The 68865-nt window shown below is 33.4% G+C and overlaps 3 long non-coding RNA genes across 3 annotated transcripts; all 3 read right to left on the reverse strand.

The window, feature by feature from the left end:
• Positions 1-10436: 10436 nt before the first annotated feature.
• On the reverse strand, positions 10437-16215 carry LOC129226416 (uncharacterized). The gene is made up of 3 exons (XR_008580784.1): positions 16079-16215; positions 14958-15120; positions 10437-10577 (listed from the first exon to the last, which is right to left on the reverse strand). It is a non-coding gene; the product is annotated as an uncharacterized LOC129226416 (long non-coding RNA).
• Positions 16216-21854: 5639 nt separating this feature from the next.
• LOC129226515 (uncharacterized) lies at positions 21855-29010 on the reverse strand. Its single transcript, XR_008580792.1, has 3 exons — positions 28852-29010; positions 25294-25459; positions 21855-21954 (listed from the first exon to the last, which is right to left on the reverse strand). It is a non-coding gene; the product is annotated as an uncharacterized LOC129226515 (long non-coding RNA).
• Positions 29011-49718: 20708 nt separating this feature from the next.
• LOC129226109 (uncharacterized) lies at positions 49719-55242 on the reverse strand. The gene is made up of 3 exons (XR_008580770.1): positions 55085-55242; positions 52624-52800; positions 49719-49871 (listed from the first exon to the last, which is right to left on the reverse strand). It is a non-coding gene; the product is annotated as an uncharacterized LOC129226109 (long non-coding RNA).
• Between the last annotated feature and the right edge of the window lie 13623 nt (positions 55243-68865).

Genomic DNA, 68865 nt, shown 5'->3' on the forward strand with positions numbered 1-68865 from the left:
TTAAAAAACACGCTTTCGTAGCAAAATGAACTAAAAAGTGAAAAATAATCTTTGGATGACAGTAGTTGACCAATCACTTAATTTTAATGTAATACAAAAAACACGTGGGGGGCTTCTTATCAGTTGTCTTGAATTTCGTCCATTTGTTGTCCAAGCAAAAATGTAAATAGACAGCACCCCACGCTTTTTTGTATTACATTAAAATTAAGTAATTGGTCAACTACTATCATCCAAAGATTATTTTTCACTTTTTAGTTCATTTTGCTACGAAAGCGTGTTTTTTAAGTTTTTTAAACTATTATTTTATTTTTAGTCACTGAAATTGATAGAATAAGCAAAAAAAAAAAAAAAATTTGAATTCTGAAAATTTGAATTCAAATTATGTTTTTCGCAGTCACGAACTGAGACAGGACCCTACTCATTGGCGTTATTGTTTCTAGAAACGGCTCCTGTCCCCCCCCCAACCCCCCCAAGCCTGCCTCTCCTCCTGGGCGGTTACGTGTGCATAGTTGTGTGTGTGCGTAGACCTGTGTGTATGCACGTTGGCGTATATGAGGGTATGTGTGTGAAGTCGTGTGTGTGTATGTGTGTGAACGTGCGTGTGTGTAGGACATGGACGCCCTCCGACCAGGAGAAGCGGGTAGCTCAAAACCGGAGCAGCCGCGCCGCGCCGCCAGCAGAGAACGGTGGGCGGTGGTGCTTCATAGGCACGATCCAAGATGAAAAAGGCACGGACACCAAAAACGGTCAAATGAGAACAATAAGCAATCGTGATTGCTCAAAAAACATGAACCCAGAAAAAATTTTCATTTCCCCAACAGTTATTTTTTAATTAATTTTTTAAAATGTCCGATTTTGCAAACAAGTCGTGGTCTTGATGACATCACAAATGATGCTCTTTGGCGCATTTTGTATCGCGTTTCCACGGTATAATCAAGAAGCGAATTAAAATTGCGCTCTACGCTTGTTATCAACCATATTGTTGCCAATACACGTGAGTAAAGATGCGAATTAAATATTTTGCTCTGTGAATTGCAACACAGAATGGCATTTCATCATCTTTGATGTCATCGACAAGAAATGTAAACAATAAAAGCGCAACAATTTAAGTAATTTTTTAAAAATATTAAACAAATTATTTAAAAAATGGTTAAATCCTATGTTTTTAAGCATATTCTTTCAAAAAAAAATTCTTTTAAAATTTTGGAAACGACCCCATTCGATCCAAAATGGCTAAACTATAGAAAGAGGCTCTTTCTAGGCACTATAGCTAAACTTAAGTTGATTCGACGGCCTATTTATATCGCGACTCTAGTATAATCTGTTCAATACTTGACATCCCATGTTCGATACAAGTCCAGTTCTTTTTTGAAGTTTGAATGTAGGTAACAATTTCTACCCCAAAGGTTGGGGATTCGATACATGTCCCTCCATTAACGGAATGCACGGCAAAAAAAAAAAAAAAAATCTTCAATTTTAAAACGGCAAATATTAGCTGAACATCAAAACTTGAACGCTAAAAACTTGAAAGCATTAAGCAATCCTTCATTCCTTTAAAAAAATTAAATCATACTATTATAGATATGGGTTGAGCACTGAAGATAAGGGGTGTCTCCATTACTCTCCCAAAGTCAAGGTTTTTTCTTTGTTCTTGACATTGAAGCACTAAAGGTCAAGTATAAATAGTGCAAACGCCTTATTCGAAAAGGAGGCTAGCTCGGAGGTCACGCTTTCGAAAAAGAACGATCATTCCCCAATCTGGCTCATTAAATCACTTTCATACGATTAGCAAACGATCTCTTGACAAAATGGAATACGAATTACAATCGTGCGAAAAATTTGGGTGGAGCTATCCTTGATGTTTTGACACTAGCCTCAAGCAAGCCATCTTCACCTCATTAAATACTGCTTTTTCATTATTATTTCGTTCATCAAGATGCCACATTTGAAAGAAACATTCTTAAGGAAAAACTTAGACTTACCGTTTAAGATATTTATGTCCGGTTGATAGAAAATGTTAGAGGTACTATCCACCTGAATATTATAAATAATTAATTTATCGAAGAGCAAAAGAAAAGGAGTCAATTAGTAACATTAAGTACAGGTTTGCGGACCTTTTTTAATACCGCTAGCTCTAAGGGCTAATTTACTTATTAAAAATAAACACTCATTCAGGGCTAAATTGCGAAAAGTAATACGTGTAACGTTCGATTAATAAAAGTTTTTCTTTTCTGGTGATTGAAGCATTTGTAATAGGTTGTTGTCAAGCAATTTCATCGCTTGCAGAGAATAATGAATGAATTGATTTGCAATTGAAAACCTCGGTGCATGAAGAGGAGAAAACTTCACTTTCTGAAAACTCTCAGAAGAAAAAAAATCTAAAACTTCATTTTTGTAGATTTTGTCTGTGTCATGACTGTATGTGTGTGTGTGTGTGTGTTCCTAAGGCCCGACAAGAGGCCATGTCAGTCTAGATGGAAAATAGGGGCCCGGGCCTGGAGGGGGAGTGGCGACACTGACGCAAAAAAAAAAAAAAAGAAAGAAAGAAAAATGAAGAAAGAAAAAAAAAGGAAGGAAGAAAGAAAAAGGTGGAAAAAAATTCTGAATAAGTAGAAATGCAAAGATAAAGTAAAATTTCCTCTTTTGGTATTTACTGTAGTGGCACTTATAATAGAGTTAATTATTTTCAAGTAAGCAGTTTTTTTTTCTTTTTTTCCTTCTCTCCCCCCCCCTTTTCTCTTCTTTTCTACTTTTTTCTCTTCTTTTCTTCTTTTTTCTCTTCTTTTCTTCTTTTTTCTCTTCTTTCCTTCTTCTTTTTTCTTTTTTTTTGGGGGGGGGGGGGCGGCAACAAAACTGACAAGTCCGCCTTGGCTCTCTGCGGCCCTGGTGTTCCTCATAGAAATTCATAGTTTACGTCGAATGTTTTGCCAAGTTGAGTGTAGAGATCCTCTGATGCTCGAGAATTCACATAAGAATGAGGGGGAGGGTGGTGGAATTTTAATAAAATCCAAAGAGTTCTAAATTTAAACTTTGGATCATAAAATTGCTCTTTTCTACACGCGGACAAGAAATTTTACTCTATTTTTCGCCCTTTATTTTAGCTTGATTACTGAACATACATTACTTTTGACACAGCTTTTATTTTCGAGGTAGAGCGTGCAACGCATCTAGTATTCAATATTAAGTAAGAGTTTGCCTCTACGAAACCAATTTCAATGGTATTTAATTAGAATATAACGTTTCATATGTATTATTAATTGTTATGTAGTGGAGATGTCTCGTTCATGCTCCTAATACGTACGCTTGCCAGATTTCTGAAATGTTCAACCGGGACACCGAAATTTCTCCTAAAACGTAGCCTGTCACAGCTTCTTTTTAAAAAAAATATCTTATGGAATATTTAGAAATATACGAGGGGGGACCCAAAAATAACCGGATTTTTGTTCTAAAAGATTTATATATTAGTTTGTTCACAAAATTTCTTTAGCCTCCTTCAAAATGTTTACCCTTAAATGCAACACACTTGTTAATTCTTTTTTTCCACTGTTAAAAGCTCCTCTGGGAACTCTTTAACTTTGACAATGTCCAGTGCCCGTTGCGAAGCAGTTTTTACAGCCTCTGCATTATCAAAACGCTTCACTTTCAGAATTTTTTTCATCCTCGGGAACAGAAAAAGATCATAGGGGGCTAGATCTGGCGAATACTGGGATCGAGGAACGACTGACCACCCTTGAGAGGCCAAGCGGCGATTATTAGTGAAGCTGTGTATACGGGAGCGTTATCAAGGTGAAGGAACCATTCTTCTGATCGCCCTAGCGAGCTCCAACTCACTCTTATTTCTTCTTAATTTTCGTCAATCGTAAAACGACGACTCTCGTTGATTTTTTGGCGTATTTTTTCAACGTTTTCATCATTTCGAGACGTTGAAGGGCGCTCAGAGCGAGCATGATCTTCAACATTCATCTACCACGTTTAAAACGCTCAAACCACTCGAAAACTATTGTACCGCTCATGGCATCGTTCTTGAAAGCTTCCTATTCCTATTCCTATTCAGAGTCACAACTGACTACAACTGTATTTATGTCGAGGACTGCATACTAAGTGCCCTGCCTCCATTATTTTATGTACCGATAGATGGCAGCACCATCATCGGATCGAACAGTTAATGAGAATTTAGAACTAGCCCAGGAGCTAATAGTTACCTGGTGCTAGCACCCCCAGAGGTATCGTTTCACTTGGAGGACATTGAGACCACGAGCATATTTAACGTCGCCCAGTCTCCTTTAATGACGACGGTGGGTCTTCGACCATCGAGGTTCGAACTCAGGACCCTCCGGCCCCGAATCCGACACTCTACAGATCGGGCTACCACGGCCCCTCTCGAAAACTTGTTGAAGCATTTGGTAAGCTATTCTGTTGCCAACTTTTCAAGCAGGAAGCAAAATATCAAGCTTACAGTTTGTTCTTTTAAATCTGCCATAATGAGTTCGCAGGCGGAAAGCAACAACACCGGAGAAAACCAACACTACGATCAGACGTTATTAACTAAACTGATGCCACTCGCACAAATGGTTTGTGAAGGTCTCTACTTGAGCCATCTAGCTGGAGAAAACTCTACTACATCTAGTATTGGCATTGCACCATTAGTTCGGTTTCTTTTGGGTTCCCCCTTGTATTAGTGTCTCGTTCTTGTCATAATGAAATGCAGTTAAATCCCGTTACGACGAACGTCAAGGAACCGCAAATTTTCTTTGTTGTATATGGAATCTCGTTGTAATTTTATAAAACATCTACGCATGCTTAAAAATTACAGATTGAAGTCAAATTTATTTGTAATGTTCAAGCACGTGTAGCTGTTTTATAAAAAAAATCAGCAGTAAATCAGTTTCTACGCCTCGTAGGAGCAGTGGATTTTTGAAATTTATTCATTTTTACCATTTTTATGCTTTGCAGGTATGGGTGGAGACGTTGTGATTCAACAAGTTAATTTGATGAGAAATTGTCTCTGTACCTATAATTTATAAATTTTTAAAATGCTGTCATCACTTCTTATTTTATATTACAATTAAACATAAGTACTAAGTTCAATATTTATTACATCATCTTTTGTTTTTGATGCATCAAAATGCTTGTATTTTATTTACTCGCTGAATCGCGACGCATTCCGAAACGTGCGAGGCTCCTTCTAGGCTATGTTCCTCCTGCCCACTGGCGAAGAAGCAGACTATTTGCTAATGTTATGCTTATTTGAGTTTTTGTATTGTTCACATACCACTGTCTTATATTTTTCATCATGTTCAAATCTCAAATTTTTAAATATAATTTTAAGAGCTGCTGTTGTGCCTAATTTGTATTAATTTTTCAATTGTTTCAACTATCAACTATCAAAGGGACCTCTGTTCCTCAAACTATGAAGGACTGCGTGCCAGGCTCCTTGCCTTCAGAAGACAACACAATAGATGATGGTGCCATCTATGGACAGTTCGAGAATTTAGAACCAGGCCAGGAGCCGAATAACTTACTGGTCTGGCACCCCCAGAGATATCGTTTCACTTGGAGGACATTGTGATCATGAGCATATTTAACGTCGCCCAGTCACCATTAATGACGACGGTGGATCTTCGACCAGCGAGGATCAAACCCGAAACCCGAACTTCCCGAACTTTGGAACATGGAACTTTGTGCTATATATATATATATATATATATATATATATATATATATATATATATATATATATATATATATATATATATATATATATATATATATATATATATATATATATATATATATATATATATATATATATATAATATATATATATATATATATATATATATATATGCAGTTTGTATAATTATAAAGCTGCAAAACTTTTATTTCTTTTATGCAATTTTTTTTCTAAAGAGCTTTCTGTTTTGATCTCAATATTCACTCGTGCTCCAAGAAGACTACCCACGTGCTCCGAATGCCCTTCAAAGATATTCGTTCCATTGTTCATTTTTGGCCTAGATTCACCAACCGCGCCCTAACACCTGAGCATCCTTACGTCAAGAGCTCGAAGGACAAAGATGATTACAGGAACCGGAATTTCCCCCGAACTTTTTTTACGTAACTTTTAAGTAACTTACTTGTGCTATTGCTAATCATAAATGTATTCGTTTATTTCATGTTGGAAAAAAAAAATACTTACGCTGGATATATAAATGTATTTATAACTAGTGGTACCCGCACGGCTTTGCCCGTAGTTGAAAATTAAAAGGACATTCGGTTCGTCTGTATATTTACAAATAATGGATAACGAATTTCTCGCCAATTGTCTATGTTCATTCGCTTTTCCATTCCAGGTCATGATAATCTCGTAATTGACTTGTCCATCTTATGAAAATTTTGCTCCGGAAAGTGTTCCTAAAGTTGAAATAGAAAAAGAACAAAATCGAATTTTCGAAAATCGCTTCGAGGTGCACACTCCCATGCTACAAACTAACTTTGTGCCAAATCTCGTGAAAATCGACCGAACGGTCTAGGCGCTATGCGCGTCACAGACATTCTACAGACATCCAGACAGAGAGACTGAGCTTTATTATTAGTAATGATAATTTGTAGAAACGTTTTCATCCACTCTGTTGGAAACTTTTGTTTCTCTTGATTCCCTGCTTTTTCACTTAATAATAATAATAATAATAATAATATAATAATTAATCAAAATTCGTATGTCCGCAAATTTTTTCTTTCAGAATATTAGGTCCATTCCAAGAAAAAGTCAACCCTTTGTCCCGCACGTGACGGTTCATATATTTCATTAAAATGTAATAATTTTAAAGAGTGATGACGGAATTTCTTTCTTAAGAAATTATTCATAAGTTTGTAGAAAAAATTTGTTAATATTTTAAAGTAGGGTAGGGCCAGGCTAGTTGAGCATAGGTGCCCGTTAAGCAATTGATATATCGCGAAAACTATTCGCCATACCTGTAGGCATCAAATGGCGGAAAGAACGGGTTATGGGAGGGAACTCATCGTGCGATCTTCAATTGCAGTTCGACAAATGAGTGAAGTATACGTGCACATTATTTATTTTGTGACTAAAAAGTAAAAAACTCATTTGCTGCAAGTTTTTGTCTGTATATTTGTCCAATGTTATCTGTTTTCTGTCAGACAAGTTTTATTCTTTCATAAATTTACTGTGCTTTTGATATATATATAGAGATTCTGGGTATAATTAGTACCGTTTTTTCGTAATCTCACTTTTATTTTAAGACTTTGGTTTGGAGTTAGTTGCGCAAGTATTGCTCAACTGCGGAAAAAGTATGAATGCCGCCGCAAAATAATTCGGCATCAAATGGGTGACTTTGACAAGATTTTTGAAGAAATTAAAAGGTAGTGATTCACAAATGGGTTATACAAAATCGAGGGAAGCTTTTTTTTCCCAACAAGAAGACTCTATAAAAAACATTTGCTGCAAATGGCATTAATCTATTATGGATATTCCCCAAAAGACGTTAGTCGCCTTGCCTACGAGTGTGCGGTTGAATTTAGCATTAAAATTCCATCCGCCTGGACTCCAAAATAAAGTGACCTGAAAAGATTGACTTACGAAGTTTTTAAAACGAAATCCGGAACTATCCTTCCAAAACTAGAACCATTTCAGTTAGTTCGGAAAAAAAACTTTAGGTTTTGTTAATTTGGCACTAAACGACTATAAATAAAGAGTTGATTGTCAAAGAGAAATTTTATTTCATCTCTAGTTATCATTTATCCTATGGTTTGGTTAGACATTATCAGTGTTCCATATTCTTGCTCAACGTATCCCATATATGGGGCACGTTGAGCAAGTTTATCTTTTTGCATTCCAACAGCTGTAGCTCTTAAACGTGTGCTATTAACAACAAATTACTATAGACACCTTTGTTAAGAGATATATTACTAATCACCCCCATAACCACTGCCGCCTGCGGCTACAGTGGGCCAATGTGCACAGGAGCTGGTGTGCTGATTGGCAGCAGGTCGTCTTTTCTGACGAATCCCGCTTCAATTTGTGGCACCATGGTGGCCGAATTCTTTTCAGGTGCTATGCCGGTGAACGGCACATTCCGGAGTGCATTATCGAACGCTACAGTGGACGAACACCCGGAGTTATGGTCTGGGGTGCCATAGCATATCATGTACGATCACAATTGCTACGAATTGTGGGCAATTTGAGCAGTACCCAATACATAAACAAAGTTTTACAGCGCCAAGCTATTCCTTTCTTTCAAGGATTGCCAGGGGCTGTATTCCAGCAGGATAATGCCCGTGCACATGTCGCCAGGACTGTCAAATCCTACCTTGATTCGCAGTAGATACAGCTTCTTCTTTGACCTGCATATTCCCCAGATATGTCACCGATTGAACATGTGTGGGATTTCGTTGGAGGCGTCAAGCTCGTAACCCTTGTCCTCTTGCTTCGACAGACGAACTTAGGTTGCGCATACAACAAATATGGAATACTCTTCCGCAGGCAGATATTCAAACTTTGTTTCACTCCATGATGAGTCGTTTAGCAGCTCCTACTGCGGCGCGTGGTAGCCACACAAAATACTGATTTCTATCTCTTTTTATTATTATTATTTTTTTGTTTGAAAATGTAATCATTTATTTGTACAATTACCATTCAACTGTGTATTAAATTTCATTCAACTATGATGCTTCCTTCATGGTATTGTAATTTTCACAAACAGGAGTGTGTCTAATTAATTAATTAATTAAGTGTAGTGAAACCTGTGTAATTTGATCACCTGCGGAGCATGATTTTAGTAGCCAACTTAGACAACTGGTCAATTTAGGTTTTTCACATTTTATTCCATGGTCCCCCGTACCTATATGTGGTTTAATTAGTTGGACGGGACCCTGAAGACAGCTCTGATTTTTTTATCCAAACCAGAAACTGAGTAATCCCTGGTCCAACACCCTGGAGGTATCGCCTCACTCGGAGGACATTGTGACCATAAGCATATTTAACGTTCCCCAGTCGCCATTAATGAAGACGGTGGATCTTCTACCGGCTAGGATCGAGCCCGGGGACCCTCCGGTCACAAGTCCGATGCCTTACAAATCAGGTCACCACGGCCGTGGTCGACTTAGAGATCCCCCCCCCCCTATGGCCCACTTTAATGACTAACAAGATGGGAGTCTCTCGGGAAAATATAGTAGAGCCTCAAATCGATAGCCGGGCCTAATCTAAAAAACTTAGTCCCACTCTGGCAGGATAAAATTTCTTCGTCTTTTCAGATTTTTGAAGTTTTGACTTTTTATTATGCGAGGGCTTTGAAATTATGATCCGGAATGTTTTTGTGTGACAAAAATGATGTAGTTTTTTTTTTTTTAAGTGTTGCCAAAAACAATGAAAAATAATAGTTAGTACAAACTTAGTTTTTTTGATAAATTCAACAAATTAATCTCAAGGCTGAACTAAAGCAAGCATATATTATTTATTCATTATTTTGATTTATTCCAAATAATGCAGGTTTTCGAATATTTCTTTGATAGTCATTTGATAGTCTAGTCATTAGTCATTAATCTAGTCCTTTGCTAACTTTTATTGATAAAATTAACTTTATAATTACTTTTAATTGTTTATGGCAACAACTAAAAAGCGGATTACGAGTATGGGTTAGTTTTCTCGTCTTTATAATATCTTTTCGTCATTAAAATATATAAGTTTGTTGTGAATATGACTAAATCAGTCGCAGAAAAAACAAGATTGGGGCGTGAACAAAAATGTTAATGTTCCAATTTTCTAGGTTACTTGAGTAACTAGTTGAATAGATAATGGTGAAAAATCCAGATACAAGTTAAAAAAAAAAAAAAAACATTGCCCTTTGAAAGTCTCCATCGGGTGTCCTTGCTCCCTTGGTGGAGTCTACCGTCACCGCACAAGAGTCTAGTGCGGTGATTCTAGTACGGTGACACTAGACTCTAGTACGGTGATGAGTCTACACGTATGGATCTGTATATAACAGGACATCTGATGAAGATAAGCCTCGAAACCAAGTAATTATCATCCTTTCCACCTCGAGGCAACGAAAATTTACATTTGACTTGTGGCAAGAATGTAAAAATAGAATAAGATTGTTTATTAAGATTAAGATGACATGTTAAGAATTTGGCCATTTTTATTGAAAGAAGTGTAATTAAATAGATGTAAATAATGTAAATAGTCTCAAATAAATGTGTTTTTCAATATAAGCTTTTTCTTTCAAGAACGTCATGAACTTTAATATTACTGCGTAGACAATTTGGCTCACAAAGTTAAAAATGTGTTACGAGACGGTAACAACATCTGCGTGTGGCAGCTTCATTTGCTGTTGGAAGAAGATTTTTTTAATGCTTGATCAGAACTTTTTTCTTTCGAATAACCTTTTTTTTTTTTTTAGAAAAAAATACAGAACTTTAAATGCAGTTTTATGATTTTTATTGTTCAAGGAAAGACTTGTGTTAGTTAGAGAAGACTTGCATAACTTTATAAGAGAAGATAATTTTCAATCCAAATCCGGTGTCCAAGTATCAGTTTCAAATTCTCTGTTTGTATTCAGTTCCTGCAAAACAAAAAAAAAGGTAAAAAATAAATACTATATTACTGCTTTACTTCTTTTAATATATATTAGGGATGCACCGATTAATCGGCAGTAATCGGTAGTCGGCCAAATTTTGCAGATTAATCAGTGGTGAAAATATTTTTGAAACATCATTTCTTTGAGCATTCATCGAACAAGATAAATAAATTTATTTAGAATAAATGAATAATTTTCCACAACATAAGTATGTAACATGTAGTATCAAAGGGTACTGCCTAATATGAAAACAAACAATAGAAAAACTTAGTAAAACTGAATGAAATATTGAAATTACTCCTCAGAGTTACTACAGTGAGGAGTAATTCCTTACAGCGCGTACGTGATATAACACTGTTATAGATATTAAATTATTCAATGGGGATAACAAAGCTTTTTGCTGAAAGGAATATACACAAACGTGTATCCTTTTCAATTTAAAACATTTTACACGGACATTTTAATAAATTTAAGAATGAAAAATTGTATGATGGTAAAAATGTCTTTCCGCGCGTGCGCGCGCTCGCTTAATTTTACAGCTTGGCGCTTGACTGTTTTCTGGAATAATAAACGCTTCAACTTATTAAATTAAAGATTAAGTTATTGCCGATGGCCAAAGCCATTAGTTTATGAAAAGGACATAAAAACTTGACGCCGTGTTCATATTTGAGGAATACCGTTTTCACCTTATAGGTCATTCAAAAGTCAGAACACAAAAATTTGGTCCAGAAAAAATCCACTTTTATCGTGAAAAAAATCCTAATCCTGGCAACTTGAAGATATTATAAATTAAAAGCTACTGAAAGTGTCAGTGCTCATGGAAAATAAAAATAAAAATGGCGTAATGGGGTCGTTTCCAAATTTTAAAAGTATTTTCTTCTGAAAGAGCATGCTTAAAAACACAGAATCTGACAATTTTTTAAAAATTTCTTTAAGTTTAATATTTTTAAAAAAATACTTAAATCGGTGCTCTTTTATCGCTTAACGCTTCTGCCGATGATATCACAAATGATGAAATGCCATTCAGTGTTGCCATTCACGGTCCAAAATATTTAATTCGCATCTTTACTCACGTGTATTAGCAACGATAGGGTTGATAGCAAGCGTAGAACGCAATTGTAATTCGCTTCTTGATTATCATAACGTGGAAATGCGGTAAAAAGATGCGCCATGGTGCATCATTTGTGACGTCATAAAGACTACGCCTTGTTTGAAGAATCGGACGTTTTAAAAAATCAATTAAAAAATAACTGTTGGGAAAATGAAAGTATTTTCTGAGTAAATGTTTTTTTTTTTTTTTTGCTTATTCTATCAATTTCAGTGACAAAAAGTACTGCTTTTGAGTAAAGGAAACAACCCCATTAAGAAAGAAGTAAAATTACCAACTAGCCGGGAAAAAAAGCCAAATAATAATAATATAATAATAATAATAATAATAATAATAATAATAATAATAATAATAATTGTATTTAAAACTAGCTTTTGCCCGCGGCTTCGCTCACGTTGATGTAGTTTTTTTTTTTTTTTTTTTTTCAATTATCCATGGAAAGGAGGGTTGCCAGAGCCTCGAAAGGTTGGACTTCTACCTGTTGGTCCGCGGAAGGTAGAAGTCCTATTTTTTTTCAATTGATTCAAATTAATGGTCATTACAGGCAGAGGTCAAACAGTTACCAAAACATTGTTTGTCTCTAGTTTCGCCGACATTTCAAATTGCCTGCCCCCTTAAACGTATAAAAAGGTATGATTAAAACTGAAAATTAGGGGGAAAGGGAGGAAATGAAATGTTGGCAAAACGGAGAAGAAACCCAAAAATCACAAAAAATAAATCACGAAAACGTTCAGGAGTTGTAAAGAAGTCAGTTTGGGTAATTCCCAAAAAATCCAATTCGAGTGAGGTCAACTATTCTTAAATAAAGTGAAACAGTTCCCTAATAATCCCGATCTCCATCAAATACATAATATCCAGCGCTACACCGGCAATCTAAATTATTGTATAATGTGTAACTTCTTACCGTAGAAATCGTCCCAAAATAGGGTCAACAATGATGCTACCCGAAATATTTCCAATAAACAGTAAAAATTTGGCAATTGTTTGAAATTGTGTGCAAAGACAAAGTAATGGAAGTTTTTGCGCTGTTTATGAATTTGCGAATTAGTTGGCGAATTATTTTGCGTGTTAACAAATTTAAAGAAAGAAATGTAAAAGAAATGGCGATATTTGGTTACATGGTGAAAACCGAGAAACAGTATTGCGTAGTCTTAAGCTTCAAAAACAGCGACAGTTGAAAAAAAAATGCCAAATGCCTTAGCTATTGAAATGATTCCACAAAAAAAGTTTGGCTAGATTCCAGCTGATCGACCCAGTCAATACAAATAAATGAAAAAAAAAAAAAAACATTAATTGCCTCAAAGTTGCATTAAAATTGAAAAAAATCAGCCAAATACATGTATTATTTGCCAATCTTGTGCAAAAATCTTACTTCAAGATTTGACTTGAGAAAAGCCTTGAACAGTCACGAAAAGCAAAGATAGTCAACAATACAACAATAGTCGTTATCGACAGGGAGTTGAGATGATACGCTAAATATTGTATTGAGTTAAGGAAAGCCTTCGAACATGGAACTAAAAAGCTCATAACTCGTTTTTTATTCTACTTAGAAATTTCGAACAGGTGCCATCTTCAGCAGAAAAATCAGAGCTTTCGATGGACATATAATGTTAATATGTGCAAGTATTTTTTCACCTCCATATTAGAGAATTTATACGAAAATTGTGTTTTATTGCCCCTCTAAGGGGGTTTTGCCCCCCATAATGGGACGAAAACTACCCTATGTGTTATTCTGACGCATAAGCTATATTATTGTAAAGTTTCATCAAAATCCATTCAGTAGTTTTTGCGTGAAAGAGTAACAAACATCCATACATCCATCCATACATCCATACATCCATACAGACAAACTTTCGCATATATAATAGTAGTAAGATAAATAGTACTTTAAGAATAAATAATTTTCTAATGGGTTGCGTGACTTTTGGATCGCTCTATTTTTTTAACCACTGTATTTAACGGTGCTTAAAAGTGAGAACAGAACAATACGTATTGTCTTTGGTACGTCAAATCCCAATTATTTCGAATATTTATCTCTTAATGACTTCAAGATATGCTGACATTTTTTTCTTTCAAACACACCTGATTCTACTTGAAACAGTTTTTTGTCCTGGCAAAAATTCGCATTGTTGAATATGGAAACATATCCGTTTCAATTTCTTTCTTATCACCGATCAATTGGTGATACATAAATTTGTTCTGAGCTTCTGATTGAAGTAGGTTACATCTCGTCTCCAATTGATCGGAGATTGGTCATATTGAGTTACTGATTGAAGCAGTTTTAATACCTTGTCATCCAATCGGAGATATATAGGTTGTTCTGCGCTGCGGATTGATGCAGTTTGTAAAGCCTTGCCATCAATCGATTTGAAATACATAGATCGTAATACGTAACGGATTAAGAGGAGAAACCAGTTTAGACAGGTAAAAAAACCACTTCTTTTTATGTCATAAAATGCTAGTAAAACTTTTCAAGAATATGTTGCCAAAATTTCAATGAAAAATTCCGATTAGTTTCGATGCTATGAGCACATAAAGTGACTGTGGGGAGATTCTCGAAAACGTTCACAGCATTTCTGTTTTCAAACGTGTTTTTCTCGAAACAACTCTTTTCAACTGGTGAGCATTCTAGCTCGTTCTGAAAATTTGTGTGAATATTCTTTAGTCAATTATACTCTATATGAACCTAACTCTTTGATGATGTTATAAATAAAAATATTTTTTTGATTGCAAGAAATGTGAAAAAAAATGGAAGAAAAACATAACATTGCAATCAAACGCCTCAAAAACGTTTAATTTTCAACTTTTTTGAACACAATTAGGTTTTTAGGAAATATGTTGTTTACGAGGAAGAAAAATTGTAATGATTACAGACAAAAAATGTGGCTACGGTAATGAACACCAGCAACAAGCTCTGATGACGATCGCTCATGGACAGCAGCTTCTAACTCCACTAATTCAGGTGGAAATGAGTTCAAAAAATTACAAGGTGTACCTCAAAAGATGAATAAAATATATCCTCTAAGTTTAAAAAAGTTCTGATTATTTTTTTCCCGTTAAAAAAATTCACAAACAGCACTAAAATTTTTGCCTCCTAAACTGGTTTCTCCCTTGAAGCAGTTTTAATGCATTGTCATAGATTGATCGGAGATAGATAATTTATTCTTCGTTACTGATTGATGCAGTTTGCAATGCTTTGACAACAAGCGATTGGATATAAGGTTATTGATTGAAACAGCTAGTAACGTGCAGCTTACCTGTTCATTTCCAGTAGTAAGAAGGGTTATTCCAGTTGTCCGAATAACTATTCCAGTTATAGGCATAAGGATAGGCAGACCTACGCATGTTCCAGTTATAGTTGCTGTAGGACCACTGAGCCATGCTGCACGTAACGATGGCCACCACAATCAGAAGAGAAAACTGCATAATGGAAGAAAATATTTTCAGAATCTTTCGAAAGTTCACGTTAACTGACAGAAGAAAAATAGGCATCATAGTTTCTTCAAAACACCTCTAAATCTATAATGTTCTTTACTTTTTGCGAAAACGTTTTTAAGTTTTTAAAAACAATTAATTTTCTGGCACATCGCTCAAAATGTCTTTGGTTTTTCTCAAAAAAAGCCAGATTCTTTTTAGCGTTAAGTGAAACACATTATGTTAGTGTTAACAGTTATGAGTAATGAATAAATCGCTGACAACTGATAAACAACATTTTCTATAAAATTTGGAAAAGAAAATACGTTCAGAACATTTTAATGTTTACTTTAACTAACTGATGAAAAAAAGACATACAAGGTCTTCAAGGCAACTATACTGTTCTTAATTTTTACGAATATTAATTTTCTCGCACATTACTGAAAATGTCTTTGGTTTTGCTCGAAAAGCTTTTTAATATAAAGTGAAACGCAGAAACACATGATGAGAATTTCAACAGTTTTTAGTAATGAACAAATCTCTGACTAATAATTAATGAATAACATTTTTTTATAAATTTTGAAAAACGTAGATAAATAAAAAGAAAAGTGTCATTTTTCTAAAACGTAAGATCTATTAGGAGTACGTAATCTTGGAGAGTTAGTCCTTATACATTAATGAATATTTAGATTTTTGCCAGACCAAAAATTTAACGCATGTGTTTGGAGTTACAGGTTTAAGGAAGTTTCCGGAGTTTAAGTTAGGTACATTGCACAATATGCTTCAAAACTCCTTCATATGATGATTCATTTATCTCTCTTAAAGTAAGTATACCTATTTTAAAAAAAAAATTTAAGCTAGGATTCCAAAAATTTTACGAAGAACGGGAAAAGCTGACAAATGGTTAGATATTCTTGACTTATGCTTAAAATCTTCAGTAACGTCAGAAAAAAGTCATACTCACCCAGAAATTCATTTTCCTCAAAAGTACTTAACTACTCGCTGCAGGAGAATGTGTTTGAAATGTCACAACACACCATCCCCTATATATATACCAACAAAATCAGTAAAGAAGATGCTGTAAGCGAATGTTGCCAGTGAAATATAAAACTACCAATATCTTCAAGGTGACAGATTTCAAGGTGGCCAGAAAATTCTTATAAAATTCACAAAGGGCGTTGGCAAATGTGTCATAATTCTTATTATGTGTTCACCTTCCAGATAAAAACATTTTCTTATTCCTATTTCTATTTTAAATGGTTTAGTGACATATCAGATTCCTTTGTTGTTTTTCGCTTCCATTTTTGTTCAGATAAAAGATATTTGTGTTACCTTTCGAAATGCATATCCATGGACGTTGGCAGTGATACAACAAATAATAACTCCACCCTGTCACATGTACGACAAATATAATATGTATGTACAGAAAAATCACCAGTTTTGCCATTAATTAAGGTATTTAATATCCTTTCTAGCTGAAGTGCTCATTACTATTCAATTGAACCAAAATTAATTTTTTTCGTCATTCTTACTCAAAATTATTGTTTAAGATTCGCAAATCCAATAAACTATAGGGATCGCTGCAGCGACTATCTAATGGCGGATGAAAAAGGTAAAACAAACAAATGAAGTAGCTTTTAATTTGCTTTGATGCTTAGTGAATGGCAGTAATTTTTTATCGTGTTTATGGGAAGCTTTCTTTTCTATTCTTCTGAAATTACATTACACCATAAATTGTCTGATGTCTGTATTTTACCCCAAAGAAAACACGTGGAATGAAATGTTTTACCTTTTTCTTTAGTACTGTTAGTTACCGCGGGGTAGCGCATTCGAGCTCTGGAGTTGTGAATTGGTGTAAAACACGAACTAAATTCGGCAAACGATAAATAAAATATGAAGCAGTAAAATAGTTTCACTTTATTTACTTACATTACGTGCACCACTTTAAGTTTTATTCATTTATTTATTTAATTTTGTATTCGATCATGTTTCAATTGAGACAGTGTGAAACAAAGGGATGTACGATAAATGATTGATAATACAAGACAAACCAGTAATGGGCAGGTCTGTCTTGTATTGTCAATATCAAGTTTATAATTGAAATTTCGGAAACACCTTCTCAATTCCTCCGAATTCTCAAAATAGCTTCTTTCAAGAACAACCCCACCAATGTTTTCGAAACATGACTATTTATCTGCAGTGTGATTTGCAATGTTCAGGATTCTCAGTCACCAATAGAGAATTTTCTTTGCATGTAAGTTTTTGAATGGTTTCTTTTTTTAAGAACCTGAGATTGCTATGTTTTTAAATAAGATCTCAGTTTTATTGCTACGAACCTATTCCTTACCTTTTTCTATCATGTCTGTGTACGTATATTTTTAGCATTAATTTATATATTTAAGATTCTGCAAGCTAATGGGCACATTACTGGTCAATTAAAAGTAAGAATTTTTGTTATGGGCCCAGTGGTGGATACAAGGGGAGGGGGTCATGACCCCCACCCCCCAAACCCGTGACAGTATTTGAATGTTTGCTCGGGAAAATAAAAAACTAGATCAAAAAAAATAAGAGAACGGAAATTTTTTTATTCAGTTTTTTTTGAGCATAACATGAAGGATGTTAGGGGAGGGGAGGTCATGAGGGTCACAATCCCGCCCCCTTCCTTAATTTTCGGCGATACTTTGAAATTTTTATAAGGTTCATCGAATTTGAATAGTGAAAATTATTGCTTGAAAAAAAAAAGAAAAGAAAGAAAGAAAACCTTAACGAAATCATAAGTAAAATAATTTCGAATTCTTTTTTTTTTTTTTTTTGTTTCATTACACGTGTCATTTTTCTATTTATATATATCTTTGCTTGAGACAGTTTTTCTACGGCGCTGTCATCAGATACCAGTTAAATAAAAAGGAACAAAGAAGTGACTGCCGCCCGATTTTTTTATTCAACAAATTTATTCGACGAGTGTTATTGACAAACTATTTAAAGAGCTGCAGACATCGTTTCACTTTATAAAACATTTGAGTGTGTAAATATTTTTTCTGTAAAGTCTCTAAATTATTATTTTTTTCTGATGTGATTTTTAAACATTTTCGTTTTTATTCGTGCTGAGCATCACCATACTAGAGTCAATGCCTGTTTACTGGCAACGATACATTTGATGACGTAAGCGCAGATCGGCCAGTTTACCTTTAAAATTTCTCTTTAGTCCAACGAAAATCTTAGTTTGGTCCATAAATGTGTTGTCTAACTTCGCAAAGGAAATTACTTTTTCGTTTCTAAAGGAGAGCAAAAAACGTCATTTTTGCCCTGGATCTATACGAAGTGATCCATTGGATGCTAGATTTGGAAAATATTGCTAATTAGCTGGATCATAATAACATAAGACAACTTTGAATCCGATTCATAAATGTGGTTGCAGAAGAGTGCAAGTGAGTTTTATGGCACCATATGAGTTTTGTAGCGTTGTGAATTATTTTTATGATGAATTGCCGAGTGAGATGCACATAAGTAATCTGTCTCATCTTATTGATGTTTTACCTCAAGTACAAGTACATAATGATGACAAAAAAAAAAAAAATGTGATTCTGTGTTACCTGTTATATTATGGTTAACTGGACATTGCCTTTTCTGCATTAAAGTTTCATGTGTGATGTCGGCTCAAGAAAAACTGACCGTCTATATAAATTTGTCTTTAAATTCCTCGCATCATTAGATAAAAAAAATCCTGACAGAGAAAGCTATTTAACCTTTATCCCGCATGTAAGAAATGTAGTAGTTTTGTATAGTTACAGCATTATGTATTCCGAAGTTGCTACCTTATCCACTTGGGTAAGTATTTTTGAAGTGTTCATATAGGAGTAAAAACTTGCCGATCGACAATGTTATCACTCAATGAGTATAATTCTAATTTTTTTCCCCTACCCAACAGTCTTTGAACTAATTTAACTCTATAGTATAGTAAATAAAATCAAGTTTTAGCTAACGAAACCTGTTGTTGTATTTTGAAAAGTTGTTGCTGTTGCTACGTCTAATAAATCTTAGAAACGAAAGTTTCGGACACTGAAGACACATCCTTAAGATTTGTTAACTTTAATTGGCGATTTATTTCAGAAGAAACATTCATGGTTTTCATTTAGCTTGTTTTTTGTTTGGCGGACAACATCCCAAGTTAACTCAATTTTCTGATACTTTTATTGTACTTAGAATTTTTAAACTATTTTTCTCGCATGCAACTACATCTCATCTAACGTTTGACTGTTTCTGGATCTTCTGAGCTAGTTAATTCTTTTTTTATTTGACGAATCGCCAGCTCTGACCTCATGGTGTCTGTTCATAACCTTCCACCACCGCCTTGTAAGTTCCAACTGGCTCATAAAATTCAGTCTGATAAACACTAGATGGTTGCACCGTATTCATTGGTCACAGAAGCATTAGTTTTACCCGCCTAAAGTTCTTATTATTTAAATCTAAACTTATGACTGTTTGTTACTGGACCCTTATCTGTTACTGGTGCCGTTACCCTACTGTTTTTTAATATAAAAGTAGACATGAATAGTTAATCCAGCATGCAGCCCACAACATTCAGCATCCATACCTTGGCATGGATTTGAATTTTGACATCTTGAATTCTAATTATGTTTTTCACAATTATAATTACGATAGGAGCAATTTGTAGGAACAAGAAACCCAACGAGTAAGTTCCTCTCGCAGTTCGTGGTTGCGAAAAACATAATTGAATTCAAGATGTAAAAATCCAAAGTATTATTTTTAGTTTATTTATTTTATTTCATTTTCTTTATTTATTTATTTTAATTTTTTATTATTTTATTTTATTTTAATTTTTATTTTTATTTATTTATGTTTTTATTTATTTATATTTTTATTTATTCTATTGTTACTTTTCATTTTATTTATTTAGTTATTTATTTTTGAGCTCTTCAAGATAAAAATTATTTATCTAGTTTTAAATGCCCATAAATGAGAAAACATGAGTACAATGAAAGACAAATTTTGTTTTTTATTTCGTATCAAAATCAATAGTGTTAGTGGTAAATTTTTAACCGACTTCAAAAAGGAGGCGGTTATCAATTCATACCGTATGTATGTTTTTTTTTTTTGTTTGTCCACTCATAGCGTCTCACCTAGTGAACCGATTTTGATGATTCTTTTTTTAATGGATAGGGGATGGCTCAACTTAGGTCCCATTACTTTGTTTGACCATATTTGTTCTTTAGAAAAAAAGTTATGGGCAAAAAAGAGTAAATTTTATGCAATTTCCCTATTAAATGATTTTGTAGCGAAGTTCGCACTTTTCCTCCGTGGATAACGGTGGCTCAGTGGTAGAATTCTCGCCTCCTACACGAGCGACTCGGGTTCAAATCCCGACTAGGACAAAGTGAATTTTACTAAAATTTCGTTTCTACTGTTTCCCGTATTTTCTCGAATCTTCTATTAATTTCTGTATCTTTCCAAGTCTGGAAAGTTCCAGCACTTTCTCAAGTTGTACATAAGGAGATGTAACGTTCATTCGTGGTTCTGAATAAAGATCTCGAGTTGAGACTAACGAGTATTCGCTTCATTTGGCTTTCACATTGTCTTCCCTATCTTCATCTACGCGACAATAGGAAACTCATTGTTATAAAACTTTGGTGCCCTATAACAGTAACATTAATAGTAATTGTAATGATAATTTTGAATGAAGGCTTCTCTGAAGCAAGCATCAAATTTCTTCAAGGGATATTTCGATAATGGGGAATCTGGCGCTGTCGTCTCATTTTTGGCGTAAATAATTTTATTTTAGTAACCCTGCTGATTTATAGTAACCCTATGTGAATTATCAAAATCTTCCTTTCTTCAGTGCTATTGCTCCATAGTAGGGGTAAACCTAACCTGGAAGCGTGGTGATGCAGTGCTTAGGATCTGCTTAGCCTTCACAATGCTACCATTAGGTTTGACTCAACTACTCTGTAGTATTTTTATCGTTATCATCTATGCCGATAACAGATGATCGGGGCTAAGTAAGAAAATACAGGATTGCATCTTGAGCAACTTAGATGCTGTGGAATGTAAATTGGTTAGGAAAAACGTAATACTTAAATGGTTATAATTAAATTAGCTACGCATGATTTCCAGAGAGGAACAAAGATAAGTTTTTAGTGCCAATCGCTTAAAGTTTAACGCGTGTCAATAGTTTTTTTTTTTTAGTATGGAGCATTTTTAAGAAAAAAATGTGAAGTTTCGTGATAGTAACTTCTTATTATTTCTGAAATACCTACAGTTACACTAAAAAGAATGAAATAAAAAATTTTGAAAAAAAAAAATAGAACCGACTTCAAAATTGCTCTAAAAAGTGAAAAATAATTTTATTCTTTAAACACCATCGATAATGCTTTTAAACATAATTTTTGAAGTTGGCGCAAAAACGATAGATAAAATCATTCACAGCCATAACTCAAATACAACTATGAATTTAACCAGGACCAGTTTCTTCACTATCACATACATTATGCATTGATGACAGCATATTTGAATAGCGATATAAATGTTTCGTTCGTAACTTTGGATGCTTTTCTGAAAAAAAATATGAATGAAGCATGGTTACACTGGATTTTACGTTTTGTTTTTGCGCCAACTTCAAAAATTATGTTTAAAAGCATTATCGATGGTGTTTAAAGAATAAAATTATTTTTCACTTTTTAGAGCAATTTTGAAGTCGGTTCTATTTTTTTTTTTCAAAATTTTTTATCTGAAGTAAATTTCATGTAAAGACTTGTTAGAGGAGGAATTCATTCTAAAGGTAACGTCGAGTCCATCCTATTTCCTTGTGACGTCAATCAAGTCCTGTAAGAAAATACATATATAAATAAATAAATAAAAATAATCATAATTTTGAGTTGAAAACGCCCTTGATACTCTGTAATAAAATGTATATGGGGAGTATTATAAACCTGCAATGTTTGGAATGTTGTTCAAAACAAATCTTGTCTAATGGTAAAATAACTCGCTACAGAGGCGTAGCAAGAATTTCCTCAAAGTGGTGTTTATAAGACTAAAAACAGGTGCATCCCGATGGGAGGTTACTGTAACGTTCCAAAAATGTCTTTATTCGGAAATGTTTTTTCTGACGATTCGGCCCAAATTATCATCCTTCGGCAAAATTAGGAGTTTTATTCGCGAATTGAGAACTTCCGCCATCCCACAATTCTAAGTTTGGGGTGCTTCTGACGAAGAATAGGGAAGTTGTAACCTATTAAATGTTCATATTTTGGCTATTGGATATTATTAACTGACCCTCAAAACTAAAAAATTCACCATCGCCGAATTTTAAAACACCGTGGTTGATTTTTACTGAATTTTTAAAAATCCACGCGCAAAAGTGCGCTCTTCTGAAACGTCACGAGCTTACGTCACAGGGCGCGAATGGGCAGCCTTCCGCCGAAGATCCCTTGTTTTCGCTAGGGACATTTTGAGCGCGCTGATATTTTTATTTTTTAGAAATTCAATAATCCTTTTGAACACACTATAGAGACCGGATTCGTTAAAGCACTATCTAAATTATCTCTCTCATGTAACATCAATGATGATATTCGAATATTTCCGAGAAGATGAGAGGTTTAATGTTCCAGAAACGCGAGGAGTTAAATGCGAGGAGATAAGCCTTTTACGTTTCGTCTTCGAAGTCGAATGCGTGACCTTCGGCTTCTCCCCTATCGGAAGAGCGCATGTCGTCACTTCCTATGCCGTTTGAAGTCACAAGCGCTTGAACTTTAAAAATTAATTTAAAAAAAAACTACTTATCGTATCGCAAAAATTTTTTCCCCTATGATGTTCATACATGTTACTCAATCATATAAAAATAAAATTGAAAAATCGAAAATTCCCTATTGCGAAATCTAATGCTTGGAAACGTAAAAAAAAAAAAAAACAATCGATATTTCATTTTAATTTTAAATAAAATTGATTAAATAATGAGAATCAAGCATTAAACAGAGAAAAGTAAGTTTCATTTCAATCATTGGATGTTAATTCTGAGATTCACGGGAAGGACCATCCCCTTTCCTTCTCCACTGACTCATTCCGAATAGAGTCCCTAGGGACTCTAATTCCGAATAAACTATATAGAAGAGCTGCAGTCTCTGGCTAATAGCTGCTGAAAGGGGTAAAATCGCTTTAAGAAAATGTGACCTGTCCAATCTGGTGTGCGCAAAAGTGAAATGTTTTATCTTTTCAACTAATTTCTTTAATCACCGTAAGGCAGTGTATTTATGCTCTGGAACTGCGAATGCCAAACCGATGCCGCCGAAACTTAAAACTGAATTTTTAATTTCTAATCATAACGTGCTTCTAAACTGAACTTCCATTAAAATAAAAAATGATCTGCCGAATAACCAAATAAAAACATAAAACAGTAAATTAATCCACCAAATAAACATATCAAGTCATTAAAAAATAGTATGAGTTCCATAAAAAGGTAAAATTCAAGTTTGAGGAGCAAACATGAGAAAACAATTTCATCAATTCGAGCTTCTTTTTGCCAATTTGGTATGTACTTTGCTATGATAATGCCTCCTGTTATAAAGTGAAAAAAATAAAATATACTTCCATGAAATATAATACGCAGAAAAAGAACGCATATATAATGTAAATTTTGTAAAATAATGCCCAATGAAACACGAACCAAGACTAATAGAGGCTGGTAAAAGTAAGTGAATGTGAGGCAAAATGAAATAGTTAAGATAACTTACTTTTTTAAAAATGAACAAATAGGAAATTCGTTCTGAAAATTACGGCACATAAAGAAAAACGATAAATTTTATATATATATATATATATATATATATATATATATATATATATATATATATATATATATATATATATATATATATATATATATATATATAAAACTTGCTTTGAAACATTAATTTTTATTTTTGGCATTAAATTTGTACCTTCAAAAGAAGATGGAATTTTTTCAGTTTTTTTTTTTTTTTTTTTTTTTCCATGGGGCAAAGTAAAATATTTTTTTTTCCTAGTAAAGTATTTTCTATTCGATTGTAAAAGATATTTTTGATCAAATGAATAAGTAAATAAAAGAATGAATGAATAAATGAAGAGGAAATGAAACAATAAACGAAAAAATAAGAAAATAAGGGGGGGGGGAATAATTAACATATGAATACATAAACGATTCGATGAAGGATTGAATAAGTAAATGAAATGAACTATTTCACTGTGCCTCATCAGCTTTGCCCCGCATGTTAAAACACAAATAAGCTTAATATTGAAGAAATAACTAGTGCACCGAATACTAGTAGGTCTCATTTGCTATTTAAAATTTTAATAACAAGGACGTTATCATTTAATAATGACAAAAATAGTTTTTGACTTATAATAAAAATGTACGATATGAGTATCAATTTTTGAAAATTGCTTGTATTATCATATTCTTTGATTTGCAGAGGAAACTTTTTCTTGACTGTAATAGACTACTTGTGTTCCTAAATAGTTAAAATATTACAATGCAGGTTGCGCTAAAAGCAGAGTAAATATTTCACCATTTTACTTAGCCCCACATTCCCCTGCTGCGAAATTTATGTTGGAAGAATTTTAATTTTTAGAAACAAACGCTACGTTTTTTGTTTTTTTTTTTTTTTTTTTTTTTTTTTAATTTGTTGCCTCAAAAAGTTACTTTAGAACTGCTATTATTGACTAGTAATTATGTAATTTATTGTGAAAAATCCGATCAAAATTAGAATGCAAACATTACTTTGGAACAGGGGTACTCACTCAAACCTCTCCGACTCGCAACAGCCTTTAAATAATAAGAATTTTTTCATGGCACCCCAGTCTATCTCTATTATTTACATACATACAATCAAAATTCTCTCCGTGGTTTGGAAACCTTATTCAAATAAATATATTACCAACACAGCAACTATGCTGACATTATTAGAGAATGAAGATGTACAAGTTTTGTTACCAAAACGTTCTATATATGGCCTTTTCGTATTGAGGCAAATATCTTTATAACTATATTAATTCTGAAGCAGCCAATAAAATTTAAATAAAACATTTGAAAGAAAAAATATGCACTGTACAGCTTTGTACGTTTGATATAAAAACACGATTTTAATTAAACACATAGAGAGTGAATCACGAAAAGAACCACATGCTTACTTTTATCCGAAATCATCTATTTCTTCCACAGGTAGGTAAAAGCTGGGTCGTAAAGACCGTGGTTGTAAACATATGGATAGGCTGCATGGTGATCGTAGTAGCTGGCGTAGTAAGGCCACTGTCCTAAGACGCTCACCAATAAGGCGACCAAGACCAGAAAGGCGAACTGCAATAAAAAACATCAAAAAATCATCATTCAATCTTTAAAAAAAAAGGTTTATCAAGGTCTTTAAAAAAATAAGTGAAATCGTTCCCATCTTTCAAGATTTTGTCGCAAATATTTCCCCAAAACTGAAATTTTCACGGGTAATTGCAACATAGATCAACTAAAAACCTTGTGACACGCAGAAATTTAAGTTTTAATTAAAAAGCTCTCCACCATAAATTTGATTCACCATTTTTGTGAAAAGACTTTTATCTTTCATAATCGTTAAATTTGAGTGCGTAAAAACGCTTTTTTACTTATCTTCTTCAGGCCCGAAACCAACTTTAAATGGTAAATTTAAAAAAAATTGTATTGACTGGTTCGAAACACATGGAAAAGTACAACCCCCCCCCCCCCTCCCTCAATAATTTTGATTCGGATTTCATGTAAATACTTCCAGACAGTTTAACAGGAGTGAAAAATATGACAATAGCGAAGATCTAATATCAACACTGATCAACTCTGTAAAAGAAAAAAAACCTTCTAAGGACAATATATGAAAAAAATTATTTACTGTTTCAAAAATTGATTTAATGTAAATATTTTTTCTTCAGTCGATGTTTTTGCATTAGTATCTCCTTAATTTCAATAGGGAAGTTTTCGATTTTCAATATTTTTATATGATAGAGTAACATGTATGAACATCATAGGCGAAAAAATTTTTGCGATACGATAAGTAGTTTTTTTTTTAAATTAATTTTTAAAGTTCAAGCCCTTGTGACGTCAAATGACATAGGAAGTGACGTCATGCGCTCTTCCGATAGGAGAGAAACGCTAGCGAACCGGTTCCATGTCATGGGAGAAACCGAAGAACGTGCATTCGACTTCGAAGACGAAACGTAAAAGGCTTATCTCCTCGCATTAAACTCCTCGCTTTTCTGGAACATTAAACCTCTCATCCTCTCGGAAATATTCGAATATCATCATTGATATTATTTGAGGAAGATTATTTAGATTGTGCTTTAACGAATCCGGCCTCCATAGTGTGTTCAAAAGGATTATTGAATTTCTAAAAAAAAATATCAGCGCGCTCAAAATGTCCCTAGCGAAAACAAGGGATCTTCGGTAGAAGGCTGCCCATTCGCGCCCTGTGACGTAGGCTCGTGACGTTTCAGAAGAGTGCACTTTTGCGATTGGATTTTTAAAAATTCATTAAAAATCAACCACGGTGTTTTAAAATTCGGCGATGGTGAATTTTTTAGTTTTGAGGGTCAATTAACAATATCCAATAGCCAAAATATGAACATTTAATAGGTTGCAACTTCCCTATTGGAAGAAATTATTATTTTCCAAATAGGAAAGGAACGCAATTTTATTGCTTTAAACTCAAGTTATAACCGTATGGTTTCCGACTCAAAAAAAAAAAAAAAAACATTAAAAACTTCAAACCCCCAAAACCTCTTTTTACACACCCAAACCTCTTTTTTTTTTTTTTTTGGGCGTGCGATTTTTTTTTTTTTTTTTTTTTTTTCAGTTTTTTTTTTTATAAAACGAGAGTGCGAGAAGATAAACGAGAGAAGATAAACGAGGTATTATCTTCAAGTGATGTCAGCGGTGACTTCCCATCGGGAAGTCACCGCTGACCCAAACCGCGACCTTCACCGCGACCTCCCAAAAATTTCTTTATTCGGGAAATCGGGAGTCGGCAAAATTATCATCACTTGGTTTATTTTGATTTCGTATAAAAGACTTTTTTTATGCGGTCCCTATCCACCGCATAAATGTATTTTTTAAACTGTGTTGCGAAAGCAACTTTTTAAAGCTACTGGTGAAGTTCCGAACGATTTTTTTATACGGTCCCTATCCACCGCATAGAAGAGGTTTGGGTGTATAACTGAAAGTTGAATGATACAAAATTTGCAAAAATTATAAAGGAATTATGCTCGGTAGATTTCCGGAAAACCAACCGGAGAGTGTTTTAAACTGAACATTGAGTTTTAAAACTATGATTCAAAAGCCCACCCCCCTCCCCCGACTTTTTAAAAATTCATTTTGGAAAACAATAAGAGCAGTTCGATATGGATTTTTGATTGATGAAAATATTTATATGCAAAATATTTTTTAAAAAAAAGCAACACGTTGTAGCGTTCTGATTCACATCAAAAATAATTTTATATTGTAACTCTTAAACGAATAATAAACTCTAAAAAAAGCATAAAATAGAAGGTTCAATTAATACGATTTTATAACCCAGATTGTATGTACAATAACATCATCCAGATATGCATGCAAATATGCTCTAAATATTCTTAAAATATGAACTAAAATTCACAAAATAAGCAATAAAATTTTTTCATTCACGGATATAGGTTTCCACATCTGATCAAAATCACAAATGGCCATTCTGTTTTTGCATTTTTTATATTTTTGGCGATAATTTTTAACTTTTGACCATGATATGTATGCACAAAAATTAGTATGCTCATTAATTGTACGCTGAAAAAATAGGGTGACCCGAGAAACACACACAGGTCACCGTGTTTTTTGTTCTTTATGAAGAATAAAACATTTTTTTTGTAACCTTTCTTTGGTGGGGAAAAAAACTATAAACGAGTAAAAAATGCAGTAATATGCAGTTATTTTGAAAAAATTCCGTTTTAGTAGTTATATGCATTAACATCAAAAGAAGCAAAAATAAGCAATTGCATACAAGCCGGACTCTAGTTATTAGTTTAATGCTTGTAACGTTAATTGCTACTGAAAGTTATTGTTGGAAGTAGATAAATCTAAGGACAAGATTTTCATTTAATAAACTTCAGTAGAACTGATATTATTCAAATCAATTAGGACCGGATCGCATTCGCATTAGGATAATCAATTATTCGAACGGTTGGATTTTTATTGAAAAGGGTCTGTTTTAATTAATTCCTGTATGTATTTGAAAATCATAGAAAGCTATTGTTAAAGAAAAAGAGTTTTCGATTAAGAAAAGGCATCACTTTTACATGTTAAGCTTACTTACAAGTGCTGTACAATATATTGCTCGTCGAATATCTTGGTCAAAGTAAACTGTTCGGCTAACTTCAAGGAGGAAATTGCGCGTAGACAAAAGCTATACTTAGCGAATCGCCGTGCGCTTCCGTTTAAATACTTTTATTATTATTATTATTATTTAAATCCTGAAAGCGATTCGGATAATAGGCGATTCGGATAGTGGGAGTTCAGATAATTGGAGTTCTACTGTAAATTAAATTTAGAGAAATAATTTCTGAGCTTGATCAGTTCAGGAATATTTTGGATCCATCAAAAATTCTAAACGGATGGATCCAAATGGAACTTTAGTACCGAAATAAGTTTTTCTTACAAGAAATATCCGCAATAGATAAAAAAAATTTGACATTCAAGTTTCTTACCAAGTACTGCATGGTTCAGATAATCACTCTCACAACTGCAGATGAGAAAGTATATAGCATTCGAAACGAAGCAGCCTTTTATATCTACCGAGGAAAAAAACACGTGTGATATTTATGAAGGTTAGACATCTTCACTCCCCAATAAGTGGATAGTAATCAAAGGTGTGGTAAAAAGTGAAGTGAAAACACTCCAACACCAAATTAGACAATTTCTCCCGGAACAATGCAAAAGGCCAAGACATTAATTACAAATCGTGGTCAGCATTCACTAATTTTTTGTGAAATGAAGTTTACATACAATATTTCATTTAGCTGTTTTTGATAAAGATAAATTAAGGGTTATTATCTTGTCCTTGAAGCGAAATCATTATGGTAGTTCAGCTACATAGTTGATTTAGCCAGTTGAAGTAGATAAATTGTTTCGTTCGCGAAACGCGTAATTTTGCTTCCATGCTTTTAGTTGCAGTAATTCGTCTTCCATTACAAATTAGTTATGTAAAGAGTTCCTATTCAAGAGTTCCTCAAAAGATGTAAAATCATACTTTTTTTTATTTTAATTGAAGAAAGTATATTCATATGTCCTTGCTATTGCATGCGTTTTAATAACAAGAAGTTCATCAAGATCTGAACGAGCCTGCTTCTAACTACGCGGAATTTCTCATTAATCATCTTTCATATTTTGTTTAGTAAAACCTCATTAATTCGGAATGATAGGGGATTCAGGTCGTCTGAATTAATGGAATTACGGATTAAACAAAACAAAATAACTTAAAAATCGAACCAAAGTATAAACTACTGCAAACACAGTGAAAGTTGTATTTTGAGTTCAAGAGAATGCAATATAAAACTGCACATGCGAAAAATACGCTAATACACTGCAAAAATACAAAATTTGACCTAAGAAATACATTATTGCACCTACTTGTTTGTACAGTATGTATTTCTAAATGAATGTGCGGATTAAGATTTAGTCAAGTCCGGTATTTCCTGATCAGAAACTGAATATGTACAGAATTCCGGAATGCTTTTCAATTTTTTACCAAAGAATGTTCATTTTAGCGTTATGGGATTTTCCTACAAAAAAGTATGAATTTTCCCGTAGGCATTATTAATAATAAAATTTTTAACAGTTCAAAAATGAAATAAGCATATATAAAAAAGTTCTTTTATCACACATGATATGCATAGAAATAAATAAAAAAAAATCCAACGAAAGGTCAAGTGTTATAAAATACTTTCCTTCAGAAAGCAATGTTAAAATTTTTGAACTGTTTAAAACCGCACAAAAAATTATGCAACTCAGAAAAGAACTGTGCATTATTTTGGGATCGCCCCGTATATTGATAATGTCACTTTCAAAATCAAATAAATTTATTGCTTTTGTTCACGTCTGAAATCTAATAGCAAAAACGAAATGGAATGCAAAAAAAAAAAAAAAAAAAAACTTAAGACCGAAGTCAAGAATATTTTAGCTCTTATACACCATAGCTTGCTGCGAGCCGACAGATTTGTTGTTGTTGTTACTTATCTCGGAATTGTCTAGCAGTGCTAGAGAATCCCCATAAGACCAAAAATCTCCAATAAGTCAAGAAAAAAATGTGGGTTGGAAAGGACCTCATCCTTTGCAAATCCCAAGCAAGTCAAGATGTGAACTGGTGAGGCCTCACCAGCAGAACACCGGTTGCATTCCGGAAAGGGAAAGACAGATTTGCACATTGAGAAGAGATAAAAGAAGACCCCAAGTCACGTGATAGATTTTAAAGCAAAGCATTGGAAGAAATCAGGTTTCTTTCGCTGGTTTCACGCAAAACGTGCCGATCATTCGTCGTTGTGGGGACACGTGACTTGGGGTCCTTGGATCAGCTTTTGCTAAGCCAATGATTGGCCTTGCTCCCTCCATTTTAATTCCTGCTCTAAGGATTTAGAGAGACAGAATCTCGCTAGTCATTGAGCATAGGGGTTCAACAGGAAGCTTGAAAAAGATCTCCAATACCGCCATGCGGATCCACGATTTGTGCCTGGTGTTTGAGGCTAAATAATTGCAATTTATTACGTCACATTTCATTATTTTCTTCTATTTTTGATTGTTATGTAGAAATTTTGATTTTATCGAGGCAAAAGAAATACTCATAGAACTTAGAGATGAAATGTCTGTTTGCAATGGGGTTGTTTCCTTCTGTCAAAAGTACTACTTTTAGTCACTAAAATTGGTAGAATTGCAAAAAAAAAAAAAAATAATAATAATAAATAACATGGAGCGAGAAAAAACTTTCATTTTCGAACATCCATACGCTTAATTTTTAATTATTTTTTTGAAGTGTTCGATTTTGAAAATAAGGCGTGGTCTTTATGAAGTTACAAATGATGCACTTTGGCGCATCTGTCTAAGGCTCCTATATATACGAGCCGACCAGGGAGATTAAAGGGACCTACTCCGTGGAGCCGACGCATCAGCATAAGCTTGGCCATTTTGGATCGGAGCACGTGTTCGAGTGGTTGTCTTTTCTGGCAAGTTATCGCGTTTGTGATTTTTCACTGCGAGCAATTATTAGCAACACCTGAATTGTTCATTAGAAAAAAACATTATTTTTGGCCAATTCGGAGAAACTCTAAACTTTGCTTTGGTAACTCTAGCTTCGCAACAATGAAAACTCCGATCCAAAATGGCTAAACTTAAACTGATCCGTTGTCCTGTATATATAACGGCTCTACATCTGTCTATCGCGTTTCCACGTTGTGATATCAAGAAGCGAATTAAATATTACAGTCTACGCTTGCTATCAACCATATCGTTGCCAACACAGTTGTAAGTAAAGAAGCGAATTATATATTCTGATCTGTGAATGGCAACAGTGAGTGGCATTTCATCATTTATGATGTCATCGGCAGAAGCGTAAACAATGAAAGCGCACCAACTGAAACATTTTTATAAAAATATTAAACTTTGCCAAATTATTTAAAAAATGGTCATATTCTATGTTTTTAAGCATTGCTCTTTCAGAAAAAAATACTTTTAAAATTTTAGAAACGACTCCATTCTTTAGCACGAAATTTGAATACATGATCACCAGACAATTCTAATGAATAATGAAAATTTTGTTTTCGAAAGTAAGTTTGATTTCGAATGCATTTTTTAGATAAAGTAGGATTATGGTTTTGCATAGACAACCTTGACTAAGGTCGAATTTTTTGCTATTCAGACTTTCATGTTTTTTGCTGGTAGAATTTCTCGATGCAGAGTATACTAAACCCAGACGATCTTATCAAATTTAATGCGAAAAATATATGAAAATACCACTTTATGCCTTTTCTTAAGGGTTAGAAAAGTGTTATCTTAGTATTCACGCAATCAACTAAATTCCTTGCAAACTTTTTTTTTAATCTCAGTTGAACGTACTGCTTAATTCATGGTATTCAAACTCCTTTTCGAAAGAGGTTTTTTTTAAACTTGATTCTGTTTCATTTTTTAAGATAAAACATCGTAAGTATTCGACTTTGGTAACAATTTTGGAAAAACGGGTGTTGATAATCTTGTTTTGCCCCAAGTGTTTTCTATACAAATGAACTGCTCACACAAAAATTGTTCGCCGTTAAAAAGATGAAAAGAGAAACAGTAGCAATGCAGGTTTTGGTTAGTAGTATGTTTTTAACGATATCTGGCTATTAGGTCTGAGATATTTTGTGTCAAGTATACTCTACGGCAAAATACTGCTACTTGGGCCTTAAATATAGAAGGTGAACGCTGAAAAAATATGGTATCAAAATATTTCGTTAGAATTTTTTTTCAATGCGTGTTTGAGCGAAGGCAAGTAGCGGGTTTTTTTTTTTTTTTTTTTAATTACTTTAAATAGTTTAATGAAAGAAGACTGAAAATGTAAATTGATTTTTTAAAAATACTTTAAATGAATTATAATTTAGATTTGTTGATCATTAGAAAATATAACTGAGGAGAGATTTCAAAAATTTCCTATTAAACTTTAACTGAATTTCCCACCAAAACTTACATCCCAAGCTGTCGCCAGTTTAACCCTACTGCGTAAGCATCGCTACTGTAAACTTGCTTATTTTACAATGGCACTCTGAGCACTGTGTAAGCTGTTTTACAGTCTTGCTCTTTCTCTCTTCATGACAGACGCACAGTAAAATCATTTATTCCCCCCCCCCCCCCCCTCCCGCCGAAAAAAAATTATTTTTCTAATCTTATTTAAAAAAAAAAAAAAGAAAGAAAGAAATATTTAAAGAAGCATTTTATCCAATTTCGAAACAACGTCACTAAAATAAATAATCCAACTTCATAGCGACTTTCTGCTCCATAAGAATACGTTTTTCAAAATGTTTTTTAGCAACTAATTTAGCTAATGCCTTTTAAGAAGAAAAACTTATGAAAATTATTCTTCACTAGCTTTTATCCGCGGCTTCACTCACGTTGATATAGTTTTTTTCAATCGATTCAAGTTAAATGTCAACACAGGGAGAGGTCAAATAGTTACCAAAAAATGGTTTCTCCCCAGTTTCGCCGACATTTAAAATGGCCTCCCCCCCCCCTTGATATATCAAAAGATGTGATTAAAACTGAAAATCAAAGGAGGAGGGGGGGGGGGGTAAATGAAGTGTCGGCGAAACTGGGAACACACCCAAAAAATCTCACAACATAAAACAGGAAAACGTTCAGGAGTTGTAAAGAAGTTAGTTTGGGTAATTCTCGAAAATTCCAATTCGAGTGAGGTCAACAATTCTTAAATAAAGTCAACCATTTCCCTTATAATCCCCATCCCGTCAAATGGTGTCCAGCGCTACACCTGCTATCTAAATTATTGTATAGCTTCTTACCGGAGAAATCGTTCCAAAATAGGGTCAACAGTCACTACAAATCCAGATTCTAATAATGTCCCTTTAGAGTGAGAACATCAAACCTTTAAAATCCCCCACGTGAAGGAAATCAACTGTTTCTTAACAACGTAGACATTCCTGATTAAAATACCAAAAAAGTTTAGAGTAAAAATTCCATTTAAATCAGAGTAAGCACAACAGTTTTTTTTTTGTAAAGTTCCCATTTAAATGAGGACAATAGTACAAAAAACTTCCCATTTCGGACAGAGAAACATTCGCTAAAGTCTCTATTAGAATGGTGATATCAGCGTTTTCAAATAATATCTTCCTCTGAAGATCTCCTTTATGATGAATTCCAAAAATCTTCATCAGTACAGGTCCAATAGCATAAAAAACAAATTGAAAAAAAAAAGAAAGAAAGAAAGTACAATGCTCTCTATTGTCGCTATTAAAGTACGGATATTAATTCCACAAAATCCTAATTAGCACCATTAATCCTTAAAAACACATACAAAAAAAAAGAAAAAATAAAATAAAAGTTTCATTAAAATTTTAAAAAATTCGCCAATGCGCTAACGTAGTCGCCTGGTGAATTCTGGAGATATAAAATGGATTTGGTGGATTAATTTACATTTTAATAGCAGTTTTAATGTTATTTGAGCGTGTTGTTTCACTAATTTGGTGGATTTATTTTAACTGCAGTACCCTATACATAGTATTTAATGGTACTTTTACCAAAATAAGTTTGGCGAAGTTTTTAAATTTTAATGCAAATTTCTTAATGGCTGTAGCGCCAAGATTTCTGAACACTCGTCCCGAGCGCGTTATCATAACTCTGCCTATCGAATAAGTTTTTGAAATGTTTTTTTTTTTTTAATTAAATTAATTTTCTTCAACGATTGCAATATAATTCGGAACTCCAGCGCTCGAATACGCTACCTTGCGGTGATTTGTAAAACTGCGAATGCAACTAAAACATTGCCACGTTGCGCTCCATGTGTATCTGTTGACGTAAACGCGGTCAGTTTGTTCTGAGTAACGCATTCAACATGTCTAAGAACGCCTTCAACAACAGAAATTAATTCGTCCCTTAGTAGTATTCTCGAGCTTCTCAAAATAATGTTAGTTTTCCTTATTTCTTTCAAAAAAGTATTAAATGGTGGAAGCGTAAACAAGAAAACTCTGGATTAACAAAATAGGATAACGTTATACCAGGTAAAATTTTTTATTGTTTTGTATGAATTTGTAAGAATATGAGTTTTTTTTAATCTTAAATTAATTTAACTAATCATATTTTACAGCAGCATTTAGTTGGAATGGACAGTATGCAAAATATTTTCTTGAATTTATTATCGTAGAACAAAATGAAAAATGTTTAACCGAGAAAGAATTTACTTTATTCCTTTTATTCTCAGCTGAAAGGTTTCGCCAAATTTGTTTAGGGTTATAGTTTTGGAATTGTACGAGCAAAGTAGCCTTGGCGAGATTTCGCGTTTTTAGTTAAACCATTTTTAATTTTTATCATGAGTGGAATAAAATGATAGTAAGATTACAGAATTCGATAAGTAAAAAGAAATAATGGTCAATCAACTGAAAAGAAAACTACCACCATATATAAACTGTGAGTGCACATTTTATTTATTTTGTTCTGAGTGAATTTGAATAAATATCAGTTTTTCAATTCGATGGAAAAAAAAACGAATTTAACAACATTGACTGGACACTTTTCCTTAACCTAATTCCACATAAATGATTTAAATAACCTTTGTTACTACAGTATCCTACTGAAATAGACAGTATGCAAATAAATTTTCTTGAAAATATTTATCGCAGAACAGATTGAAAAATCCAGAAAGAACGTTAAGAATTTGAACAATAAAAAATAAAAGCTCGCCAAAAATCTGTTTATAGGGTTATGGTTTTCAAATTGTGTGAAAGAATAATGTATCTTGACAAGATTTCGCATATCAGGTAAATCATTTCCATGACGAATGAATTAAATGCATGATTTCTTTAGATATCCAATCATATAGTCATAGAAATAAATTATCTAGTGTTAAACGTTACGCTTGACAGTCTGCCACGTATGTGCACTATGTGACAAAAATGTCAACAAATGCCGGAAATGTCCCGAAACTGAACTTAATATGTACTAATGTATAGAAAAAACGGTACAAAATGAAAATGCCGTTCGAAGCGAACCAAAAATTTATGAATTCCGAATTCAACATCGTGAAAATGGCTGCTTCAGAACAACTTACTGTGTGTTCTGCATTAATTGTTTACTTTCGTAATACTTTTTGGTTTCTAATCTCTTTCTATATGGGTCAGAATAACCAAAAGACTTTGAAAAATCTTTTCAAATGAATAAAGCGAAAAAATCCTACATAACAACAAAAATCACAACACTTTTAGCATTTTCTTCGTTACCACATACGTTTGTTTTAGTTTTTAATTCCGCCATTAGACAGTGACTGCAGTGCCCCCTATAGTTCGTTGGAGTTGCGAATTCATTATCTATTTTTGCAATTAAAAGCAGCGTAAAAATGCAAAATAATCCAAATCCATTATTTATCGGAAAAGGACCACAGTGCCATACATTCGCTAGAGACTTGCCAAATTTATAAAACTGCAAAATGTTTGCTTAATCTACATTCATAAGATATGAATTTTAATTCCGAACAGAAGATGCTACAAAGAAAATGTTTTGCATGTATTTGACCTTTCCTGGTAAAAAATAAATATTTTTTCGACGGTAAATGGGGGTAGGGGGGCAGACTATATTTAATACCTTTCTTTGTTTAGTTACCAGATTGTTGTACATAGCAAAAAAAACTTTTATTCGTTTTCTTCTGTAACTGAAATAACTCAAAGCACATCGCTTTGACGTGATTAAAAATCGAGCTTTTTCCTTACCCATAAAAGTAAAATGGCAATAAATACGAAGGACTAAATAGCACTCTATTAGAAACGAAAAAACGACGTTTAAGAATATACAAATTTGAGGAATTTCCAAAATATGAATTTAAACTTTACTTGTTTAAAACGATTTACCCTTAAAAAAAAAAAAAAAAAAAAAAAAAAAAAAAAAAAAAAACATAATCTAAAATCTTCTCTATATTGCTATTGAAGTACAAACTTTTAAAAAATGTAGCCGCCCGTAATCCCTTACTGCGATTTAAAAGGTTACGAAATTTGCGGTAATCGTTTTGGGATACCGTGGATAAGTCTCCCCCTCCCTACTTTGTAAAACTGTGTGTTACTAATTTTATCGAAGAGATGGTGTCGCCAAATACTGAGATACTTCTGGTGACCATGAAATGATGCTATCCGAAATGTTTCCAAAATAAGTAGTAAAGTCTGGCAATTGTGTTTGAAATTGTGCGCAAATTTGTGCTGTTTATGGATTTGATTAATTTAGTTGGCGGATCATTTTACATGTTAACCATTGAGAAGGAATAGAGAAATTAGTATGCTTTCTCAATGATGTTAACAAATGATATAAAGAACGAAATATTAAAGAAATGGCGATATTTTGGATGCATGGGGAAAACAATTCGCAACTCCAACGAACTATAGGGGGCACTGAAGTCACTGTCTAATGGCGGACTTAAAAACTAAATCAAACGCACATGGTAACGAAGAAAATGCTAAAAGTGTTGTGATTTTTGTTCGTACGTATGATTTTTTCGCTTTATTCTTTTTAAATTAATTTTCAAAGTCTTGTGGATATTCTGGCCCACGTAGAAAGAAATGAGAATTCAAGAAGCATTACTAAACGTCAAAGATTAATGCAAACTACGTAGTTCGTAGTTCTAAGCAGCTATTTCCACGATGTTGAATTCGATATTTATCAATTCTTGATAAAACTAAATAATAATTGTGGCCTGACAAGAATAACAATTAATGCTAGAAAATTCAATATGACATTAAAAATTGTTATTGAAAGAAGATACTTTTTTGCCTTGCTTGGCTAGCGATTATTGTTTTCCATTTGTAGCTGAGTTATTTCTCTCGAATTCCCGAATCGGTTAATTTAAAAATTTTCTGTTTCGATTTTTCTAATTTCTGAGTTACGATTTAATAGTGTCATGTTATGCAAATCATCAACAAAATTCTCACGGATATATGGTGGTAGTTTTCTTTTCAGTTGATTGACCATTATTTCTTTTCACTTATCGAATTCTGTAATCTTACTACCATTTTATTCCACTCATGATGAAAATTAAAAATGGTTTAACTAAAAACGCGAAATCTCGCCAAGGCTACTTTGCTCGCACTATACTAAAACTATAACCCTAAACAAATTTGGCGAAACCTTTCAGCTGAGAATAAAAGGAATAAAGTAAGTTCTTTCTCGGTTATTCATTTTGTTCTACGATAGTATATTCAAGAAAATATTTTGCATACCGTTCATTCCAGCTAAATACTGCTGTAAAATATGGTAAGTTTAATTAATTTAAGATTTAAAAAACCCCCAATATTCTTACAAATTCATACAAAACAATAAAAAAATTTACCTTGTATAACGTTATCCAAGTTTGTTAATCCAGAATTTTCGCTTTCACCAATTATTAAGGAAATAATGAAAACTAACATTATTTTGAGAAGCTCGAGAATACTACTAAGGGACGAATTAATTTCTGTAGCTGAAAGCAAACTAAAACACATCGATTGCGTTAATAAATACTCAGAACAAACTGCCTGTGTTTACGTCAACAGACACACGTGGAACGCAACGTGGCAATGTTTTAGTTTCATTTGCAGTTTTGTAAATCACCGCAAGGTAGCGTATTCGAGCGCTGGAGTTCCGAATTAACAGTATTTGCGTAGTTTTTAGCTTCAAAAACAGCGACAATTGAAAAAATTGCCACATGAAATGATTCCGCAAAAAAGTTTGGCGAGATTCCTGCTTGTTCGATCAAGCACCCAGTTAACACAAATAAATGTAAAAAAAAAAAAAAAAAAACATTAATTGCCTCAAAGTTCCGTAAAACTAGAAAATAATCTGCCAAATCCACGTATTATTTGCCTATCTTGTGCAAAAAATCTTACTTCAAAATTTGATTTGAGAAAAGCCTTGAACAGTCAGACGAAAAGCAAAAGTAGTCAACAATACAACAATTGTCGCTATCGACAGGGAGTTGAGATGATACCCTAAATACTATGTTGTGTTGAGGAAAGCCTTCGAACATGGAGCTAAAAAGCTCATAACTCGTTTTTTATTCTACTTAGAAATTCGGAACTGGTGCTATCTTCAGCAGAAAAATCAGAGTTTTCGATGGACATATAATGTTAATATGTGCAAGTATTTTTTCATCCTCATTTTCGAGAATTTATACGAAAATTGGGTTTTATCGCCCCCTAGGGGGTTTTTGCCCCCTTTGCCCCCCATAATGGGGTGAAAACTACCCTATGTGTTATTCTGGTGCATAAACTATATTATTGTAAAGTTTCATCAAAATCCATTCAGTAGTTTTTGCGTGAAAGAGTAACAAACATCCATACATCCATACAAACTTCCGCATATATAATAGTATTAAAATAGCTTCAAAACAGCAATATTTTGCAAGGAGTCACGCATTTTTTAAGCCTATTTATTGAAACAACAAAATCATTCACCTAAAAATATAAATTCACTAGCTTTTACCCGCGGCTTCGCTCGCGCTGATGTAGATTTTGTTGATCGATTCTGACCAACATAGGCAGAGGTCAAATACTTACAAGGCCAGAGCATGGGGATGGATCAGAATTATAAGAAAGATATAGAAGAAAGTTTCGTGATGGCCACAACATACTAGTTTACATCGAAACGAAAAACTAATACTTATTCAAATTCATTCGGAACAAGATAAATAAAATGTGTGCTCCCAGTTTTTTAGCAGATATTTTTGATGTTACGCTGTTGCGGATGACGATTCTAAATGATGAATTACGCAAATAAATAAATGCACATAACAAACTGCTTGTTTTGCCCAAAATAGAACACGTGGAACGCAATGTTCTACCTTTTTTGTCTCTTTCTATTTAAAACCATCTAAGTTGTCAATTTTTTGGCTTCCTTTTGTGGTATGGCGAAATTCAAGCACGTTGGGGCGGAATTTTCCTATACCAGAATCCATAGCAAAGTTCACACAATACCAGAGTCCACAGGAGAGCAAATTTCCACCATTTAATTAAAAGTGTAATAAAACTTTCTGTACAATCATAATCCAACCACGGTGGAGCTTGCTAAAAATTTTGCAATCTTTCTCTGATCTAAAAATTAAAAAAAGTAGATTTCAATGAAATTTTCAAAAATATTCCTCAAATGAATGTCGTTGCATAAACATGAATTTCAGTTACGTTTAAAGAAAATGCTATTTTCCGAAAAAAATATTTTTTCACAAAACTTGCGCTCATAAATATCAATACAAAGTATGTAATTTATTATTTAGTGGCGGGTATTTTCAATCATAAACATTCCATTAACGACATTTAAGTTGTGTACATGAATAAATCAATATAGTGATACCTAGTGACATTTTTGATTTTTGACGTGTGTAAAAATGTTTGCGTGTAAATAGGTTGTGCGGAATAAATAGAAAATATTGGTTTTGCCTTTCAGAAGCAGTTAAATATTCAAAGGGAAATCGATAGTAAATTTATTTGTGCAAACGACATTATTTGTTGGCATCACACAATATCAATGTTCTAAGAAAACAATATTATGTTTAAAAAATTACAGCTTCCTTTTTTTTTTACATATAATAACAAGTTTCATTTTAATTCAGAAAAATTGGTCGGGAAATGCTCCATCATATAGCTAAAAGCAATATCTTGTTATCAAATGATTTTGCGTCGAATCATTTTTTTATGATTTAAATGAAAGTAAACTAACATAAGTTAAATTAAACAGTATCAGAGGTTCTTTGGCAATTTATGGTTGTGGAGTCAATAAATGACTTTAAAATGCTGGTAAATATAATTTACGGTTTTCGTAATGTGTTGAATTATGAATGTTTCGAAATGGTGAAGTTTTTGCTAACTATGTTGATCTCTTAAACGCTAAAACGTCTACACATAACCACAAGAAGTATTTTCAAACATTTTGAATGAAAATCCATTCAGAAGTATTTGTGAACTTTGGGTTTAAACAAAATTGTGACAGCTGAAAAAAACAGAAGAAGAAACGCAGAAAGCGGGAATAGAAATCGTTTGCGTTTTAAGGCTTGCCTTAATTTTATAAATTTGAACTGAAATCATCGAAATTAGAAGCTGTATTTGTCGAATAAATATGTTCTGAAAATGATAAAGAAAGAGTGATTTATACCGGAAGTTTGACTATTTAATGAATAACTTAATTATTTCTAAGTGTCAAAGATACAAAATACATTCCAGAAATAAAAAAGAAATGTCAACGAACACTAAAGAAGATACTTACTATAACCATTACGTTTTTAAGTACGGTAAACAAAGTCATATAAAAGATCGGATTAAAGAACCCAAGACAAAAAGCTTCCTTAGCATTTTCTTCCCCATAAAAATGATTCTTTCTTTTTCAGGGCTGAGTGTACAGTTCAAAAATCAAACGAAGATTTTTCAAAAAGTTATTCATGTCGCGCTAAACTGCTTCAACATTTTATTGTGTATTTTACAAGTCACAGCCACTGCATCATCATTTTATCATTGCTACAGGTTTCATAAAAAAATATTTATATCTTATGCTTGCCGAGAAACTTTTTACTTCTGCAACAGAATTATTATTTATAAAAACAAGAAAACAATCATGGATTTCATCGAAAGCTTGGCAAAAACTCGGCCCGAGCTCTTAAGCCCAAAATATAAAAATCGTCTGACATGCTACAGCTGGTGTTCCAGCATTTTTATTTTTGCAGTTGCAATTTTCTTTATACTTTATCGAGCGTTTGTTAATGACAAGCAAACTAAAATAATCACCCAGTTCTATTTCTTCGGACTATATCCTGGTAATGTAATTTTAGAAACTATATTGATATGCGGTTGGACAGTTCCCTTTTACTTAAGTGGCATCACACTTAACGGAGGACTGGCACTCATGTACAGTATATTGTGTTTTACTATACGAATCTTGAGTTTAAGCGTCATAAAAAAGCTGCTAACTCACAATCAATCAAGCACCATTCTGAATGATATTCATAATTATTTAAAAACAATGGAAAAATTGCGAAACATGGAGGAAATCTTCAATTACCCAATTTTTCCTGTCATAGTTGCCAGCATGATCTCGTTGTTCGAATTTGGGTACAACACTTTATTCACGTCAACGGAAAGATCGGTTGATCCATTGAATCCCGTCTCCACCACCAGCGTATTTCTAGTTCTCGCTTACTTCCTTCTGATCTGCATTTCGGCCATTTCTGCGACGGAAAGTTACGACAAAGCACGAGAAATGATTTTCCATTATCTATCGAACAACTTTAAGGATAAATCAGAGTTCAAGATGTATCGCGGTGAACTTAAGAAGAGCTTTGTTCTGACAGCAGGGAAATCCTGCAAGTTGAGGAGAATCTTCATTTTTAGTACTCTAGGAGGTGTAGCAACTTACGGAGTGTTGTTTGCCACATTGAATAAGCAGTAGGGTGGTTCAAAAAAACTTTTTTTCAACTAGAGTTCAGGACACCCCCTATTTATTTATTTATTATTATTTTTTTAAACTTACTCATAGTTCTAGAAAGTCGCCCGTTAAGGTATGATGGGTGAAAATTGCTTCTACTCTTCTACGTTTGAACGAAGCCATTGCCTGTTTTGTGATATTTTGATTGTTGAAATTTTAACCTTAACTTCAGTCGATGAACCCTGCTAAACTCCATTAGATAGCGTTCATAGTTTACCGCTTTTTCGTTTCTTCATTCCCCTGAAATGACACAGTCTTACTAGTAAAACTGTTAATTTACCGAAGCGAGTTGCCACAATGAAGCATTTCCATGCACGTTAATATTACCGAAACATATTATCAAATTATCATGCCCTGCTGGTGGGAGTTTCTTTGCTGAAGCACGCGGGTTACTCGAACATCGGCTATTATTTGTATGAGGATTATGCTGTAAAATTTTTAGCTTCTTACTCAAATTTTAAGAGGGTGCTCAATGACCCCTTAATTTAACATTAGCCGTAGTTTAGAAAATGCAACAAATTTAGAAACATTTCATTTCCCCAGCTGTTTTTTTTTTAATGATTATTTTATTGCAATATATATACATACTAGCATTCCCGTACCCGGCATTGCTCGGGTAATGAAATTAGCAGGGGTTAACAGTGCTTGGTGCACCTATTTTCGAAAATCCCCTATAATAATTACTTATTACCTATAATATATTACTATATACAGTAAAACCTGTAAAGTTGACCACCTTTGTAAGTTGACCACCTGTCTATGTTGACCGCTTTTGTCAGGAACGGAATTAGTCCTATCTTGTATAATGAAGGAAAACCTCTGTAACTTGACCACCTCTCTATCTTGACCACCTGTCTATCTTGACCACTAATGTACCCCAAATTTAGTTTGGATTATTGTAAAAAAACCCTTTGTAAGTTGACCACTTGGTTTATTTTTTAAAACTTAATTTAGCAAATTATTTTATTTTTTTTATTATTTTTCTTATATCTTTCCAAGAATATTTTTGATGTCAGACCAGCATTTTACCAACTAAATAAAACAGCAGCATAACTAAACCTCCTTGAAAGTTTAACCCCCACATTGAAAAACTACTAAGAACCCTTATATTCTAAAAAATTGTTTTTCTTTTGTTGTTCTATTTTGAGTTCAAAGTATTTTTTTCCAGATATTAAAATTAATTGAAAGGGAGAAATCCAGAGAAAATTAGCTGACACATATGGAATTTCCAAAACTAGTATCTAATAAGTGCACCAAATTTCAATAAGGAGTTATTTTGTTGAAAAGTAGATCATCATGGTTATAAATGTATTAAATGTATATGAGAAAAAAAGCGAAAAATTTGTTATTTTTGATTAGCTATGAATTTTTAGACACTATTAATATCAAATAACTTTTTATAAACAATGATTTTTTTGATCAATTTACTGAAATTTTAAATTTACAATATACGTCATTCTGAGAAAATAACCTCCTAAAATATTTGAATAGCATTTTAAATTATTGTTTCAAAGTAATGTTAAGCAATGAAAGTGAGTTGAACGGAAAGAGTAAGTCAATTAGTCAAAAAATGAATACATGGTACAAGAAATGCCAAAAAAAAATCATTACCCCCTTTATAAGTTGACCACCTGTCTAAGTTGACCTCCAAAGTACTGCACCGCAAGTGGTCAACTTACACAGGTTTCACTGTACCTTTTTCTAATTTGGGGAGGATCCCGGGGCCCCTGAACATATATGCCCTTGTCCTTAACCGATCTTTAACTGTTATTAACGATCCTTTTAAAGTATTGATTATCTTTGCAAACACAGGCCATCCACATTTTATTGATATACCTATGTTTAAGCAAGAACTTCTTTGTATACAACATTTTTAATTTTTTTTTCTGGTGCTAAAATTATTAAGCTGCTTGGTGAACTGACTTTGGAGCAAGCTACATAACATTGGCCGTGTGAAAAAAGGTCTTCTCTTAAATCGATCCCTGCTACTTTTAGTGTCTGTCCTTGAGACATATTAATGGTTATTGCGAAGCAAACTTTAACAGGAAACTGCACTCTTCTAAATTCAAAAGGATAGTCCGCCTGTGATGATGTTCTTAAAAACTTCGTTTCTAGTTTTGAAAAAATGAAAGCAACAGACAGAAATATTATGATTTGACTTGAGAAAAGCCTAAGAATCACGTGAGAAACAAAAACAATATCAAATTTATATTTCGCTATCGACCAAAAGTTGAGATGAAGTATTGAATAATGATTTAAATGGAGGAAAGCCTTCGAAAATAAGGGAATTGAATTTCAATGACAGGTTTTAATTTCGCAGAAATTAAGGGGGTTTAATTAATTTCTCCCGAACTAATTGAGATTTCGAAAAATCCTTTCTTAGTGGTTACTTTCGTAATCATGCGTACATGCCTGCCAAATTTCAAGTCTGAAGCTTCAGCGGTTTCGGCTGTGCGCTGATATATATATATATGTTATCTCAGGACATTGATTTTTATATATTAAGATTACTAGTGTATATTATAATGTGTAGCATTGTTTTTCCAGTTCAATGTATTTTTCAACCCTCCTCCCTCCCCACACTCATGAAGTTTGGGGGAGGGGGTTGAGCATCCTCTTTCAGTTGAAATAGGAAGCTAAAATTCTTAGAGTATATTTCTAGCCACAAGTCTAAAAATATTGAAAGGTGTTCTTCTTACGCAGAACAAGCTTTTTTTTTTACATGTATCTTTGAACTACCCTAATAAGAGTAGGCATTGCATTTAATTCATTTCAGTTCAGTAAATGAGGCGTCTCAGTAAGTTCATTTTTAATTTTATCATTAAGAGACTGGTTGGTGGCATTGGCAATGACATTATGAAACTACAATTTTACTCTGTTAACAACATTAACACAGTACTACTTCACTTAGTACGAGGGTTTGGACTTTAATAGTTGAAACCACCACCACCATCCCCGCCAGATCACTTGGTTTCAAGCTATATTGCCATTTCTAGTACGTTACTAAACTAAAATACTTTCGAGTCCATATTCATTCAACTGACATGTTTCCAAAAATATCATAGCTTTACTATTAATGTTAATGGCATGTTTACGATTAGTTGTGAGACGCTAAATTTATAAAGTTAATACTCTAAACCGCGTTAACAAAAAAAAGTTTATAAAATACTTAAAGATAATTATGAAAATTACATGTATCGTACCCATCAGTGGCGGATACAAGGGGAGGGTCATGGGGGTCATGCCCCCCCCCTTAAACCATTGACAATAGTATCCGTCCACATTGTGCTCAAACACTTCATGAATAAATTGTTAACGATTTCAATAGTCTTTTCAATTCATTAACTATTTTTGAATTAAAACACTAGTTCTTTTCATTGCTTATGAATTTAATTTGCAACGTTTAAGACCTATTAGGTGCGTTATTCCTGGGCGATTTAGTTCTTTTTATCAACTCTAAAGTAGTTTCAGAAATTTTTGCGTGCCCCAAGCTGTAGGTTCGTTCATGCGAGGGCGGGAGGGGGGTCATTCTTTAGCATGACCCACCCCCCCTAAACTGGTAGTCTGTATCCGCCCCTAATCATACCTGTCCGTATGTTCAGTAACCTTTTCGATTTCTTTTGCGGTGTATTTATATTTATGAAACCACTAAATCCAACCCCTCAACCCCCCTCCCCCCACACAATGAAAACCTCTGGCTTGATACGACTAAACCATTCGCCCCTTCCATCCAGTTGAAAATTCTATCTACTCAAGTGTTACAAACAGGGGCGGCATTTCACCATTTTATTTGGGGGGTCGAGTTTCTTAAATATGTATAACCCCAAAGCGAAACCAAACACACATTAGCTAACAAGAAGTTGTCATAAAATCGGTTTAGTATGAATGAAATTAGTGTTTAGAAACAATTAAAATTTTGATTCATTGACTAAAAAGTTATTATACAAAACATCTCGCTACTAAAGTTTTTATACCTTTTGGAAAAGTTATAATGCATGATTTTTGGAATTCGGAAAAGCAGGGAATCGTGTTACTAATCTATCAGTACCCAATGTCCTGCTGTTTTGCCAGTTCAGCTAAATGGAAAAGGTTTTTTTTCCCTCCCTTTGTGCTTCGAAAATATTTCTCTAACCTCCTGAGACATAAAAAAAAATCTTTCTCTACTAACTAAGCTGATTGTAATAATTAAAAAATAATTGAAGTAACACAAAGTTACATATGAAAGCACTTTTTATATCTTGCTCTTCAAAATCACCCAGGCTACTTCAAAAACTGTGAGGGGCTTAAGCTTTTCATCATTGAATAATCTAGTCATGTCGGCGTTCTCAGCTTCAATGAGATATCATCTGCCTCCAGCTCTGTTATTCACTATTCCAGACTGATGAGTTCATAACAAGGATGAAACTGCAGTCTCTGGACGTGAAAACCATTCTGTCAGTATACTGCTTGTAATTTTTCTTGCCTCATGCTAAAAATTTTACTCACAGTTGAAACATTTTATTTTTCGTTTTCAAAATCTAATCCAAACAACCATAATCCCAGCCAACCATACAGAAAAATAATTATCATCAAATCTTGTGTTAATTTCATTCGAAACTGAATGTATCACTTCATACAAAATATTCAAAAATCAATGTTTGACTTCACATCATCATGTGGATTTTTGTAACTTTTTTTTTTTTTTTTTTTTTTTTTTTTTTGCGCCTCCTTAAAATTGGCTTGGAGGAAGAATGTTTTTGAAAAATTTCACGATATATTGAAATATACATCTATAAAAAATCTATTTTCAGTTTCAATTGTAGATTGAACTGTGGTAGTATGGTGCACAGATCAATTGTAGACTGAAGTGTGGTTTGAATAGTTTTGATAGAGTAAAGCATTTTTCAAAAACCTTTTCCTGATGCAAACAAATTGGATAAAAATTCAAACGAAGTCATACATGCTAAAAAGGCATGAGCTTTTTCACCATTGAAAGAATCGTTTTGCAATAATTCTTCCAGTAGTCAAATCACTGCTTTGAAGTTATAGAGAACTGTTTTTATCGTTTTAACTCTTGAAAATTATCTTGCGTCACTCCGCGATTGCATAATTATAGAGCCCCATAAAAAGTATTTGGTTGATATGTCTTTTTTTATTCAATAATCACATGCATTTTTAAGAAGTTTCTATGAAAGCATTATAATGTATTGAGCAGCTGAAACGTGTTTCTAGCGGATGAAAGCGATGAACACTCATCAAATAAATATACACTTAAAAAATGAGCGTAAAAGTGAATGTAAAATATCAAGGAATTTTCTTGTGAAAACCATGCTGCCACATTACTTCTCACGGGCCCCTCATATTGGACATACCATCGTTACACTGGGCACACAAGTGTGAAATATTTAGCCTATATGAGGCAATGTCTTCTTTAGTTAAAATTAACCATGGTTCTCTATCAGTTTTCTATGTTCTAAAAAGGCCGAAAATACTTCATGAATTTCTAAGTCATCAACCAAATAATGAAAAACTTTTTCTAGTCTGAGAATGTGTCGAGTTTCATCAAATAGTTGCTGAGAACCAGCGATATTTCCTTTAATGAACATTGATTTCCGACTTACATAAATTGAACTCACCCATTTTCTATCATTCTGCTCAAGAAATTTGGGGCAAAAACTCTTGACCCCCTATTTGCCGCCCCTGGGTACAAACCATAGGTTTGACTTTTTTTCAGCGAATTAAAAAGTTCTGAGCTACATAGAGAATTGAAAACTTTTCAATTTACCTTTCTTAATTTTCTTTTCAAATTTTTGACAAAAACTATCAAGAGCAATTTTTTTCAGTAATTATCACCACAATGAAGTTGTTGTTTCTTTCTTTCGACTATGGAACCTAACCTCTATTTTAAGATTAATAATAAATCTAATTTGCGCAGTTTTTGATTTTCGTGGCATTTCCGTAGAATGTAACACATACGTAAAACGAAGGTCTACTGTAATTGAAATGTTTCCAAAACAATAAACATGTATTTTAACCATCAAATCTATATCTCAGAGCCACATTAGCGTAAGTCAAAAAATTGCGCATTTTTGTTTATTAGTGCATTATGCGAAGAATCCTATTTCGCGTTTTTCCTCTCTCCTGAAAAGTAGCGATAATGTGACTTATGTTTTAATCTGGCTCTGAGGTAAAGAAAAAAGAACAAAACTTCGAAGAAAGAATTACATATAATTAAAAATTTTAAAAACCCCCGACTGAGTCGCAACTGTAGAATTAAGAGGGAAAATTTAAAAATCCTTTTAAAAGCCTTATACGATTAAATATCAATTTCAAGTATTTTATTTACTAACAGAAACTGGCAACAGATGAAAATTTTAAATCATTGCGGTTAATTTCCTTGTCGGCCAACAATGAATTCGGTGATCATTCGCATGAATAAAGACTTAGCCGTTATTAAAATCTGCTTTAAAAAACGTTATAATTCGAATTCTATGTAACATGGAAGTTCCAAACACATTCTAACAGACGCGGAAAAAAAATCTCTTTATTTTGGTATTAAGTTTAAAAATTTTTAAAGATGTTTTCACTGCAAAAATTGCGAAAAACCTTTTAGAGGTTTTTAATTAAAATCTTCGTTAATTAATGTCATCCAAAGACGCAATCTAGCTAAAAACACTCTCGATCAACTCTCCTTTTGAACATATTTTTTTTTTTTTTTTCAAAATCGGTCCACATTCGTTTAGGTGCTAGAGTGCCACAGACAGACACACAGATACACAGACACCTCAAACTTATAACCCCTTCCTTTGTGTTATTTCCTCCCCCCCCCCTTTTTTGTGTGTCGGGGGTTAAAAATAGCAACAGACATTATTTTAAGGTTAATGTTCAAGTTCAAACCAACGTTATATAAAATTAACTTAGTCTTATTAAAAATAAAGTCTAAGTTAAAATAAAGTTTATTTTAATTTAAAAAAATATTCTTAATTGGAATCTTCAATTTATCTTAAGTTAAAAATTAAGTAGCTAAGGAGACTTAAAAGAATATTTATTTCACTTTTTTGTCTACTTAGCAATTCATAATATATGCTGAAGTGAGATTTCGGCCCAGAGAGTACAGAAAATTTAAGATTATTAAAGAATAATTTCATGAGTTCATTCAAATTATAACTGACATTAAAAAAAAGAAGTAAAAATCTAGGAAATAGATTCTCAATAAAAAATAGTCTGTAGATTTTTTTTTTTTTTTTTTCAGAAGCAAGGGGATGTACTTCTTCAGAACCGTAACTTTTCATTGTATTTTCGAAGCAATACTATTGTAACAAAATAGCAGAAACTGTTTTTTTTTTTTTAATTCAAGAAAAACTGTAATACCATTAGTCAAAACTTATATCACTGCAAAACTCGAAAGTAAAGAGACTACAGGTCACATTTTCAAAATTTATTAACAGTTAAAGGATGACAGAATCAGATTTTACATAAGGTTGTTCGAAGACACACAGGAAAAAGAAAATAAAAAGAAATTTCCAAGTATTTTTCCAATTTGTCAAATAATTGCTGCCATCGGGAAAGAAGAAATCTAGAAAAAGAATGAGAAGGAACTATGAATTTAAGAAGAAATAATTACATTTATTAACATGAAAAAATTTCAAACTAACAAATATTTGTTTCATCAATCTTTAGAGGGACTTGTGATGACAGTTAACACTTACTGAAATGCAGTTTTTTTAAGGACTGTTAATCTTGTTATAATAGGAATTTTTAGGAACAGTTGGCACTGTAAATGTTGACGGTTCCAACATACTCAGAATATACGAAATTAATGAAGACGTTTGTGAAACAAAAAAAAAAAAAAAAGTGGGAAACATAACGTTGAAAAAAAAAAACCGAATTAGCAACTGGTTGCAGACATATATTTTGAGGTTTCAAGGAGCCCCTATTTCAATGCGAAAATGTGTAAGCATTTGTATGTTAAGTCATCCGCAGGACCTGATCAACCTCTGAAATTAAGGGAATCTGGGTCTTATTTTTAAGCCCCCCCCCCTCCCTCACCCCTCTTTATTTTGGGAAATTTTTCTAAACATGCACTGACTTGTGCTAAGTGACTTAGCATAATTCTGATTTAAATTTATTCCACCTTACCGACTAACAGAAATTTTGTTCATTACATATGTTCCACTTGAATTCTCAACAATATGCGTAGTAACCTGTTGAATCATATTTGGCACTTCACAAAGGAAATTAAATGTCATAAAAGTAGGAGAATGTGTGGCAAAGTGAAATGGTAAGATGACTTAACATTTTCAAAATGAACAAATTGGAAATTTATTATAAAAATGACAGAACATAAAGAAAGAACATTCTATTTAAAATAAACTTACATTGAAACAGTATTTTTTTTTTAATTTTTGGCAGTAAATTTGAGCCTTAAAAAATGGAAATTTTTTTACCATGGGGCAAAGTGAAAAATTAAATATTTTTCTAATGAAATATTTTTTCTTTAGTTATAGGAAATATTTTTGATCAGCTGAATCAGTAATTAAAAGCTTTAATAAGAAAATGAAAAGATACAGAAACAATAAACTGAAAATTAAGTTAGTTAATTAATAAATATACGGAAAAAAATAAATGAACAAGTAAAAGAGTGAATAAATAATAAAATAAGTGAATGAATGAATGAATAAATCAGTGAATTACAAAATAGAGGAATGTAAATGAATGAGTTAATAAATGAATACGTAAGTTATTTAGTAAATGAATGAGCGATTAAACAAAATAAACTATTTCACTTTGCCCCGCATGCACTCGACTGATAGAAAATATTAAAATACGTATGCATTATGGGCTAACCTTCCCTTATGTATTTTCTATTTCAGACCAGTAAAATAATTACTGTTAATTCTAACCATTGCAGTGATTAAGTGCATAAGAAACGCGGATTTATTTACTTTTAAGTCGTATAAGTATTCGATAATACATTATGTGCTAATCGTCCACTATTTCTGTTTTTTTTTTTTTTGCTTGTCATTTCTTTCTTTGCTTTTTACCATAAAATAATTACCGTAAACTTTAACTATTACAGAAATTAAGCAAAGAACCGCGGAGTTATTTATTTTTTTGAAGCATTTTTATTAACTTAATTCAATAAAAGGAATAGTTCAAAAGAAATATTTAGTAGTAGTTATAACTTTGAAGTTATAACTAAATTTTTTATAAAACTTTTTTTTCGGTGAATGAAATGTATCTTCCAATGTTTTTATAATCATCTTTAAAATGAATCTTAAGATTTTGAAACTTCAAAATTTCAAATGAAATTTATCTAAGTTTGTTGACATAAGCGTGATAAATCTGGAATGCCCCGCCCCCGCCTCCTAAAAATCGCAAAGACCCCCCAAAAGCAAGAGCCCCCCTCAAAAAAAAGTGGAAAAATATCCCTCAACCCCCCCCCCCCCGTAAAAAGCTTCGATACCGCAGTGATCCCCATGAATTCCCCCCCCCAGGTGGGCCCCCCTGTATAAATTTGTATAAAGCATCAGCAAAATGAACAAAATTCAATAAAATACTTGCACTAATGCATAAACTTTTCTTCCCGACTCCCTTTTGAGGCCTAAAATATTTTTCGATCAAATCATAATTGGTTAATATAAAATGATTTTGGGTTTCAAAAGATAAAAATTAGCGTACTTCCTTTCCAAGTAATCTGGAAAGAGTAGCTTACATTACAAAATTAAGCGAAAATAATTAAATGAACAGATCAGATAAATTTGGCTGTGTGATAACTATACATGAGTCAAATCGTCCAATTGTTTAAAAATCATATTTTGATCGTTTAATTAAACGTGAGAAACAACCTATTGCTGCAGTTTTTCATTATGAGCTAATAATAACTGTTTAAACAAAAAATACTGCATTTCTTCTTTAAGCCACTAAAAAATAAACATGCTCCATAAATAGATTTGTTTAAACAAAAAAACTGCATTTCTTCTTTAAGCCACTAAAAAACAAAGATACTCCATAAATAGATTTCCCCTATAATCTGGATTTGGTTAATTTTACTGCAATTTCAAAAGTTATAGAGTTTATAATTTCAGTCTTTCGTTAAAGATATAATAACTTGTTTTTTGATTTTCTCCAAACCATAAAGGAGCTTTGTACCATAAATACATGCGTATTTTTTCCCCTTTAAGCATCTTCTTGAATATTTCAGTTGAAATTGCAACTGGTTCAAAAAATCATCAATTCATGCATTGTAGACCCTTGCATGAAATCAAACTGCACTATTTTTTCCTCAACGTAGGAAAAAATAAATACACAATATATCTATTTCTTACCTGATTTTCTTCATTTATTCACTTCCAGTAGTATGACAGAGCTGGGTTGTAAAGACCAGCAGGGTTATAAGCAGCATAGTTGTAGGCATAGGGGTATGCAGCTGCGTGGGTGTTGTAGTAGTATGGCCACTGTGCAAAAGTGCACACGGCCAAGGCAACCAGAACAAGAACGGCAAACTATAAAGAAAAGAAAAAAAAATTATTTGAATTTTGACATCTGGAATTCAAATTATGTTTTCGCAATCACGAGTGTGTGTGTGTATGTAGGCGTGTGTGTTTGTGTCTGTGTGCAGGCATGAGTGTGTGTATGTGTATTTGTGTGTGTATATGTGTAGGTGTGTGTATGTATGTGTATTTGTGTGTGAGTAGGTGTGTGCGTAGTGGTGTGTGTATGTGTGTGCAGGTGGGTGTGTATGTGTGTGTAAGTAGGTGTGTATGTAGGATATGGACGCAACCTGGAGACGATTTTCGCTAGAGGAGCAGCATCGTGAGGCGGCCGGCCGACGGTGGTGCTGCAGAGGGAGGCGGGAGGAAAATAAAATCATAGAACATCAAAAATGGTCAAGTGAGAGCAGTAAGCAATGTGATTGCTCAAAAAAAAAAAAGGTTATTGCTGATGTAATTTCTTTTATACACGTTTGTTATGAGGAATTAAAGCTGCACCTTGTAAACACAATAACTATTATCAGATTTAGACCAAATTTAGTTTATAATAAAAACTGTCCACGAAGCAGTAATATTTTCGTTGCAACAACAACCAATGTGATGCAGTGCGCTATAGTATTACATTGAGCTGTAATCATATTTGCCAAAATCATACACTCTGTTTTTTCAACAATCAACCTTTCTATTTAGAGCTAAAACAACTAATGTCACTTATAACTCAATTATAACGAAAATTAATTTAGATTATGTGTACATTCCCAATGAACCATGAGCAATAATACGTTGAAGTGTCCATAATTTCGTTGTGTTTGGGTGTAAAAGTTAGGTTGAGCCAGAAAGTAATTAAGAAACTTTACGACAATTTTTCATAGAACTGATGTTTTTTACATTAAATATTGTTACTCTAAAGTATAGAAATATATATTTCTCAAAGTTGTTTTTGGGGGGACGCCATAACTTCATCAAACTTTATAAGTAAGGCTTCATTTTGAAGATTTTTTTTTGCCTCTTCCTGCGGAAAGTAAACAGACAACTCGCGTCTATTTCTCAAAAAATTCAATTTATTCAGTTTCTTTTTTTGACTAAGCATTGGTTTAATGTATAGCACTTTACGGGGGAGGTCTCATAGCTCAACTGGTTAGAGAGTTGTAGGTTCGATCCCACATGGGCAAAGAAATGTTGTTTTTGGATAACTAATTTTCCTCCTCAGAACTTCGCTTCAAATTTTCATGAATATATAATTTACACTCCTTGCAAGATACTAACCCGTGATGACGTTGTGTTAAAATCTGATATTTGGTTAATATAAAAGAGCTCACAACTAAAGAAGAAAGTAATGATTTTTCAGTCAAAAATAAACAATATTTTTATTTTTTACTTTGTCCCTGCGCTTTCATAATAAGTTTTTTGTTTACAAATTGGGATACACTTCGCCATCAATTAGGGGATATTCAGATTCCCATTCGGCATTTCAAGCGCTATCCGGAAATGTTTTTTTTTTTTTTCCTAGATTCATCAAAACAATTTTCAGGATAATTAAACTTGTAAAAAAAGAGGACGAACGGAACAGTTGAACAATTCTAATTATCGTAAGTGATTGAAGAACTAAAGTAATGAAGCAATGCAAAACATTTGGGATCAGTCGTATTATTTTATTTTCATTACATAGTGGGATACGAATTCGTCCTTATTTGGAGTAGATTTAGCTTCCATTTGCCAATTCAAGCTATTCTTAAGTGCAAGTTTTCTTCCCTGTGTCCCAAAAAAAATTCTGATTAACTAACAGTTCTTGAGAAACTGAGGACAAAAACTGAACAGTTGAACATTTTTATGAATCTTGAGCTATCCTCATATAAATAATAGCTGATGGTCGAGTAACCCGCGTGTTTCAACAATGAAACTCGCGCCACGGCATGATAATTGATAATATATTTTGGTAATGTTTGAAATGCAGGGAAAGGCTTTATTGTGACAAGGCTGAACTCGATCAGGTAACTTAACAGTTTTACTGGTAAAACTGTATCTTTTTAGGGGAATGAAGAAACGAAAACAATTAACGCTGTCTACTGGAGTTAAGGGTTAATCCACTGGTGTTAAGGTTAAAATTTCAACTATCAAAACATCACCAAACAGGCAATTGCTTCGTTCAAATGTAGAAGAGTAGAAGCAATTTTCACCCTTCATACAACTTGCCCTTCATACTGACGGGCAACTTTCTAAAGAATAATATTCGAAACATTTGTAACCAGTAACAAAGCATTTAAATAATAATCATTACTGTTCGGCTATAACTTACCAAGAAGTTCATCTTGAAGGATCACTTGCTAACTCACTGCAGGAGAATAAGCAAATATGAATCCAATGCAGGCAGGTTCTCCTTTATATACCACTCTCAAAACGAGAAAATCACACTTGGGAACAAAACAAAAGTGACAAGTCCTTGATATGAAAAACCAGGTTTATTTGAAGCACCTCCACCTCTTGAAGGGGTGTGGCAGAGTGATGCTTCAGAAGATTCTATCCTACACAAGCCCTCGGGCAAGCAACCTTGGAGGTTTTCCCTTCATTTGTGTCGGAACCCTTCCAAAATCAAACCATCTCGACTTTCGACACCCTTTGCACTTGATTCTTTTCCATTTCTTTTTGTCCTTTTTAAGTCTTGATGTCTCAGTTGCCCCTCCCTTCAGCGCTAATGTATAACGGCATACTGTAGAAATTTAATGATAACAGTATTTGACCTTCGTTTGAGTTAAGGAAATGGTTAGATAAGCTAAACGGAAAGTGTTAAATAGCTTGAATTTTAAGTGCTAACTCTTAAAAAGTATAATCATTTATCTTTCAAAGCAAAAAATTAACTAGAACTTGGTAAAATTAAAGTCTTTAGTCTTGAATTGTGGTCAATGAAAATTTAAAACTCCCATGAAGATATACATAAACATGTATACATATACAGAGTAAAAGCACCGAATGAGGAGGGAGTACCTAACATGATTAGAATAACAGTAACAACGATAATAATAATAATAAATAATAATATAATAATAATAATAATGAGCGTAAAATGAAATTCAGGATTCTAGGATTAAAATCATTCCAGTTTAAAAGCCTAAACCAGATAATCAGGGCCCAATTTTAATATCGGTGGGCTCTAGACCAAGTAAATTTTCGCGGCCCCCCATGCAGCAAACCTTACTCGTTTAGTCATTGACTGAAACAATTTTAGCCATTTAGTGGCCCTTAAAAAGTGGTGCCCCAAGTCATGACTTAGTTGACCTATTTAGCAATCAAGCATTGCCCATAATTTTAGCTATAAGTTTAATATTTTTTCAAAAATTAGGGAAAAGTTTGTTTACAAGGTATGGCTCCTATTATGTGGTGACACGAAAATAAAACAGGATAACAACTACTGGAATTTCATAAATCAACAATTTGCGCTTTAAATAAATGTTCTTTTAGATTACCAGCGCAGTCTGTATAGGCACTTTTGAGGCTTTTTCGGCACCTCCCCCTCCCCCTCCCTGATCATCACCCACCTGATAGTCTGAAAATGATCCTTCGCAATCACACATACAGCACCGTTTTCATCTTCACACTATCACGTCTCCAATCTTCCTTTCCTGAAGAAAAAAAAATAAGTTCACACCATATTGCGTATTTTGCTCAATATCGCACAGTACCCCATATCGCGCGTTTTCCCAACCTACCTTATCACATGCATTTATTATGCTTGAAATCAAATAAATTCTAAAAAGGCATACATTTTACGTTAGTAACAACTGATAAAGTTATTATTATCAACGTAAAAGAAAGGTGCATCCTGATTACTATATCCCTATAAAAAATAAATAAATAAATAAATAAAAATTTAAAAAAAAAACTTGGAACTATGAAACAAGCAAGTCTCCATAGTTGCATATCAGATCTCTGTTTTCTGGTTACAACGCAAAGAATCAACTTTCAGACAACTACAGTTGGGGCAAACTTAACCTGGCAACATTGTAAAGGCTACGCAGATTCTAATCACTGCATTACGACGCTGTCAGGTTAGGTGTGTCCCAACAATAGTTTCGAAATTCTCCCTCGATTTCAGAAGTATGTATTAAAAAAACCACCAAGGCAACCTCTTGGTGAGGGACAGACTTGATCCTACACAGAGTGCATTCTGTATCTTGAAAAGGAGTGAAAATATGAAAAAGGGGACGTGCGCGCATGCAAAGTGAAAAAGTCATCTTTTTCAACAGGAGTACACTTCCATGAAAAAGGCATATTCTTCTGAAATGGCGTTAAAAATGATATGCATATACTGAAACCAACAGTCTTGACTTTCCACTACCTAAAAATATTATATATTTTGTTTAAATATTCAGCGTGGGTTTTTCTCACCCGTAAAAATCTCTCTCTAAGATAAAAACAAAAACCGGGAAAATAAAATAAAAGTAACAAACAAACAACCAAAAAAATATCTTGGAAGACACGTGCAAAACGTCTACTAATTACTCCTAGAATGTCACATGAATCTCTTGTATTTTGCGCAATGAAGCTTTTTACCTTACACTTTTCCTGCACTGTAAAAAAAATCCGGAAACATTTCTGAGTATTTCGGAATCCTCTTTCTGTAATGTCCAGAAACGTGTCTGAGTATTTCGGAATCCTCTTTCTGTAATTTTCAGAAACGTTTCTGAGTATTTCGGAATCCTCTTTCTGTAATGTCCAGAAACGTGTCTGAGTATTTCGGAATCCTCTTTCTGTAATTTTCAGAAACGTTTCTGAGTATTTCGGAATCCTCTTTCCGTAATTTCTAGAAAAGTTTCTGAGTATTCTGTGCAGCTGTGGTTCATGAAAGTTTCGAAAACGTTTCCGAGTATTTCGGAATTCTCCAAACAATTTTCAAAAACGTTTCCGAGAATTTCGGAATCCTTTTTCCGTGATTTTTTCTAAAATATAATTCTTTATTATAGTATTGCATACCATATCAGTTTCAATTCTTTCATATCTAAGAGCAATAATACAAGCAATTTTAGAATCATTCGTGGATTTTTTTTTTTTTTTTTTTTTCTGAATTTCTAATGACAAATAGCATGGTTAACAGCATAACAAATGCACAGTTATAAATTTTTGAAAAATTATGAAATAATCTAGTAGTTTCATTCCTAATCACAAAATCATCGGGGAATTGGAGTGGGGGTACCTTCTGAAAAGTGGGGATTGTTTGTTAAAAAAGCTTAAACTTCAGTTTTTCTCTCAATATTTTCAAGACAAAACTATCAACATATTGTATTTTTAATGCAGAACTTAAAAACATATCTTGTATCAAACTTGATAGCTTAGGACTTACCTACCCTTCGCGTTCCGGAATTCGTTCACCTCAAGTCAATTTCTCTGACGAACAAAGTGTACCGAAAAGTACCAACAGAGAAATTGATGAATTTAAATATGACACCAAGTCCCCCTGCTGGAACCATTCGGGTTGATTCTTCTGTTCTTGCCCTTTTCCAGCTCATCACAAATATAAATACTTATTCAAAATAGGTTGCTGATTTTATTTTTACAGTGTGCGCAAAATGCATTATATATTTTATTTATTAAAACATTGAACTCTATTACATGATTATTCCATTTCATATATACGAGAATCCCCCCCCCCCACCATAAGAGTGATGGTGCACCCATAAAGTGCTATGAAGCGCCCACCCCCCCTTGAAAAAGCAACATCATATACATTATAAATCAAAGTATCATATAAATTATAAGTCAAATACTTTAATATGGTGTAAAAATACAAAATTATTTTATTAAGTCTTTTTTTTTTCTTTTTTTTTTTTTTTTTTTTTTGCTTTTGGTAAAATTGAGGCTTGTAAAACGAAAAAAATGAAGACACTTTTAAATACATATATGTATCTATTTGTTAAAGAAATTAATACACATTTAACTAATTTAAAGCGTTTCGCTAATGCAAATATTTAAAGAGATATCGTCATTTAGATAATACTGAAGCACTATATTCCTAATTACAAGAGATAGTTTTTTTTTTTTTACTTCATACAATCTAGCTACACTGTTTACAAGAGAATGAAAACATGTAACCTTAAAGACGAACTATCAAACCTGACAATTTGCATATTATAACATTTAATTCATAATGCTTGATACATAAATGTTCAGCCAAATATTAACTGAGATTGACACATAAAAACAAAGTACACAATAACATTTATTTAAAGTTTTTTTATAATTTTCAATTCATAAAATTTACAGAATAAAACTAGACACACTTGCACGTTAAATATGTGTTCTATGTAATGTAAAATATTTTCAAATTGCAATAGTTCACAACGAAAAAATGATACTGAAGAAAATAGTTTTTTTTAACGAGATTTATATGAACTAAATCTTTTTAAAGTAATAGAGTTGCAAAGCGACTTACCTATTCGTCGGTGGTGGTCTTTTGCAGGCTTTGGTCACCAAAAAGGTGATTTTTATGATAGAATAAAATTCTGCCAACAAAAATTACCCATTTGGTAGAAAGAAGAAAAGTATCCAAGAAAAAAGTAAATTATCTACACAAGTTATGCGACGCAATGAATTTACATGGCGTCCTCTCGGCAGTTATTTGGTTTTTAATTTCAGTTTGTATTCCTTCCGCGAGCATGCGTCGAGAATTTGCACTTCGTACTTAAAAATAAGTGACATAGCTTCAAATTCAATCTCATGACGATACATAAGCAAGAAAATATAAGACTTTAAAATTATCTTCAGTGAATTCATGCGAGGAACAAAACTTTTACTAATCCCCTTGATGAGTGTTACTTCGCATACATGAGTCAGCACTTGTTTTCATTGCGTGCTTTCGAAAGTTTCAGTTTGGATTTGCTGCTAGACTATAAAATTGCCGTGTGAGCTGCGCATGCGTCGACTCTTACTTTCTTGCTAAACGGGAAAGGTTTTTGATTATAGCAGAAAACTGCGGAGGGCGTACGAATCTGTGTATTACGGAAAACTTTTTTGTATATTCGGAGAGTTTTCTGAGATTTTTTACAGTGTGCAGTTGTTATATTTTAAATAGAAAAATTTTCAATCAATATACCAGGGCTGTTCAATAAGTAATAAGACTAAATTTATAAAAAATACAAAACAATTCTAATCGTTATAATTTACAGGGATTTTTTTAAGAATAACTTCGGCGGGACTAAATGAATATATTCCAACGTTCTGTTCACATCTTAAAAACTTGTGAACGTTAAGCTAATGAGAGCTTTTTCAAAACCGCCTCCGCAGAGTTTAGACATGCTTTGTTGCTTTCAAAATGCTTGCCTCGAAATGATTTCTTACGTTGAAGAAACAGCCAGAAATCACTGATGTAAAATATTTCTGCGATTCACCTTGATGATATTAGCAGTGTTAATCATTGTCTCTGTGATGGACGTTGAAGATTGTTCCTCAAGTTCAATATCTTCCATATTTTGCTTGCCTTACTTAAAAGTTTCATGCCAGCAAAAAGTACTGACTCTAACCATTGCTTCATCGTTGAAAATTTCACGTATCATAGCAAGGATCTCCGATGCTGATTTTTGCAGACTGGTCTTGTAGGCGCCCACCAACAGTTCAATCACGTGATACTCAGAAACATGAGTCTGTACGAGCCAACTATCGGTAGCTTTTGTTAATACAGACAACAAACATTTTTCATGCCACAGAAATTAGCATTCCGATGAGTAGTTTCGCGGAAGTAAAATTAGTCATATTACTTATTGAACAGCCTACGTATTTTACCACATTAATATCTGAAGCTTGTTTTATTTTTTTAATAAGAGCACTAGAAAGAAATCAGACTACCCAACAATGTACAAAGAGATACGTAATGACAATTACAAAGAGGGATTATTACAGATGGATAAACAATCAAAGTTAGAATGCACATTTCAAACCGCACTGGATCCAGGCCGGATTAAGGGAGGGCAGGCGGGGCTACTGCCCCGGGGTCTCCACAACAAAGGGGTCCCCGCAATAAAATTTTTACAAAATATCCTAACTTTCACGGGTCAGCAAATTTTACGTTTTTTCTCCCCTATAAATAATAATAATAATATAAAAAAATAAACAGCAGTAATTTCAGGATGTATTTGTTATTAAAGTGCTGATCGAAAATATCGGTTATATACATATATATCAAAATATTCGGATACATAAAGCATCGGATATTTTCGAAAATATGATGACCTTTTCGAACTTTGATTAGGGGCCTCCACTCCTTCGTTGCCCCGGGGCCTCCACACTTCCAAATCCGGCCCTGACTGGATCAATCTTTAACCTTGAAGAAATCACAATATCTGTGTGTGTGTGTGTGTGTGTGTGTGTGTGTGTGTGTGTGTGTGTGTGTGTGTGTGTGTGTGTGTGTGTGTGTGAATGCACGTATGTATGTTGGATGATCTTTAATTCGAAGTTCTATAGAAAAAATTTTGTGGCTAATCAGATACAAAAACCAAACCATTACTTAACTTTCATTATTTACAGTTATGTCGGGATCGCAAATGCAAGGGAAAACGCCATAGGCGACTCTTTGCAAGTGAATTGAATATTGTGACGCGTTCGTAGCAACTTCAAACTTTCTTTGAATGACGACACAGTTCTTGAGAAAAGCACATGAGATTTATTTACAGCTATGTACAGGAAACGTAGTTACAACTGCTAAATCAATCATCAGCAATTAAGCAAATATCAATTAACACCGTAAACTCAACGATGGCACACGTATTTACATCCAAATACGCAAAAACACTGCTCAAAGGCTTCACAAAACAGAGCTAATACATGCTCTCCAGAGCACAACTCATATGATTCACAAGCAAAAACTAACTTTCTCATTCAAATGCCACACGCCTTTTATACTGCTTTGGAAAGTTCGACGGAATTCTACAACTTTCTCATATTTTCTTTTTAAGCCATTCACAAATATTATCATTCAGAAATGAGGGGAACGTATACTTCAGTCGAATGTTAGGGGGTTGTATGTACATTACAAGAAACTATTTACAGGTTACGTCACGAAGACAACTTTAGATGGAATATAATGGAATAAACGCTAAATTTAGCCAGATTGCAACAAATTAATCACAAAAAGAATTACTATTTACAGAATTTGTAACAATATTTATAAGAGTACAGCAAATGTACGAGTCAATGAGGGAAAAAAAGAGTCATTGTGACCTTTGATTTTTTCGGGCCATTTTAAGAGAACAACTTATTGTAAGCAGTATAGTTTCGAGCTTTATAAAATTCATAAACATGAGAACATAATTAAATCAAAAAAATAAAATTAAATGAAATACGCATGTCACACTCTGAGAAAGAAAAAAGAGACAATACCCCTGCAGCAGTAGGCAACCCGTCGATCCTTACAACATTCTGGAACTTTTTTTATTCTTCAGAGTACCATTTAAAAGCATTATTTTTTTTGCAAAAGAATTTGACTGAACTTCTAAAGCAAAAGTTATTCAAAACAGTTCCAGAACTTTTTACTATAGCTGGAAGCTGGAAGTGCCCCAACTTCTAATATTTAAGAGAAATATTTATTTCTTACTTTTGCTATTGAAAAATCTCCAGAAAAGGAAAAACGAATCTATACATCAGCGATTCCCAAAGTGTGTTCCGAGAGATTCTTGGGTTCCACCGAAGTTTTAGAAGGGTTCCGCCACGAGTTGCATAATTTTATTATTTTCCACAGTAATTTCAGAAAAAGAGAAACTTTCAGTGATAAAAATTATTGCACTAATAGAAGTATCATCATTAGAAGTCATAGTATCATCGTAATGCCAGCAATAAAAGAAAAGAAAAAAAAAGGCACTATCTGATTTAAGGAAAGTTCTTGATGAAACTTCAGAAGTAGTTAATTTTTTTCAATTCTTGTTGCCACCGGTGTGTGCAAGATTTATGAAGATTAATTATCACAAATCCAGGGCTGCGGAGTCGGAAGGAAAATGGCCGACTCCGACCCCGACTCCTGGATTTTGAAATACCCGACTCCAACTCCGGTTTTTTTTTATTGTATTTTCTCTATTCCCTCTCCCCCTTCAAGGAAAGGGGTAAAACCTCTTAACAAAAATTGAAATATCAATTCTTTTTTATGAAAATTTCGCATTTTGTATTTTATTGTAAACCCAAGACGCAAACAACGTTAGAAGTTCAATTTAAAAATCAAATTTTCCAATAGTTACGAGTTTAAAAGTGCGATGACTTAAAAATCCCTTTAAAAAAATGAAAGGGATTACTTGTAATTTGCCCCCTTTTAATGCTTAACAAATAGATATTGATCAAATTGTGTGCTTTCAATTTTTGAAAGCTGTAACTTGAGAGAAAAAAATCTTTTTTTTCTAAGTCTAAGTTCTTGAGAGGAGGTGGTTTGCCTCTGGTGACACCCATCTGGTAAGTGACACTCAAAGTTAATTTCAGAGTTTATAAAAAAATATGAATATTTTAATCCTGAAAAATTTCCCGAATACATTTTAAGTTATATTTCATCAATAAAATTTCAACGAAAATAGAGCACATATACGTCAGAGCAAATTTTACACAAACTGCGGCAGTATACAAATTTGTACGAATAATTTTTACTATATCTATGTTTCTTCTTCGCTAAATTTTTAATTTAAATTTTATTGGCTGCTTTAGAATTAATCTTAATATGAAGATTTTAAGATTAACTACAATTATTGAGTGTTGTAACCAAGAAATCATTTACACTTATTTTGTTCCATACTTTTTAATGAGAACCAAGCTTATAGAAATAGTCTTAATAAAGAAAAAAAAAAAAAGATTATTTTATAGGATCTTTTGGATTATTTCTTTCGCACCAGAACTTATTTGAATTTGCCGATCACCCTTAAAAGTTTCCACTCAGCTACGGGCTTCGACTTACTAAATTGTTACATTCCTTTAACTATTTTATAACTGAGATCGAACAAAAATCTATATTTCTATTTTTATTCGAAATAGATTACTTGAAGGCAACAAAACCGTTTGCTGACGGTTGCTATTAGTTAAGTGAAAAAGCAAGCAAACTAGGGGACGGCTACAGAAAGTTCGGTAAGCACTCAAGCTAGCTGATTGCCGTAATGGCAGTTATTTTCTCATTAGTAGCCTTTTATAGATGTAATTTAACCAATTGGTAGTCAGTTTTTAAAAAATGCAAGGAGAGTCAGTGAAAATTAAAGAAAAAAAGAAGCCCGGTGTCGGAGTCGGCATGTTTTCTAACGACTCCGACTCCAACTCCTTTACCCCAAAATCAGTCCGACTCCGACTCCACAGCCCTGCACAAATCACTACATTTTGGTACGAAATACGATGCCTATCCAAAACAAACTTTTGAAAAATTGTACAAACTTACAGATGAACTGCCGATTTTTCAGCTGGAGCGAAAGACTAATATCTTTAGCAGTTTTTAACGTTTTGCATGACGTCGTTTATCATAGTCAGCCTATCTGTTACCCATATTTTTGGGGAACTAAACTAAGTCTGTATTTTCATTCAAGGAGAAAGTTACCTCTTTTGTTGTGAGAGATAAAATGATACAGTAAAAGGAAAGCTGAGTCTTTGGATTCTCTGCCTAAGAGGAAACAATGTTGAATATTTTCATTTCAAGTGAAGTTCTGCAAGAAACCCATCTCTATAGAGAAAACGCAATGCAACTATTTCGTGATATTTAAAAAAGCATTATTGGTCATTCGAGAGACCTTGCGAAATACTTCCCGCTCGCTCATAACGACTCTGAATCGACTACACAAAATCTGTTTACCGAATGACATTGTTCATGCCACAGTTGAATCATTAAGTGAACTTCAGAGATTTTCTGAATTAAAAGACTGGTTAGGTTCTTTTTCATTCAATTAATCTCGGGTTGGTGTTGAAGAGAAATACTAGTTACCGGCTAAGAGAGCTCTTAACTTAATACAGTAGACCGTAGACCCTCGTTTTACGCGGGTTCATTTTACGCGGTTTCGATTATGCGCGGTTTAAGATTTGACACCTGAATTTTATTTTACGCGGATGAGTTTCGGTTTTATCTAAATTCCTAAAGATTGCAGATTACATGTAATAAACTGCATTTTGGCGTGCTAATAATCGAGCTTGGGCTCACTGGAAATATTTTATGCGATTGGTTTCTGAGCTCTTTCCAGAAGTAAAGTTATTAAACTAACACAGTTCAGAACTCACTGGAAGAAGTGCTTTTAGGAGTGACAAAGGAGGCCAAAACCAACGGGGATACCGACTGCGGTGACGCACAACCAAAAACGCTCACATTGAAATTTTTGAGCCATTCCTAGACAATAGAAATGATCTTTCTGATTTGCTAGTGAAGGAAGATTCTATCATGGAAATGATAGTGGTCATGGATGCGTTAATGCTCTGCAAAGAATTGCAGAGAAAAATTCTTAATGATTGCCAAAAGACTATCATAGCCAACTCCTCTTTATAAACAGAGCACGAAATTAATTTATGTTTTCTTTGTACATGCTGTGCTTAAAAGTCGATTTAAGTACACATTAAATTTATTATACAATTAGTCACACTAGAATGAAGTATTTTGTTATCTGCAGAACCAAACCCCTACTTTAACAGTTAAACACTAGTATTAGGTCTCAATTTACTCGGCTTTGATTTACGTAGCATTTCCGTGGAACGTAACCCCCGCGTAAAACGAGGGTCTACTATATCTTAAAACAGCTTCGGTCCGTTACAAATTATCAATACAATTAAAACTACAGTGGTGGTAAAACAAATTGCATCACCCTCGCATTTTCACAACAATGGGATATGTGAGAGGTTTTGGTAGACCGATTAACGATGAATGTATGTGAAATTACTTCGGTACTGAAAAGGTCGATATTCAAATCTAAATTATCGACACATCGGCATACTGAATTTGCAAAACCTGCTTCAGAAAGTATAAAAATCAACATCAAAATAAAGGACTGTCAGACTGACTCCTTTCAAAAAAAAAGTTTAGGCACAAAATTTATATTTTTTCCCCGAAAGAAATAATGTTACGAATAAAATCTGTACTCAACACAGCTAAATTGCCATTTTATCTCAACACTGTAATTTATTTACTACTTGATGAAATTATAAAAGGCATTTTCAGGACGAGGCTGACTACGTAGTAATCGTATCAGCCTATACGGTGGTGGGTGATTGTGAAAGTGATGCGTATTTTATCATTGGAACATTAGGTAATACATTCCTAAATTAATGCTATAAAAATTTACAACAGGGCAAAAAAACGAAAGAATACTTGCGATTTACGAAAAGTGCTTCCAGTTAGCTGAAAAATGAGCGGAGCTGCGCACTAGAAGGACGAGCACACTGCTCGTCCTTCTGCTTAATGCAAGAAAAATGGGGCCGTTTCCGAAATTTTAAAAGCATTTTTTTCTGAAAGAGCATGCTTAAAAACATAGAATCTGACCATTACTTAAATAATTTGACAAAGTTAAATATTTTAAAAAAAATATTTCAATCGGTGCGCAGATTCAATTTTATTTTTTACGCTTCTGCATATGACATCACAAGTGATGAAACGCCATTAGTACAGAGCGCAATATTCAATTCACGTCTTCACTCAAATGTACTGGCAACGATATGATTGATAGCAAGCGTAGAGCGCAGTTTTTAATTCGCTTCTGAAGTATCATAAGCTGGAAGCGCGGTAGACAGAAAGCATCAGTATTCATCACGCCAGTGGAGTATGCGCCAAAGTTCATCATTTGTGATGGCATAAAAAACCACGCCTTGTTTGAAATATCGGCCACTTAAAATAATTAAAAATTAATCGTTTTGAAAATAAAAGATTTTCTTCACTCCATGCGATGTTGTTGTTTTTTTTTTTTTTTTTTTTTGCTCATTCTATCAACTTCAGTGACTAAAAGCAGTACTTTTGACGAATGGAAACAACCCCATTACATATTACTGCTATTGACTGATGTTTGGTGGTATGTATATTAATGCGGGAACTCATCGCAATATGTGGTTTTTAATTATATTTCTATAATAAAGCATGTTTCGGTTTTTATTTATTTACGCATTTTGTTAACTGCAAATTCAAAAGCGTTTATTTAGAGATAAGAACAATTGATCTGTGTATCTTTTTTCATTAACTACAGAACAATAATTACTTTGGATCGCAAGAAATATCTTATTTTTGTGATCAAAATAACGAAATTTTATATCACATACAACGATGCAACCAACAAAATGTTCCTCTTTTATTACATGAACAATTGAACATGGAACAAATTTTAACTGTCGTATCGCTAAAAAATTAAATTTTTTTTTTTCTTTTTTGTGAAAATGGAAAAATGTTGACGCCTGCTGCATTTAGAATATGCTGAAAGAACAAATGTAAGTATTTAAATTTAAATACTAACAACTTTTTAACTAACCGCGCAAAACAAATTGTTTTTTGAACTGCAATAGAAAATTAATTCCTTAATTTCAACCAAGGACAATTATTTTGGTCAAAACTATTATGTTAGCAACATTAAGTCACTCGTATATTTTTTTGCATCCATCTTCCCAATTATTTTTCCCTAATTTTAGTTTTTATTTGTTACTTCAATTTGTCCGGTTTTTTCCTCCAAATAAAATCCAATCATTTAGCTCTACTAGAACGAATGTCAGGACACACCCATTGTCCTTGAACGGAACAATGTTCAGCTGCTTCAGAGCTTAATAAAATAATAAAAGATTCTGCATCATCCCATTTTTCGACTTCAGTTTCTCTGAGTTTCTGAAACCTTGACGCGTACCATTGGAAGCCTGGTACAGAACTAAAAATCTTTTAAGTCACGCTCCTATTAGCAATCTAAGCAGCCTAACGATTGGAAAACAAAAATAATTTATGGAAAAAAATAGCGAATTCAAGGATGAATTTACCCGATTAGTTTGATGATTTAAATTAGTTTTTCCGCTATAGGTCTTTTACTTCAAACTTTCATGAAAAATTAACGATTTTTTGTGACTTTTTTGGGAAAATTTAGTTTCTTAAAGCTATATTCAAAACATAATCATTACAAATTATTAAATCCTAGGTATTATGATTTTAAGAATCATCATGCACAACTGCCATATCTAAGCGTTTAAAGTTTAAAAGGATATTGTATATAGAATATAGAGATAAGAACAAGTACAAAGAATTTTCAATCTGAAGGAAATTGCAAAAAAAGAGAGAGCGAGAGGGAGAAAATATTCAGAAAATATTTTCAACAGTGGCAATGGGCCATGCGACTCCTATCTACCAATCACAAAACGAATTAGTGACTAAAAGAAGTTATGTTCAGCTACGGTATGGTGAAAATAATAAGTATAAACTTGATTTGTCGATAATATAAACTTTTCCACGCCTAGTTTTCAAAACACCTGCATTCAATCCAAGGGCGAGCACAGGGGAGGAGGGGAGGAAGAAGGGACACCTGTTAGCCCGGACCCGAGCCTGAAGGGGGGCCCAATATTTTTATAATGAGGGGTGAAATATAGGGGTAAACAATGTGGAAGGAGCCCGTATAAGTCATAAGTCATTTGTGACGAGCCACAAAATTTCTGTGCACACCCGATTCAATCGCATGTGTTTTATCCTTTCACTTTTTTTTTTTTTTTCAACTCAGGTGGCCGTTGTAGTTTCATCTTCCCTGTTGTTAGTGTGAATTCCAAATGGCGTTTCCTCAAATATTCAACCACTCCTTTTTGCAGATACTGCTCTTTACCTTCTCACGACACTTGGTCCCCCGACTTAGAAAAATTAATGTTTGTTGTTTTTGATTAAAATCCAGTAATTTCCCCCCCTTCCCCTTCCAGAAAAAATCGAAATGACATGCCTGCTTATAGCGTCAGAGAAGATTTACTTTATTAGTATACAGTTTCGGATGTTTTATAGAATAACTTTCATAAAGTATTTATTAAGAAAGGCATGAGCAAAAAACTACTTTTTTTTTACTCTCCCTAAAAGTTCCTGAAATTTGTGTGTAGTGCTTCGCTACTTTTCCTGCCTCAAGAGAGTCGATGTAAAATAAGCGAATTTACAGGATTTGCACG

This window comes from Uloborus diversus, chromosome 7 (genome assembly GCF_026930045.1).
Source record: "Uloborus diversus isolate 005 chromosome 7, Udiv.v.3.1, whole genome shotgun sequence".
Classification (NCBI taxonomy): domain Eukaryota; kingdom Metazoa; phylum Arthropoda; class Arachnida; order Araneae; family Uloboridae; genus Uloborus; species Uloborus diversus.